The 72089-nt window shown below is 33.1% G+C and overlaps 2 protein-coding genes across 2 annotated transcripts; both read right to left on the minus strand.

Annotated features, from left to right (window-relative positions):
• Window positions 1-6841: 6841 nt before the first annotated feature.
• Window positions 6842-38773, minus strand: LOC139501994 (uncharacterized). The gene is made up of 7 exons (XM_071291315.1): window positions 38478-38773; window positions 27827-28066; window positions 23530-24117; window positions 21868-21992; window positions 19375-20556; window positions 18152-18209; window positions 6842-7677 (listed from the first exon to the last, which is right to left on the minus strand). The coding sequence occupies exons 1-7, from the start codon at window positions 38734-38736 to the stop codon at window positions 6842-6844; spliced, it is 3288 nt and encodes a 1095-aa protein (XP_071147416.1). The 5' UTR covers window positions 38737-38773.
• A 4728-nt stretch (window positions 38774-43501) lies between these two features.
• On the minus strand, window positions 43502-68652 carry LOC139501996 (uncharacterized). Its single transcript, XM_071291316.1, has 9 exons — window positions 68457-68652; window positions 64932-64996; window positions 64176-64347; window positions 62153-62458; window positions 60721-60775; window positions 60316-60389; window positions 51357-51410; window positions 49017-49073; window positions 43502-43710 (listed from the first exon to the last, which is right to left on the minus strand). Exons 1-9 carry the CDS (start codon window positions 68566-68568, stop codon window positions 43502-43504), a joined length of 1104 nt encoding a protein of 367 aa, XP_071147417.1. The 5' UTR covers window positions 68569-68652.
• Window positions 68653-72089: the final 3437 nt, after the last annotated feature.

Genomic DNA, 72089 nt, shown 5'->3' on the forward strand with positions numbered 1-72089 from the left:
TTTTTATTATCTGTGTCGTAAGGATATAGTCTTATTGACTTATATTCCATATAATTTAATTACCTGCGTTGTAAGGATATAGTCTTATTGAAGTATATTCTACATCTGTTCATTATCTGCGTCGTAAGGGTATAGTCTTATTGACGTATTTTCCATATCATTTTATTATCCGAATCGTAAAGGTAAAGTCTCATTGACGTCCATTCCACATCTTTTATTTATCTGCGTTGTAAAGGTAAAGACTCATTGACCTATATTGTACATCCTTTTATTACAGTCGATTCCACTTAATTGCATACCGCTTAATAGCATAATTCGGTTAATTGCATAGTTTCACCTGCACAAAACCATTCCTCATTCATCTTAATGTTAAATTGTCCGGTTATATGCGTATCTCTACAAGGACCTTTCAGTTTATTGCATAAAAATATTCGCCGTATAGATATGCGTAGTTAAAACTGACGAGATTTTTTTATCGGAAACGGCAATTTGGTGAGTATATTTTTTTGAATGCATCCTTATTTTCGTTCTTATTTCATATTTACTTTTTGTATTATTTAGATAAAGTTTAAAAACATGTTATCTGCGTTGTAAATGTAAAGACTCATTGACGTATGTTCCACATTTTTTTTATTATCTACGTCATAAGGGTAAAGTCTTATTGACGCATATTCCACTTCTGTTTATTATCTGGGGCGTAAGGGTAAAGTCTCATTGACGTATATTCCATATCTCTTTATTATCTGCATCTTTTTGATATCTGCGTCGTAAGGGTAAAGTCTCATTGACGTATATTCAACATCTTTTTATTATCTGCGTCGTAAAGGTATAGTCTCATTGACGTATATTCCACATCTTTCTATTATCTGCGTCGTAAAGGTAATCTCATTGACGTATATTACACATCTTTTTATTATCTACGTCGTAAAGGTAATCTCATTGACGTATATTCCACATCTTTTTATTATCTGCGTCGTAAAGTTAATCTCATTGACGAATATTCAACATCTGTTTATTATCTGCGTCGTAAAGGTATATTCCCATTGACGTATATTCAACATCTTTTTATTATCTGCGTCGTAAGGGTATAGTCTCATTGACGTATATTCCACATCTTTTTATTATCTGCGTCGTAAGTGTATAATCTCATTGACGTATATTTAACATCTTTTTATTATCTGCGTCGTAAGGGTAAAGTCTCATTGACGTATATTCCACATCTCTTTATTATCTGCATCTTTTTGATATCTGCGTCGTAAGGGTAAAGTCTCATTGACGTATATTCAACATCTTTTTTATTATCTGCGTCGTAAAGGTATAGTCTCATTGACGTATATTCCACATCTTTTTTATTATCTGCGTCGTAAAGGTAATCTTTTTGACGTATATTCCACAACTTTTTATTATCTGCGTCGTAAAGTTAATCTCATTGACGTATATTCAACATCTTTTTATTATCTGCGTCGTAAAGGTATAGTCTCATTGACGTATATTCAACATCTTTTTATTTATCTGCGTTGTAAAGGTAAAGACTCATTGACCTATATTGTACATCTTTTTATTACAGTCGATTCCACTTAATTGCATACCGCTTAATAGCATAATTCGGTTAATTGCATAGTTTCACCTGCACAAAACCATTCCTCATTCATCTTAATGTTAAATTGTCCGGTTATATGCGTATCTCTACAAGGACCTTTCAGTTTATTGCATAAAAATATTCGCCGTATAGATATGCGTAGTTAAAACTGACGAGATTTTTTTATCGGAAACGGCAATTTGGTGAGTATATTTTTTTGAATGCATCCTTATTTTCGTTCTTATTTCATATTTACTTTTTGTATTATTTAGATAAAGTTTTAAAACATGTTATCTGCGTTGTAAATGAAAAGACTCATTGACGTATGTTCCACATTTTTTTTATTATCTACGTCATAAGGGTAAAGTCTCATTGACGCATATTCCACTTCTGTTTATTATCTGGGGCGTAAGGGTAAAGTCTCATTCACGTATATTCAATATCTCTTTATTATCTGCATCTTTTTGATATCTGCGTCGTAAGGGTAAAGTCTCATTGACGTATATTCAACATCTTTTTATTATCTGCGTCGTAAAGGTATAGTCTCATTGACGTATATTCCATATCTTTTTATTATCTGCGTCGTAAAGGTAATCTCATTGACGTATATTACACATCTTTTTATTATCTACGTCGTAAAGGTAATCTCATTGACGTATATTCCACATCTTTTTATTATCTGCGTCGTAAAGGTAATCTCATTGACGAATATTCAACATCTGTTTATTATCTGCGTCGTAAAGGTATATTCCCATTGACGTATATTCAACATCTTTTTATTATCTGCGTCGTAAGGGTATAGTCTCATTGACGTATATTCCACATCTTTTTATTATCTGCGTCGTAAGGGTATAATCTCATTGACGTATATTTAACATCTTTTTATTATCTGCGTCGTAAGGGTAAAGTCTCATTGACGTATATTCCACATCTCTTTATTATCTGCATCTTTTTGATATCTGCGTCGTAAGGGTAAAGTCTCATTGACGTATATTCAACATCTTTTTTATTATCTGCGTCGTAAAGGTATAGTCTCATTGACGTATATTCCACATCTTTTTTATTATCTGCGTCGTAAAGGTAATCTTTTTGACGTATATTCCACAACTTTTTATTATCTGCGTCGTAAAGGTAATCTCATTGACGTATATTCAACATCTTTTTATTATCTGCGTCGTAAAGGTATAGTCTCATTGACGTATATTCAACATCTTTTTATCTATCTGCGTTGTAAAGGTAAAGACTCATTGACCTATATTGTACATCTTTTTATTACAGTCGATTCCACTTAATTGCATACCGCTTAATAGCATAATTCGGTTAATTGCATAGTTTCACCTGCACAAAACCATTCCTCATTCATCTTAATGTTAAATTGTCCGGTTATATGCGTATCTCTACAAGGACCTTTCAGTTTATTGCATAAAAATATTCGCCGTATAGATATGCGTAGTTAAAACTGACGAGATTTTTTTATCGGAAACGGCAATTTGGTGAGTATATTTTTTTGAATGCATCCTTATTTTCGTTCTTATTTCATATTTACTTTTTGTATTATTTAGATAAAGTTTTAAAACATGTTATCTGCGTTGTAAATGAAAAGACTCATTGACGTATGTTCCACATTTTTTTTATTATCTACGTCATAAGGACAAAGTCTCATTGACGCATATTCCACTTCTGTTTATTATCTGGGGCGTAAGGGTAAAGTCTCATTGACGTATGTTCCATATCTCTTTATTATCTGCATCTTTTTGATATCTGCGTCGTAAGGGTAAAGTCTCATTGACGTATATTCAACATCTTTTTATTATCTGCGTCGTAAAGGTATAGTCTCATTGACGTATATTCCACATCTTTCTATTATCTGCGTCGTAAAGGTAATCTCATTGACGTATATTACACATCTTTTTATTATCTACGTCGTAAAGGTAATCTCATTGACGTATATTCCACATCTTTTTATTATCTGCGTCGTAAAGTTAATCTCATTGACGAATATTCAACATCTGTTTATTATCTGCGTCGTAAAGGTATATTCCCATTGACGTATATTCAACATCTTTTTATTATCTGCGTCGTAAGGGTATAGTCTCATTGACGTATATTCCACATCTTTTTATTATCTGCGTCGTAAGGGTATAATCTCATTGACGTATATTTAACATCTTTTTATTATCTGCGTCGTAAGGGTAAAGTCTCATTGACGTATATTCCACATCTCTTTATTATCTGCATCTTTTTGATATCTGCGTCGTAAGGGTAAAGTCTCATTGACGTATATTCAACATCTTTTTTATTATCTGCGTCGTAAAGGTATAGTCTCATTGACGTATATTCCACATCTTTTTTATTATCTGCGTCGTAAAGGTTATCTTTTTGACGTATATTCAACAACTTTTTATTATCTGCGTCGTAAAGGTAATCTCATTGACGTATATTCAACATCTTTTTATTATCTGCGTCGTAAAGGTATAGTCTCATTGACGTATATTCAACATCTTTTTATTATCTGCGTCGTAAGGGTAAAGTTTGATTGACGTATATTCCACATCTTTGTTTATCTGTGTCGTAAGGGTATAGTCTCATTGACGTATATTCCACATCTTTTTATTATTTGCATCATACAGGTAAAGTCTCATTGAAGTATATTCAACATCTTTTTAGTATTTGCGTCGTAAAGGTAAAGTCTCATTGACGTATATTCAACATCTTGTTATTATCTGCGTCGTAAAGGTATAGTCTCATTGACGTATATTCCACATCTTTTTATTATCTGCTTCGTAAAGGTATAGTCTCATTGACGTATATTCCACATCGTTTTATTATCTGCGTCGTAAGGGTATAATCTCAAAGAAGCATATTCTACTTATTTTTATTATTTGCGTCATAAGACAATAGTCTCTTAACGTATATTCGACATTTTTTTTTATCTGTTTGAGAACTGTATACTAGGCTTATATGACATACCTGTTTTGTTTATTTGTGTCGTTTGGTTACTGCCTCATCTACATATGTCACATCAGGTTTTATGTTTTGTGACCTTGAGATACTGCATCATTGACGTTTATTTTACATGATTTGATAATTTTTCGTTTGCATATAGTAACATTGACGTATACCATTTAGGCTTTCTTTGATCTTCGTTTTAGAAGGACGTGAAATATTCAAGGTTAGTTGCAGAACGTCCAGTGGCAAATATAGGACCAGACGGGGAAAAATAATGTACAGCATACATGTATGTCTATCAGAATCAACAGGAGGTAGGGAGCTATGAACAGACGAGTAATAATGACACATTTAAATTTGATCGTTTTTATTTCGAGGACAGATTAGAATGAAGGACATACATATGGTTAAACTTAAATGACAATCTTCATTGCAAAAATCAAAACCCGGGCGGCGGGTTAAAATGCAAAGATTACACATTGTATTACATGTACACAAAAAAAAACCATACACGACACTTCAAAAAGTTCAAATTAATAATATATACATAAAACAATAGTTGTGGGTTCGTAAGGGATGCTCTGAAACAGCAAAGGGAAAAGGACCAATAGCAACATGTCCTTTGCGTATGCAAAATTTACCACAAATTGCTTATAGAGCTTCAAGTGACAATCATTTAATTCATACATCAAAAACAAAATGCATTTAATTCAAACATATTTTGTATATAGAACCTTCAAGAAAGTATTAAAGTACTTCTGTTATATAAATTATAATTGATTAAGTTGAATTTGTATTCGGGTGATAACACACACCCATAAATTCATTTCGAATGACTCTATGTAGATCTATGTTAGAAATAATGTGAATAGAATAAAGTAATTACAACTGATTGTATTTAGTATGTAGGTAAAGGTAATATATCTTTGTTTTTACTTCCCTCCTTTCGAAAAAATCTAGTCTTACAGACACATAGATTGGTTATTTGTCGGTCTAGTATATTTTTAACTTACATAATAATGGCTTCACGGTTCAGTCAGCAAGCTAACCAAAGATATTATCTTTACCTACACACTCAATGCAATCAGCTGTAATGTTCATGTATGTCCGTTTTATCTAACGTAAAAAAAAACTTCCGTTATTTATATTACATACAAATAGAAGTTGTGTGTGTGTTGGTGTGTGTGTGTTACAATAAATTCCAAAAAGCCTGTTCAATCCATTTGATTTAGTAAAAATAAAATCGTTTTTTTTAAAAGAAAATGCCTAACATATTCATGGATAATATCTTCTCATTAGAGTATTAATTAGACGTAAAAGATTAAAGTTTTTTTTTTTTACTCGGGACAAGTTTTTTTTATGTTCAATATCGAATATGCATGATATAGGACAAATGAATTTTAAATGTTTAAAAAATAAAATGCCGAAAAATTAATATTCGACCAACAAATACAACAACCGAGGAAGTTTCAAGTTACATTTTCTAAATCAATCAGAATCTTTCCGTAAATTTGTTTCAAGTTTTATCTCGATGTAGGACACACAGTTATTAGAACATACGAGTCTGTAGGATGTTAAACAATGTGTTATTTGTACTTAATTAAAAACACAAACATTCATCATTTTATGAAAACACGAATACACTTAAAACATGACACATATAATTTCAAATGGTTTAATCTGTTGTTTGTTGTCAAGAGGCAAATATATCATGCATATGCAGTGTGAAAAATGGACAGTATATATATTGAATGTATATGTAAGTCTTCCAGGATAAAAGACAGAAATGTATTCGTTAAATGTAGGAAAACCGGAAACCAGTCAATGAGACAGCAACCTAACGACACAATACAATTGTTAATGTGTTCTGATCTCATTTACAACCTAAACATCCTTATAGAATATTTATTTTAAATTAAAAAAATATTGGGGACATACATATGACTTAAATTAAAAATTTCCTCTTCAGCAATTTAAATATGGTTAAAACCGATATTATGAAATGAATTTGTGTTTATCAAACTATTATACAGTAAGTGGATGTGAATCAAAGGACATTCTGAATTTCTATATACATATATATAGGAAAGATTTTGCAGCTGATTTTGCTGACACACTTACAATTAACGCGTTGATCACACACACAATGTACATAACACAATATTGTAAATATTAAATCTGAATACGGAATACAGATCGTGACAATCAATTAAGTTAGATTATAGTAAAGAAAACACAAATAAATAGAAGCTATTTTGAATGACTAAATGCATGAACAGATCCGAGTCCGAATAAACTCATTGTCTGAAAGAATTATTCATGCTTATTTGTGTTCTTTTTCACGTCAAAAAGAAAAGCTTTCCCGTTACTTAAATTACAAACAAGCAGAATATTTTCTTTTTCGTCATAATAAATTCCACCCGGCCTATCCAATTCATCAGATTTAGTTAGAAGTTCTCTATGATGTTTCCCATCATCAGACACAACTATTACAGTGTGTGACCTATCATTCGTCACATAGACATTCCCTTCATTATCTGTTGTTACACGAATTAAATCTTGAAATTGATCCTTTTTAAACTGCCACATTTCTTTTCCATCTAACGAGCAGCAGTATATTGATGATCTGTCTATACAGACCAACCTGTCTCTGTCTACTGTAATGTCGCGGATAAAGTCTGTAGGTAAAGGTATAGTACGTATTACTTTACCTGTCAGGTTCATCACATATATTATACTCCTATCAATAACAACGTACAGGTTATTATCATTATATGATATTCCGAGGCAGGAACCACGGGTGTTGATTGTTCTGGTGATAGAACGTGTAGATATATTTATTATCAGTATGGTACTGTTATATCTACAGGATACTGCTACAGTGTTACTATCTATCTCTGTTATATAAAGTGGTTCATGGGACAGAGGAATGTAATGTATATCAGTACCGTCTGTATTACAAATAATAAGTCGATCATTAATATAGTCGGTAAACACTAATGTATTGCCTGTTTTGATACAACTATTAATGACCTGACTTTCATTCTTTGACTTTTTGATATTTAACTTTTGGCGCAAAGTGACAGAAACAGGGAGGTTGGGTTTAACAGATGTCTGATCCTGAACGTCTTCTTTGTTTGGTTCATTTTCTGAAATAAATAATCAAGTGTAGAATTAATTATTTCAACAATCGATTTTTTTTTAATACAGTTTATAACAAAATACAAATAAAAGGGCGTAAATGATGAAAATTTTCCTCTTCAAACGATTTGTTTCAATAAGTGTTACTTTCAACTCAATTACAATTTAAGGAAAATCGTAAAAAAGTTTACAATGAAAATCGTTATATGACAGAAATAAAAAAAAAAAACAAATGTGTAAAGCATTGTCAAGTGCCAATGCAGTAGAGTAATATATATGTTTGACTTCCTCTATCCGAATCACGGAAAGTAGGAGGGGGTATTTTTCTGTATACGGACGTTTCGCTAGGATATATCACATATATTATGTATGTTGTTATCCATTTTTTTGTTTTGTTAAAGCTTATGATTTTCCCATTTGTTAAGGGACCTCCTGTATAGAATTTCCTAAGAGTTCGGTATTATGATTTCCCCATTTGTTAAGGGACCTCCTGTATAGAATTTCCTAAGAGTTCGGTATTATGATTTCCCCATTTGTTAAGGGACCTCCTGTATAGAATTTCCTAAGAGTTCGGTATTATGATTTTCCCATTTGTTAAGGGACTTCCTGTATAGAATATCCTAAGAGTTCGGTATTATGATTTTCCCCATTTGTTAAGGGACCTCCTGTATAGAATTTCATAAGAGTTCGGTATTATGAGTTGCCCATTTGTTAAGGAACCTCCTGTATGTTGTTATCCATTTTTTTGATTTGTTAAAGCTTATGAGTTCCCCATTTGTTAAGGGACCTCCTGTATAGAATTTCCTAAGAGTTCGGTATTATGATTTTCCCCATTTGTTAAGGGACCTCCTGTATGTTGTTATCCATTTGTTTGATTTGTTAAAGCTTATGAGTTCCCCATTTGTTAAGGGACCTCCTGTATAGAATTTCCTAAGAGTTCGGTATTATGATTTTCCCCATTTGTTAAGGGACCTCCTGTATGTTGTTATCCATTTGTTTGATTTGTTAAAGCTTATGAGTTCCCCATTTGTTAAGGGACCTCCTGTATAGAATTTCCTAAGAGTTCGGTATTATGATTTTCCCCATTTGTTAAGGGACCTCCTGTATAGAATTTCCTAAGAGTTCGGTATTATGATTTTCCCCATTTGTTAAGGGACCTCCTGTATGTTGTTATCCATTTGTTTGATTTGTTAAAGCTTATGAGTTCCCCATTTGTTAAGGGACCTCCTGTATAGAATTTCCTAAGAGTTCGGTATTATGATTTTCCCCATTTGTTAAGGGACCTCCTGTATAGAATTTCCTAAGAGTTCGGTATTATGATTTTCCCCATTTGTTAAGGGACCTCCTGTATGTTGTTATCCATTTGTTTGATTTGTTAAAGCTTATGAGTTCCCCATTTGTTAAGGGACCTCCTGTATAGAATTTCCTAAGAGTTCGGTATTATGATTTTCCCCATTTGTTAAGGGACCTCCTGTATAGAATTTCCTAAGAGTTCGGTATTATGATTTTCCCCATTTGTTAAGGAACCTCCTGTATGTTGTTATCCATTTGTTTGATTTGTTAAAGCTTATGAGTTCCCCATTTGTTAAGGGACCTCCTGTATAGAATTTCCTAAGAGTTCGGTATTATGATTTTCCCCATTTGTTAAGGGACCTCCTGTATAGAATTTCCTAAGAGTTCGGTATTATGATTTTCCCCATTTGTTAAGGGACCTCCTGTATGTTGTTATCCATTTGTTTGATTTGTTAAAGCTTATGAGTTCCTTATTTGTTAAGGGACCTCCTGTATGTTGTTATCCATTTGTTTGATTTGTTTAAGCTTATGATTTTCTTCATTTGTTAAGGGACCTCCTGTATACAATTTCCTAAGAGTTCGGTATTATGATTTTCCCCATTTGTTAAGGGACCTCCTGTATACAATTTCCTAAGAGTTCGGTATTATGATTTTCCCCATTTGTTAAGGGACCTCCTGTATACAATTTCCTAAGAGTTCGGTATTATGATTTTCCCCATTTGTTAAGGGACCTCCTGTATACAATTTCCTAAGAGTTCGGTATTATGATTTTCCCCATTTGTTAAGGGACCTCCTGTATACAATTTCCTAAGAGTTCGGTATTATGATTTTCCCCATTTGTTAAGGGACCTCCTGTATACAATTTCCTAAGAGTTCGGTATTATGATTTCCCCATTTGTTAAGGGACCTCCTGTATAGAATTTCCTAAGAGTTCGGTATTATGATTTCCCCATTTGTTAAGGGACCTCCTGTATAGAATTTCCTAAGAGTTCGGTATTATGATTTCCCCATTTGTTAAGGGACCTCCTGTATAGAATTTCCTAAGAGTTCGGTATTATGATTTTCCCATTTGTTAAGGGACCTCCTGTATAGAATTTCCTAAGAGTTCGGTATTATGATTTTCCCATTTGTTAAGGGACCTCCTGTATAGAATTTCCTAAGAGTTCGGTATTATGATTTTCCCCATTTGTTAAGGGACCTCCTGTATAGAATTTCCTAAGAGTTCGGTATTATGATTTTCCCCATTTGTTAAGGGACCTCCTGTATAGAATGTCCTAAGAGTTCGGTATTATGATTTTCCCCATTTATTAAGAGACCTCCTGTATAGAATTTCCTAAGAGTTCGGTATTATGATTTTCCCCATTTGTTTAGGGACCTCCTGTATGTTGTTATCCATTTTTTTGATTTGTTAAAGCTTATGATATTCCCCATTTGTTAAGGGACCTTCCTGTATAGAATTTCCTAAGAGTTCGGTATTATGATTTCCCCATTTGTTAAGGGACCTCCTGTATAGAATTTCCTAAGAGTTCGGTATTATGATTTCCCCATTTGTTAAGGGACCTCCTGTATAGAATTTCTTAAGAGTTCGGTATTATGATTTCCCAATTTGTTAAGGGACCTCCTGTATAGAATTTCCTAAGAGTTCGGTATTATGATTTTCCCGATTTGTTAAGGGACCTCCTGTATAGAATTTCCTAAGAGTTCGGTATTATGATTTCCCCATTTGTTAAGGGACCTCCTGTATAGAATTTCCTAAGAGTTCGGTATTATGATTTTCCCGATTTGTTAAGGGACCTCCTGTATAGAATTTCATAAGAGTTCGGTATTATGATTTTCCCATTTGTTAAGGGACCTCCTGTGTAGAATTTCCTAAGAGTTCGGTATTATGATTTCCCCATTTGTTAAGGGACCTCCTGTATAGAATTTCCTAAGAGTTCGGTATTATGAGTTCCCTATTTGTGAAGGGACCTCCTGTATAGAATTTCCTAAGAGTTCGGTATTATGATTTCCCCATTTGTTAAGGGACCTCCTGTATATAATTTCCTAAGAGTTCGGTATTATGACTTCCCCATTTGTTAAGGGACCTCCTGTATAGAATTTCCTAAGAGTTCGGTATTATGAGTTCCCTATTTGTTAAGGGACCTCCTGTATAGAATTTCCTAAGAGTTCGGTATTATGATTTTCCCGATTTGTTAAGGGACCTCCTGTATAGAATTTCCTAAGAGTTCGGTATTATGATTTCCCCATTTGTTAAGGGACCTCCTGTATAGAATTTCCTAAGAGTTCGGTATTATGATTTTCCCGATTTGTTAAGGGACCTCCTGTATAGAATTTCATAAGAGTTCGGTATTATGATTTTCCCATTTGTTAAGGGACCTCCTGTGTAGAATTTCCTAAGAGTTCGGTATTATGATTTCCCCATTTGTTAAGGGACCTCCTGTATAGAATTTCATAAGAGTTCGGTATTATGAGTTCCCTATTTGTTAAGGGACCTCCTGTATAGAATTTCCTAAGAGTTCGGTATTATGATTTCCCCATTTGTTAAGGGACCTCCTGTATATAATTTCCTAAGAGTTCGGTATTATGACTTCCCCATTTGTTAAGGGACCTCCTGTATAGAATTTCCTAAGAGTTCGGTATTCTTGTTATTTTACTTTTTGCGATTCCACCAAGGTAAAATGTAATGAGGCAACGTTTTTTATCTTTCGATTGAATAATTGTATACGTGTGTTTCCGCTTTTAAATTAAATTAAGATATTAAAAAAAATGTACTGATAACTAAGAAATATATAAACTGGTTATACATTCATTTGTCTTGATTTCCACATCATTTCAAAATATGAAGGAGTTCAAGTACAATCTACTTGTAAAACCCTCCCCAACCTCCGTGGTCCTTACTGCATTCAAATTTATCATGTTTATATAGCATATGATTTTTATTTTAAAAGAAAATTACCATCCGAATTAAATGCGTCAAAATGATTAAAGTCGAAACGCATCGACGGTGTTGGCTAATAGATCGTTTTTTACAAAATGAGTTTTAACTGTCACACGTTACATTACCTGCATTTAAAAGGTTTTCTTCAAAAATAATGAAATATTTGTGACTGAACGTAAAGCAAATGAGAAATAATCAATCGATCTTTAATGATCTTACGTCAGAAAACATGTATCTTCGGATTTTGATTGACATTTTAAATGTGGGGGAAATGAATATTTTAACTACGCACATCTTAGTACATGATGTCTTTAGATGGATACCACAACTAACCACGATAGAGATATCGGTATAAATCTCTCTGTTTACGGGCTACCGTTTATGCTGCAGGTGCTACACGTAGTTCTGCTTGATGTGTAAAAACGCGTCCACATCAGATCTGAATCGGCGCTTTGAATTTGATGTTGGGTAACATGCTGTTGTTGACGTTTTAATACAGTTTTGCCAACTGTATTGTTAACTCATGATGTATATCAAGACTTTGTTAATGACAATGTTTTCCATTGATTTATTTGCAAATGTTGATGAAACCATGAATTTCCTCAATCCACTCAAACTGGTACCCAACGAAAATAAATAATCGAAAGTATTTATTATAATTCCCCAAAGGGTGACTCGGGAATTAAAATATTGGAACCACTGGTCTCCCTGCTACCTTCAGTAAAACCCTCGTCAAAGTTAGATGTCCGTTTCGCTGTGTAGGATGTATCAATATGCAGCCATGTCCTGTCACAATGGGAAACCTTTTAAGCAGTCCGTAGGTGGTTTGTGGCAAGGCTAAATTTCTGCCTTATCCAGTATACCCTCATTTTCCTGTTGTGACTATAATCAGTCAAGTACGGGCTTTTGAAAGTTTATTGCGTATTATTATCAAGCATTATGTCATTGTCATTTGGTCGCTATTTGTTTGACGGATACACCACATCTACTCATTTTCACTTATACATGTAATAATCAGAACATTATTCTATATACCAAACATATTATTTAAGTCTGTGTTCTTGTTCAGATGATCGCAGCTAATGGTGACATGGGATTAGAGATATAATCATTAAAGTTAATGTGGAGAGTGGTCTTGGGTTTGCGGGATATAAAAGTACGCCGCCACGTCCAATCAGACAGATGTTGAATCTGATGCCTCATGTAGAGAGATTGTGATGCTCTTTGTAACACGTCTCGAGGGTTCGAAATTCGCATCCACGTCAAATAATAATTAGGGCGTTGTATATATACCTGGGTAATGACACGCGTTTTACAGCTTTACATTACCATCTGTTTTGGGTTCGGTGTTCGGGGCGGAATTGTTCAAAAGATGTAACATGTCTTTGTCTTGAGGATGTGAAAATCTCAAAATACCCTGTCCATCATACCAGTCCTAGAGGCTAGACTATAAAATTTATTCCAAAATTGTCTTCTTTTTTTTTTAATTATTATTTTACGCCGACTGTTATGTTAATTGGTAACTCATAGATGAAAAGCAATATACTTTTAGCCTTTATAAACTTTTAGATAAAGATGTTTTCTATTTGTTTGTATGCAACTTTTGGTTAAACCACGAAATCAAATATCATTAATCCACGTAAATAATTAATCCATAGTAGTCATTATGGCTCCCACCAACAGTGATCAGGGAAATATAAATATGGTCACCATTGGTCTTCCTTCGACCGGCAGTAAAACCCTCTCCAATGTTAGGCGCTCGTTTGGCTGTGCTGGATGTATATGTTTTAAGTTCGCAGCAATGTCCAGTCAGAATGGCGACTTAACATCCGATGACTATTGTATAATGAGTGCCATGCTCTTTGCACTTTAGGAACTCGTGCAGCAAATCTATGTCCGTATGTGGCTCCGAAAGGCTAGATTTCTGTCCCTCTCCGATATACCGTTATTTGTCCGTAGCAGTCCAAATTTCGAAGACCTTCAACCCGGACAAACTCTATTACCGAACCTACCTATTGTATTCTTTGTTAATTTGTTGTTTTTGTAAAGAAACATCCGAATGTTATGGATCTACATAAAGTTAAAACACACCTGCGAGTTTTGGTTGTAAGGCGGGATTTTACAAGTGGATTTTTAAATTGTTTCACTTTACAGTACTTGCTTTGAAAGGTATTCTTACTTTGTTCTCTTCTAAAAATTTATGATGCCATATCGGTAAACATCTCTCCGTTAAAAAACCAAGTTTTCGACTCAAGGGTGTTCACGTATTTATGTGGGATGTATTAATACGCATTCACGTCAGATCAGAATTGGGATGTTAATTTTGATGTAAAGTGTTCGTTAAATTATATCCTTTTTTATCAGGGGAAGACTGAAATTTATGTCAACATTGTGCTCCTTGGGGTTTTGTTATTACAATTAATATAGCGTTGTCGCCGATTGTTCTGTTATTCGGTGAATCACAATTGAAATGGGTTATCAATGATATAAACTTAACCCTAAGGATGACTAGTGTAGAAGAATAATTGCCCCTCCAGCAACAAGTTTGACAAAGTGGGACATTGCTTTGGCGATGTTTAACTACACAATCCCGTCAACTCGGGTTGGAAGTTAAACCAATGTTATGATATCTGTTCGTTAAAGAACCATTGTAATACCTGTCACTGTTTTTGACCTACGGTTGTGCTTTGTTGCTTTCTATTGAAGTAGCACGGTACCTAACATCATGTCACTGTGCAATTGTTAATTTTTGTATTCTTAAATTTTTACTGCCGTCCTTGACAGATCCATTCCCGATTAAAATTTGTCAAAAGTCTGATCAAGATCCTGTGAATCGTGGATAAAAATTCAGATTTTAATTAAAATTTGTAAAACAAATAATTTAATCACGACAATAATCAGATATTGTTCAAGTAGCGTCGATATTCAACCGTTTCCAAGCGAATTTATCCCGAAAATCCCGTTCTCAACCCGCTTCTTATCCAATGTGTACCTTTCGCCAGGTAAAATTCGACCGAGTATGTTACAACTGCGTCCCGATTCTACCGAATGCAATCCGACAGAGATCAGACAGTGACCAGACATTGAACCGACGCTGACGGAAGTTATTCGTTCGAAAACTGTCGGCAAAATCGGGATGAGCACTTTCGGAACGTTATCCTCTTAAGGTCCGCTTTATCGCATTGCAAACGACTTTGTCTGGTCTCAGACGTATTATATTATTGACGAATTTTGTATTAATAACGGGACTGTTCCGGGACGGTTTCGAAAAAAAAAAAACGGTTCGCAATCCTCACAAGATCTGTATGCAATCTGGACTCAATCGGCAGAAAAACAGCAATGAAAAATTTCTCCAGATCATTCCCGTTCCACAGCACACCGTCCAGAATGCACAGAACATTGTTAGGATTTTGATCCGATACAGCAAAATCTGTCACGATATAGGCACGATTGTAATCCGACTAGATTAAATCGGCTGAGTTTCCCCGAATGTTACGGGACGCACCTACCTATCGGGGTGCTTTGCCGAACTACTCGGACTCTTCCCGACACGTAAGAATCTGTTACGAAATTAAACGACTGCGTTCAGACAATGATAGGACATTCCACACAATTGAGGATAGTAATCCGACTTTTCATTTCGTATCGCTGTCTGGTCTCAAACGGGAGCAATAATCGGCAATGTGTGAACCCCGCATTAATCTGAACACATGGCAGTGTGCCTGTCTGATGTCACGAGCATTGCCAGTCGTTTTTTATTTATTTTTTTCGTTTGGAGAATTTGGCATACGTTGATGATCTTTGAAAGTCTTCGTTGAATTGTTTAAATTAAAGAAAATGTACCCGGTCAAATTACGGCCTTTGCAAGACTAGTGCACTTTCTTGGAGGTCGTACGCGTATTATCACCATGTATTTTTTTTTGTCATTTGGTCGTTGTCTCATTTACAAATGCACCATATCTTCTTAATGCATACTAGTCTTTCACTATACCAAAATTATAATATAAGGGGACGACCATTTGATATTCTGGGGGGGGGGGGGGGAGGGCAGGAGGATTTGTTTTTGATCGGCTAGTTATTTTTGTAAACTAAGAGGACAGATTATTCATTTTCTACACTATTAAAGCAAGATTTTTCATTTTCATTAAAGCAAGGGACTGATTATTCATTTTCACAACTATATTTATGATATTCGAAAACATACAATTTTTAAATGATTTGTTTATTATAAATAATACATGTATTTTCAAGTCATTATGTACCATGTTAATCAGAATTAATCATCATCTTCTGCAGAAATGAATCTTTTATATTCCCAACTGCATATACATGTATTGCATACATACATAGTATTGAAGTTTGGTTGTAACGCCTCTTTTTAAAGTATTTGCAAACATATTTCGCCGAGCGGATCGAGTAAATATTTTTTTAAAGGGTTTTGGTGCCACTGAAGGCCCAAGAAGCTATAGAACAAATGATGCAAAATCAAGCTTTCTGAGTGTTCCGAAGACCCTTTCATAATCTGAAAATGCAAGTTTTGTATTAATAATTTTTTGACAATATTTTGGTCTCAAAGCAAATTGTATAAATTCAGTGTAGTACGTAAGTTTCTAGGGACAACATCAAAAGATCAATGTGCATAATAAAGTAAGAATGGAATTCACATAGTTAAGTCTGTGGCTGCTGTTTTTTTCTAAACTCATGATCAAGTTCATAACAAAATTACTACATTACAAAAGGAATGCAGCACTAACAGAATACAGAAGGGCAATTAATGAACAAAAGACAAATAAATAAGAAATATTGATCCCGAAAAATCAGGGCTACGTCTGAGGGAAAACAGAATTTGCTTCTTGCAAGGCACTCGCTGTGAACACAATTTGATATGGAGATGAGCGTTTAGTTTTGAAATTTCCTACATGAAGCATTTAAAATATGTTAAAATAAAAGTGAGGTAAGGTTTCCTGAGACAAGATACCTCAAGTCAAATAAAACCAATTTTCAGACATATCAAGTATTTTTAAATAATATTTATACTTTTATTATTAAAAAAAATGGGAAGTGTTTCGCGATTTTTTTGGGGGAAAAGATGAATTTACGAAGAATCTGGTGCCATCTCATACTTTCAATTAGACCTGCTGAGTTATTTATTTTCAATACATTGCCAGTCAGGTAATTCATTTTCTAACTACCACAGAACAAACCATTTATTTTTGTGATAATCATGGCTGAGTTATCTATTTTCAAAATCCTCCTGTTCCCCCCCAGAATATCAAATGGTCGTCCCCTAAGTATGGTATCTTCATCTTAACAAGAACCACAAGGTTGACGGGAATAGAAAGTAAAATCACAAATATACTGAACTCCGTGGTAAACTCAATCACAAAGTCCGCAACCAATTGTCAAAATCAAAAGACAAGACAAGACATCATCCGAATGGACAACAAGTGTCATATTCCATGACTTGGTACAGGCATTTTCAAATATAGATACAGCAGTCATCACTCTGTTACAATCTTAAAACAAACAGGTTTACAAAATAGCACACAAACATCTATCAAATTGAAAAACACATTCATTGCTTCGCGTGTCTGACATATGAAAACGTATACGTCACATAGGAAGAAATGTTGTCGTTCAATGTTTACACAAAACAATTTTATAATTTCACATGGGAAATGTTGGCATGCAGGGTTAAAAAATCAAAAGTATGTTAAAATTAGTTTCAGAAATAGACCGGGACTTAAAATTGTCCAGAAGTTCTGTAGAATTAAAATATGGTATTCTACCTACAGACAGAACAGCCATTGTGGAGCGTCATTTTTGCTGTGAGGGATGTACCAGTACGCAGTCATTTCGATGTCTATGTATAGAGAGGCTGTAATGCTCTCTGCACGTTAAGATAACCTCATCACAGTTTATAAAAGTAAACCATAATAGGTCAATGTATGGCCTTCAACACGGAGCATTGGCTCACACCGAAAAACAAGCTATAAAAGGGCCCAAAATTACTAGTAAAAAAAACATTCAAACGGGAAAACCATGCAGAAAAAAAAGAAGTGACATAGATTCTTGAAATAAACATTATTTGTGTAGCTTCATCTGTAATATTGAGTATTATTTTGTTGAAAAAAAGAAACGTCTCTCTTTCTCCCCCCCTCCCCCCTCCAAAAAAAATATTTTCTAGAAAAAGTGAAACTGGTTGAAAGATAATTTAACGAAAGGAAGATAATTAAAAACCATGAAATTACTTTGAGTATTGTCATCCTGCTTATTGCCAATGTCCACTCTGTCGGGAATCCTTTTAACCTAAAACAAAATAAATAAAAAGGTTTTAATTGAATAAAACACTGCATGATATTAATGTACCTTAACTATCCATAATGTTATACTGAACATGAAACAATTATGATAATTTAAGTACAATTGAGAGGGTTATACAAGATTTAACCTGTAAAATACTTTGAAAAATCACACAAACATGTCGTAGATCTTGTAACCTTATGTGTTACTGTGTTAGCGATCAGTTACTAATCGTCAATCCGTCACCGCTCTGTGTATGACTTCCACTATATCGATACGCTTGCTGGATGAAAGTTTATGCCTGAAGGATGCAATTAGCCCAGTTGCCAGTACTTTGGTACTTGCATGGAAATTATGAATATTATTTAAATTGACGTAGAATTTCGAAATTAGTTTGAAGGAGTGTACTATTTTTATGCATGACACCTAGTTTATCTGTACGTTCGGGCCTTTAGTGTGTTATCAGCTCTACGACATTTGTATTCTTTTTGTGATGTTTGATTGAACACAATTGTAAATTCGCGTAAAATTAGTATCGTGCGTGTTTATTTTTGTTTCGACCATGAATTGATAGACCAGATATACTTTTAGTCACAGCAGATAACATGAGTGTATTAGCCAGTATTTCAGACATATCGGACTTAATTGATCGGTCTTAAAGGTTTTAACTCTTCTATTTATTACTTGTACTGGCTCGATATATTTTATGGGTGTCTTTTGTGCCTCGGTAGTTACATCTGATGGTTTTAAAGTCCCCGAGGATATCATTAGCCCAGTTATCAATACTTGAACATGAATTGAGGGGTATTGTATTATTTGACTGGCTGTTTGAATTATTCGGAATCATTTCAAATGATGCAATGTATTTCCCTCATGCATAGGTCTAATTCCTTGTCGGGGTTTAACTTTAGTTTAGGTCATAGATTATTAACATGTTACCCTCATTTAAAAAAATGTTCCAATTTGTGTCGAGGAATCTATAAAAGACTCTTTACAATGTGATCAGACAATATTAGACTGAGTAAAAACTGTTTACAATGTGTCCAGACAATATCAGACTGAGTTAAGTCTGTTTACAAAGTGCCCAGACAATATTAGACTGAGTAAAGACTGTTGAGGAATATAAAGGATAATTTGAGCAATTTATAATGATGCCGTTTTAAAAACATACCTCATTATTCATCCAAGGCGAATACATCTGGTCAGATCGATGCATTTGCTTATGGTGAGTACAGAATAACTCCTTCACAGTTTTCAAATTCTCATATTCAAATGTGTCTTGAAAATAGTAGCCATCACTGCATTGAAAGTGAAGTTTAAAAGATATTTTCACCTTATACCTCTCTGTAATATTTTTAAATAGTTGTGTAACTTTATTGTATATACTGCTACCTAAACTTTCTGATACGGCCTGTTGTTCGGAAAACGTCACAATCTGAAGAGCAATTGTATCAGTTGACATAGTAACTAGAATCTTTGTACCACCAGATCGATCAATGTCAAACATACAGATCCCACGATATAATGCAATACCACCTTCTACCTTGCTAGGGTTGTAGTTTCTGATAAACCAGGCAGATAGATGGTTAAAGAAAGAAGGTGGAAGAAATTCAAATTTGAAACAAAGCCAGGAAGTTTTTTTACATTTTTCTGTCAGAATGCCATTGTTTTTACATACATGCTCGAACTTAGCAGACGGCATCATGCTTGGCATTATATAATTTGAGTTTTCAATTTTGACCAATATATCAAGCTTTTCCATAATTTTATGCAAATTATCGTTTTGTCCCGAAAACTGACTTCCAACTTTTGATTCGAATAGTTGTGTTATTAACGGTTCACTTATTTTGCCTTGTCGTATAAAAAGTGTCCAGTCTACAAGGTGATGCAATCTCCTGTTTTCAACTTTATCTGAGACTAAACATCGGAAAGCATCTGCTAACCACTGGGGTCTTAATATGATTAAATCCGGTATATTTTCAAAAAAAATAATGTTCCCTACATTATGTTGAAATCGAAGAAACAACATCAAATCTTGATGATCTACCATAGTGATATCAGGATGTTTAGCCAAATGTGACATGTCTGTAAAATTGATGAAGTTTTTTTCATTGTTCTTGTTAATTTCAATCAAATGTTCTAAAAGGATCCATTTTAAAGGAAAAGCATTACCCCAATTCCCCATTTTCTGTGCACTCTCGAAGATTGCGTATCGCAACTTTTCAAATTCTTCGTCATTATCTTTAATATTTGACAGATAAAACTTAGAGTGCAAGTGATGATATTTGCTTTGATATCCAAAAACTTGGTCTAGTTGGCCATTAAGTTCTTTTTCTCTCTTCATAAAATCTGCCTACAAACAAAGAAATTAACAAATCAACAATTTTTATGTTTATTACTTTGACAGTAATTATTGATAAAATTTGAATAGATAACGAAACTCCGATATATATCTACTTTATTACAATGTATCAGTACCTCTCATGACAATTTTACAAAAAAATGTAAGGGCCTTCTATAGCCTACAGCTTTTATACGGTATGGGTTTTTGTAGTTGTGTAAGGCCGTATTTTAAGACTGGTCTGGGGTACTAAATTATAATCATTGTACTATTAACTCCTACATGTATGTTTGTTGCTTTGTCTTTACGTATAGTAGTCTTATTGGCAATCATAAAACGTACATTGTATTCTTACAAAAAAACACGCAAATTGGCGAGAGAATACATCTATGGTCAACTTATTGTCTTCTACTGACCTACAGTAAACCAGTTGCCAAAGTTAGGCGTTCGTTATACTGAGCAGGATGTATTATCTGGCGTCTAGTCAAAATGAGGACGTTAAGTTCGATGACTCATGTAAAGAGACTGCAGATGTCTCTTTACATTAAAAACCCTTAGTTAACGCATCAATGTAAATATAGCGGCATTTGATGAGACTGTCATCAAAGTGAGAGGGTTAGCGCTATAAAACCAGGTTTAAACCACCATTTTCTACATTTGAAAATGTCTGTACCAAGTCAGGAATATGACAGTTCTTGTCCATTCGTTTTTTATGCGTTTTGTTATTTGGTTTTGCCATGTGATTATGGACTTTCCGAATTGATTTTCCTTTAAGTTCAGTATTTTTGTGATTTTACTTTTTTCCATCCACTCTGTGAAGGGCCCGTGCAATGGCCTGTTGTCTGACTTAATTTATATTTCAATATCCTCATTTCTAAGAGGCATTCCAAATTCATCAAACATTGGTCAGTCGACACCCTATTTGAGGAACTACCTATTCGTTTATTTATTATTTGTTCTCGTCCTCAATCTTAAATACTACTGGTTGTCAAACAAACATCTACAAGGTAATCTCGTATGAACTAAAATTCTAAATCTGTTTTTTAAAATCTCATGTACGTTTTCCCACAGACAGACGTATTTTCTTATACTGGTATCTAAAATGTAATTTCTGTTTAAACCAGAAACTTATAAGATATAGCACATTTTTGAACTTTGATCCTCGTATTGATATGCATGCCATATTTGCCACTTGACATTGGATACACATTTAACATTCCTAATATTTCATTTGATGACGTTTATAACAAGAACGGGTTTTAAAGTCAAGTGTTGAACACAAATCAGATAGAAGTAAGCAACCACATTCTACAATTGTATTACCTCATTCTCATATCTATCCTTTCCAGTGAAAACTAATATAATTGGAGGATCGAAGTATCCATTCCTAGCTCGTTTGTCGGCCGTTCGATGGCAATGAATAGAATCAAACCAAAAATCAACATACTCTGAAATGTATCATTACTGTTAAATGTGTAATGTTTCGAGACATACTATGATACTTTAGATATGCACCCTACATGACCCTAACATGGAAAAATAACACAATCATGTTATATTTCTAATATAACTTGCAACTATATATAATACTAATGAAACTACTAGTAATTTGAAACTATTTATGTTACTAAACATATCAACATTGGTTAACGTGTGCGCAGGTTTCACATTGTGGACGATAGATTTGGTCGTATCTGTGGCTAATTGTACATAACAGTAAAACTATTCTATTGAAGTACTGGGATTCATTTATTTTCGTAGATATTTTATTTCTTGGTTTCGCCTAATTCTGCATGCTATCCTGTTTTAATGTGTAATTTGTTAGACATTTGAATTCGTGGTTTGAACGTATCAACGAAAGTCGCGAAAATTGGAACCCAACGAAAAATAAATAATCCACAGTGAAAAAAATGTTAAAGGGGTTCACATCGTAGCACAGAGTTTTTGTCTCATCTTTAACACATCCAAATAACACGAATATTCTAATGAACCGTACATGAATAAACAAGAAGTAAAATTGCCACCATATCACTGAACAGTTCCCTTATTCACCAAGAAACGCACATTATTTGATATAAAAAAAAATCGACACAGTAAAAGTTGAAACACCAAGTTATACATTTAATTGTATGAAGCGCTTTTCTCGATTAACTATCATAGGGATAATTCAAAGCCGAATATTGAAAGCCAGCAGAGGTGTGTAATACAATTGAGAATGGAAATACGAATTTTTAACAGTTGAAGAGCTATATTACCAATGAGGACCTACAAAAATATCCAAATCAATAAAAGGTCAAGTGTGCCGTGAGGAGTTGTAATCTTTGTTGATACCAATATAAAAATTAATACCTGAGGTCTGGTACTCGAGAACCAAGAACACTTTGGACTACTACTTCTGCTTACGGAAATATATTATTGGTCGGTTCGTTCTTTGCAATACATTTCATGGTTTTAAGATTTAAAAAAAAAGGAACATTATAAAATTGATTTCTGCTATTTACGCTTTTTTGTTGAATATTTGTTTGTTTTGATATTGACACTGATGACTTCTGTTCTCATATTTTAACTATTTTCACCTATTATGTCTGCTTTGTTCACGCATCGTCGTAAATGTGATGCAATTTGATGCGACTGTCATACAAATGGTAGGTTAGCGCTATAAAATTAAGTTTAATCCACCATTTTCTGCACTTGAAAATGTCTGTACCAAGTCAGGAATATAACAGAAGTTATCTATTCGTTTGATGTGTTTTATCATTAGATTATGCAATTTGATAAGAGACTTTCCGTTATGAATTATTTTCGAAGTTCAGTATTTTTGTGATTTTACTTTTTCTATACTTTGCTCACTTTGATCGTTTTAATTTGCTTTGACATGTCAAACTGTGTATTGCATATCCAACAACTAGCTTGTATATTTTGTGTATCTGCAAATCTTGAATTATAATGTTTTATTGTATTTAATTTTCTGATACGAAAACATACCTCCAATATGCTGAAAGTCGGCAAAACACTGACTTAAGCCTTGTTTACTTATGTCGTCCTTCATATCTGCAACTACAAGGTATACTGCACTACTTGTCAAAAATGCTTGATGTGTAGCATAAAATTCTTTTTGTCCTGCAAAGTCCCATAACTCACATAAAGCATAAAGGTTCGAGAGAGTATTATCAGCTGTCTTAGAAAACACATTAGACACCAAATCATCAGGCATTACCAAAGAGGAAGACTCCTTCTTTTCCTCGTTGTTATCCTGATTAGACTTTACGTCGCTAGTGAAATCCTCTGGCATTACCAAAGATGAAGACTCATTCGTATCTCCATTTTGATCCAGATTAACTTTTGAGTCGATTGTTAAATCCTCAGACATTGCCAATATTGTAGACTCATTCTTATAATCACTTTTATCCAGACTATCCTTTGTGTCGCTTGTATATTTTTGGTGAGTAGACATCTCATCATCGTCACTTCTTTTTAAATTGTTCTCATCTACCTGCATATTTTGAGTGACTCTCTTTTTGGCATTTGGATCCAGTGCTCTCTTAATACGGCTCACTTTATCATCGTCAATTTCTGTCAGGAAAAAAAAAGAAAAATCATGTTCCCTTTTTACAACAAGTGTCAAGTCTTATCAATTAGCAGTAGTGTCATTTACCATACCACTCATACGGGGATATTATTGTATATGTTCATTATGATAGTACCATGTAAATCGTGTTGCATTGTAAGGGAATAGAAGTATTACTTGAATTGAAAATGTGCTTTCTCAAATGTTCCAAGTTCAACTTCTCACGTAAACATTTTAAATATTTAAAGGGCAAATGGGGTATAGACATATGACCAACTTGGCAAAACACTTGCCTAAGATAGGCGTCCGCTGCGTTGTATTCAATGTGCAGGTTGTAAAAGTCGTAGCCACGTCAGACAAGAAGGAGACGTTAGATGTCTCACGTAGAGAGAAAGCAACATTTAAAGCACGTTAAAAACCCTTGCTACAGTAACTGTATCAATCTACCACATCAATTGTCCAGTGGTAGTCAACATTAACGGCTCTTTATTCCGGCAGAACCTACCTGTTGTATACATGTTAGTTATTGCTCTTTACGAATATGTATGTAATTATTGCCGTTGGACATTAAGCAACAATAGTTTTTAGATTTCCCTTGATATGACTGACTTATTTTATGAATGCAATGTTTTCCATTTAATTGAAAGAATAGTGGTATTAACGAAATGTGAAAAAGTGCAGTACTGCCTTTAAATGGTCTGTGAAATATGATTAATATAGTGTAAGGTGAGTGTTTGCCCTTTTAAAATATATTGCAAATCTTGCCTCTTTTGATACGGGACGTATTGTAATACACCGTTTTCCGTATCTCCGTCCGTCCGTTAGTCGTCAACATGTCAGACAATAACACAAAAGCGCTTGAACCAATTTCTTTGCAACTTTAGCAAATTGTGTACATCTATTGACGTGAGATCCTGTTTGATTTCTTAGATTTTGTATATAACGTTTCTGAGTTCTGGGGTTTATTCATTAAATAGGGGGATTTTCCAGTTTTCCGACATTAACTCAAAAATGCTGTGATAATTATTTTTTTATGAAACTTTGGTGAATTGTTTTTATCTATTGATTGGAGCTCCCTTTCGATTCTTTTAAAATTTATATTTTACGTTTCCGATCAATCGGGTCTTTATTTATTTAAAAGGGTGATTTTTCAGTTTTTAGGACAATAACTAAAAAAGTACTTTGAGCAGTTTTCATGACACGTTGGTGAATTTTTAATATATGTTTGAAATGGAAAACCATTTTATCTGATGACGACTGACAGCTTCAATTAGATGAAAAATGCATTTATTAAATTGTATATTCAACTTGCTAGTTCAAAAGCCTTTATGTGCTAAAAAGTATAACAATTTGTAGAAGAATTTGTGCTCATATCAATTTAAAATTATCATTATCAATATACTGTAAAACTTATGTACATGTCAGTTGTAATTTACCAACCTTTTACGACAACTTACAAAATAAAAAGTCACGACGATACTAATCAACTTAAGCAGTTGAATTAAATTGAAAATGAGTTGTGAACGCGGAATTTATTTTTTTTATACATTTGGTAAAGTAACAACTTGGTATAAATTTATTTTATCTAAAGTAGGATTGCCTTTTTTTGTCCAAGATAGGATGCAAGAGCTATTAAGCAGTGTCCACGTTACCATATACAGATATGTAGAATATTGAGTTTTCCTTCTTCTTGTCAGACTTAACTATCACTTCTATACTACTCGTTTGATATAAAAAAAAAACAAACTTTTATCAAACTTTTCTTTTTGTATTTTACCTATTTGAAATAAATATGGCTTTTCTTAGATAACCCTTGTTTTCTGACATTGATCAATGCTCAATTAATTATACATTTAATTTTTTATCTCTGGTTTGTAATTACCACATAAAACTATATTATATTTTTCCGCATCGAAGGTTTCATGACCCTAGAAACTGTACTAAAGTGTACATCTGCAGAGGACTTTGCGGTTTTTTTTATTACATGTGATAATTCTCTATTCTTTTCATGTTTTCACGAACTAGATATTTTATATAGTATCCTTTTATGATTGCTGTAATTTGTTTCAGGGTCTGACTTTGAAAGTACCACTTGCACATGTTGCAACTGGAAGACTGTCAAGAATGAAAAATATAAAAGTGATCTGACAAACATAAAATGCAGGTAGACTAAGGGACAAATTGTCACTAATTAAACATATTATACAAAACCCAACATACAAAACAACTAAAAAATGAGCCAAACTAGCCCCACCAGAAACCGGGATGTGATCTAAGGTGTTCCGGAAGGGTAAGCACAACTTGCTCCACATGTGGCACCCGTTGTGTTACTTACGTAAGTACACATCTGATTAGAGGTTTAATTCGATAGGTCACATTCGTGTACAGGAAGGGCGGGATTGTGTATATCCGTCGTGTCGGCGATATTCGGCAACGATCAGACAAAATGTGATACCATATGTAAAATCTTCAAAGGGAAGAATTCAATTTTCTCCGTTGGAAATCTTGGTTTAATAGCTACCATGTGAGCTGCAACCCTCTATCAAAGAAAACATGTCAGGAACGATAGCCCTGGGATATATTTTAATAGTAGATAAATATTTCATAGACAACGCTGCTGGAATGATGCTACATAGAAATTGAAAGTTTTTAAAAGGGAAGCGTTAATCATCCATTTTATGAGGCAGATTTAACTGTATATGGTGTATCCCTTATTTAATGTTCAATGTGATAGATTCGTTCAGCAAAGTCACAAAACTTTTAATTATATTAAGTGAGAGGACCAAAAAGAAATCGAATTGTTAATCAATTTTATTTTCAAAATAATGGTTAAGTGATTTGAATTTTTTTTTTCTTTTCTTTGAGAATCAATCAACACCACCTACTTGCACGTGTGTTTACCGTTTCTTTAATCACGTTTACCTTGGCATATGTGCAGTTGCAAAAGTACTAACGATATGTCTGTTGGTTACGGTCTTTGCATACAAAAATGATATCGGCGAATGAGAATGCGGAAAGACAATAATTCAATAGCAGTGCATTTAAGAAGAATTTGAGTAGAGTAAGGATTTTGTGTGTCATTCAAGTATATGAAAAATATTATGTTTTAAATTCAACGTATCTTATAGACTTCGATGCTAACGAGTAAAGACACTTCCACAATCAATGGTGGTTACCTAGAACTTGTGTAGGGTGGATTGATATATTAGATTTTGTGTCACGATCACACGCATTTTAAAGTAGTCCGTGTAGTGTGAACATGAATGAACGTAAATATATAACAATTGACCTACAGGGCGTGGTTATAAATCAAGACTTTCAAGATCCTTGTGGTATGTTATTTAAGATTATGCTAATTGCAGTTGACAGTTCAGTAATTTTATTCTAGAAGATATGTTTATATGTACCAATGAATGTTACAGTTTGTTAATTTGCTGCAACACATTCAAAATGAACCATTAAATGCTTTAAAGTGACCCGACGTGGATGTTCGGTGTTAGAAGGGTTTACTTTTACAAATTGTAGCTTGGATGGAAAGTTGTGTCATTAGCACTCTTATCACATTTCCTTACATCTACATAGACTTTTTTTAAAGAATACTTGTGGTTCCAAAAATATTTCGATATATGTTAGTAATCTTAAACAGGTGAATAGAATTTTTTGATGGTCTGTAAACTCATCATCAATACGTATCACCCCTGAGTATTTGTATACCTTTTCCGATTATCCATTTTCCATCTTCTATGTTTATTTTGCATCTACGAACAACAATATCCACGCCGTCTGTACTGGTAACATCTGATATGTCCTCCTTCAATAATCTTTTTAAGAGACATGTTTTACCAACTGTTTCCTTACCAACAATCATAGTTCTTACAAAATATCTGTTTTCTGTTTTTGAAGTTTGCATAAGCTTTTTATAACTGGTTTTATCTTCCTCTGATAATTGCAAAACTGAAATAAATTAATATTTGTATCGTGACTTTCAGAATAATTATAAACAAGAATGGAATTGTAGCAATACAAACAGTTGTAATGTTTCAACTACAAATTATAAAAAAATAAACAAACAGATATACATACAAACAGATGAAATTGGACATCGTATTAAGCTAAAGGCCATATTGAGCATGTATCGATCACCTGGTATTTTGACCTATTTTTGCCGGACTAAGAATCTTTGTAAACCAATGACTAAATATACATAATATTTCATCTTGTTGAAACCATTTAATGTGTCTGACAAGACTTAGTAGTCTTTAAAACAGATGTAATACAAAAATACCGGTTAATTCAGAATTTTACAGAATTTGGTTTAAAAAGGTGTCAGAAAATGAATTGTGTAAATTAGGTGAAATGTTCGATTTCAACAAGTTTGATGTTAAAGTTTTTTGTTATTTTTTATATTGTATATTACTGTTCATGTCCACCTATGGACACTATGTTTTCGGTCTGTGTGTCCGTTCGTTCGTCCTTCTATCCCGCTTTAGGTTAAAGTTTTTGATTACAGTTTTTGGTCAAGGTAGTTTTTGATGAAGTTGAAGTCCAATCAATTGAAACTTAGTACACATGTACCCTGTGCTATAATATTTTTAATTTTGATTCCAAATAAGTGTTTTGGCCCCAATTCCACGGTCCACTGAACATAGAAAATGATAGTGCGAGTTGGGCATCCGTGTACTATGGACACATTCTTGTAATCAGACGCGTTAGGAAAGTCAATACGATTTGGCGCTGATGTTAAATAGCAATACTACTACAGGCTATAGTGGAGACCATATCAAAAAGCCATGGGAATCATTCAATATAGTTACTGTATTGATGTGTTTGCGAATGCTGAAATGATTTTTAAACAACCAAATAATGATAATATATTTCATAATACAAGACGAGGACCATGTACATAAAATGATCATGGTTCATATGTTTTATTAATATTATTATAAAATTACATTGTGGCATAGTAGTGATCAATTAGGTTTAAGATCGTTGTTCCCCATTATTATGTCTAATGACTACAAGAACAATCATACAACTGATGCAAATAGGGGAATACAATAAAACCGATGCAATCAAATCAAATCCAAATCCGATTTTTTGCTCTACATCAATCTTTGTTTAAAATGTTTTTTTTATTATGAATGTATTCAAAATCAGCGTTGTGTTTATATATCCTATAAAGGATTAGGGTGGGTGTTAAAATCTCACAAAACATGTTTAACCCTGCCGCATTTTCCGCTTGTCCCAAGTCTGGAACCTCTGGTCTTTCGTAATCTTGTATGTTTCGGACTAGCTGAACTAGTAGATGCAGTTTACATTATTGTTTAGTGGCAAGCTAGAACCCACATCTGAGAGTGTAATTTTCTTGTTTCGTTAGAGACCCATTTGTGACTTTGGGTCGTTCTTTTTTTTTTTTTGGCTTTTCAGTCGGATTGTTGTCCCTTTGACCCAATCCCACTTTCCATTCCGTATTATTTTTTCGTATCGGGGCCTTTGAAAGTTTTTATGTGTTTTACTCTTACCTCGATCAAGAAAACAGAACACCACGATTTATCTAAGATATGGTGAAAAGTGGCGTGAATCTAACATAAGAAGAAATCTTTATTTTTATATTTTCTATATTGGAGGATATTTAGAAAACGGAATATTCTTTTTCACCTTTAACAAAGCCTGCTTACTTATTTGCAGGACAAATATTTTTCGACAGTCATTTTGTTTTGTCGACTATTCATATACTTACTGCTTTCTTTAATATTAGGTGGAGGGATCCATATATCCGTCCGTCTTCACGTTCGTTCGTTCGTCTGTCCATTTTTTGTTGATCTTATCCATGAATTGCTCTTTGTTTTTTCGAATATTTACTGCTCGACAGAATTCTGTTCAAATTTCATAGAACCTTACGCATGTAATGTTATTGTCATTGGGTTTTGTTATAATATCACCACACTGCAGTATACACTTATATATAAGGAGCCCTTTTGGGTTCATACAAATACAGAGTTGTGGTTTTTAAAGTCAATCGCTGGAGGTGTAAAGTTTAACGCTGTTGGTATCAAATCAAGTGCTGGCTATACAAAGTGCAGTGCAGCGCATGAGTACTAATTATAGCACGTTAGATCGGAAGTAAAGCACTGTAGATCTAAAGTCAAGCACTGGAGATGAAAAATCCAGCACTGTATGTAGATATATACTAAGTTTAGTCGACTGCTCTCAATATAACGTATAGCGCTGGAGAGACATGTATACAGTATAGTGCTAGATATTCAAAGTTCAGCGATGTAGATATAAAGTCAATGACTGGCGATATAAATTCCAGCGCTTGTGATTAAAATTCCAATGTAGGAGATGTAATGTCCAGCGCTGGCGATCTACAGTTCAGATCACAAAGTTCATGAATTGCTACGCCACATAGGAGACACCAAATTAAAAATTACACGAAAGGAAATAAAGAAAATGCAAAAACTAGATAGAATAATGTATTTCGTTAAGTTTTGTTTGGCCCTAAAGCAATCAACTGCAAATCATATATCAATATATATGAAATACTCGTACATGTCTAAAAAATGTGGTGCCGACGTGAACTGTTTTGTATCAAACACACCACAAATGTAAACTTCGCATGGATTCTTTTCAATGCAATTGTATTTTGAGAATGTCCACACTTAAATCTTGTTTCGGTATTATTACTAACTTCTGCGCAGTATTTAAATCCCTTACCTACATGTAACAAGTCTATTATTATATACATTTATGGACCGTTGAAAGTGAGAATATAGTGAATCGTCAGCCGTAAAAGATTATTTCACTGAGGACACAGTCATGAGTTGCAGGGTTGACAATCTAGGATATGCACTGCTTCGAATTGAAAGCATTTATTTAATTATACCAAAGAGCACTTTAACCCATTGACATGTTAAAGAAGCTCCTATTGTAACGAACACTTGCAGCAGAGAAATATTTCGTGTCTAAAAATGTCGCATATAATATTTCAGCATGAGACTCTTTGCGTACAATATTCGGGGCCCTGAAAAGGACTGTTGGTGACAGCTATCCTCGGAACCAGATTGATTTCAAATACTTGTTTTCTTCGTTAATCAAAGATCTAGCCGTTGCCATTTCGTTTCATAGGATCGTAACGTCATTTTGATTGGTAGATAACTTAGTAAAAATCGAGAAACTTTAGGGATAATTTACCAGTGAATAACATTGTAATTTATCGCACCTTATAAATGTTTAGAGTAATTCTGATTAAAATTAAAAATAATAGTTCATATTGATTATGTATTGGTGTTCAGCTACGCCTCGAGTCAATATAGCTTACCTCGACCAAATACAACTGTATTTGAACGTAATAATACACATTTTATGAAAAATCCCATTAATACTAAAATATCATATATAGGTTTTTTCAAACAAACAACGGGGAAAAGTCAACATTCATGAAAAATAACTCCTATAAAGAGTCCACCGATAATTTCGTATATGTTAATTTATTTGTTGATCTTATATTGGTGATCATATTTGCTATTTACGGTTTCCTCCAATCTAGTATAGTTTCACTCTCCTCCTCCCCGAATAAAAACATTCAGGTGAAAGTACTCCTGTTAGAAGTTAAGGATTTTTGTATCAACAATGTTCTGCAAAACCACAAAATATAAACAAAATCGTCAATCAAGGATTATGCAACTTAATTCAAGATCTATTAGTTCCATAAAGAGCAGAATGGATATTTCGTCAATGTTTTCAACTTGTCTATTCCTTGTAACAATGTCAAAGGGAGACAACCTGAAAATGGTCTGTGTTATTAAGTCGACCATAATCCATCAAAGTATTCATTAGACCAACGTGTTGGAAAATAGTATGATGACGAATTTTTCTTTGAAAATAGGATGTTTGCATTTTTGCATTGAATAATTTGATATCCAACTTGTGTGGTTGTTGTGAATCTGCTTGGTCGTAATAGTTAACGAATGATTATCTCCTTTTTTCTTGTTCCTTATGTTAGACAATATGTTTGGACAAGGGGGATTGCTAATGAAAGTTTCAATCTGTTATTTGTTGTCGTGTGCTCTTCACTAATTCATCTAGGGGTTAATGACACTGAAACATTAGTTGCACCAGTTGAATAATTTTCTTTTTAAAATCGTAACTATTTTACAAAATAATTACTTTAGTAAAACGTTTCGAAATTAACAAAGTTACAGAACGCTCTCTCAGCAAGATTTAACGGCATCGTGTCGATTTCCAAATGCAAATACATTATTTTCAATCCTTTTGATTCAAATTATTAAACGACTACACGGACAGTTATTGTAAAAGTTTACATCACGTTTTAAACAAGGGGTCCTTCTAGTTTAAAATATTCCTATTATCCATTTTATTTAGGTCAAAGGGAGACAACTTCACAAATGGTCCGTTGTGTTAAGTTGTACTGGGCGTCTTAATTTATGCTCCACGGTTAATAAGATCGACCCATTTATTAACATCTTGGTCTCCATACACGAACATGAACAACGGTGTATTAGAACGGTTTCACCGATTTGCCGTGTACGTTAATTGTTCTATGACAAGTACTTCGCCATACCTAAAGAGAGGCGAAAAATACGAAAGGGACATTCAACTTATTCCAAATGGTATAAAACAATTATTTCTGCATTCGATTCTATTATATCCGACTTGTACGTCTCGTTGTGCATCACCAGCATCCACAGAATAGTAAAATATTAGATTGTATAACTTTTTCAGGTTGCATATTTCTGAAGATATGTTGGGATAAGAGCAATTGATAAACAAAATTTGATATCTGTAAGTTTTTATTAGTTGACGAGTGTTCCTAATAAAACAATATCTCCTTTAAACTTGTTCATTTCCCTTGATCATTCCATCAATCGACATACCAGGCACTCCAATGGAATGGAAGTTAATAACATATGCAAAATCAGATGCCGTTTGTTTTCTATCGCTGCAGCTATTTCATGATTATCTTTTTCTATTTCTGTATTCGGATGCATTTTCAGTAACTAATTACGTTATCAATTAGTTATTGTAGTGTGATTTAAACAAAACCAACGTTGTTGTCCGATGCCTTATACACGCCTGGTAAACCATCTAATCTCAACCAAATGGTTGAGACGGAAAAATTATTCTGGCACTTCCTGTTGAGGTTTTCTGGTTCAAAATATTCAAAATAAACAAAGGGTAGGTCGACTTTTCGTCAATTTACTGAACATCAATGACTTTTTTGTAAAAAAGGAGAAAGTCATGCCATAGATAAATGATAACTGTAGCTAATATGTCTCTGTTTGGTTCAAAATATCTGAAATTGAAGTCACAATCACTTTTCTCCTACGGATTATCATGTTTACTTTCTTTGAATACGATAAAACTGCTATGATTTTAATGACCTAGCAAGAAAATATGTCAATTATTTGTGGGTTTTTTATGCTTTACGATAACCACGTCTGTACATTGCAAAAATATTTTTTGTTAAGCCTATTCTAAGCAGGAAAATGAAAAATTCTAAATGGTTGAGATATAAAGGTACTGGTTGAGTCTTTCTGTCACAATTTTGAGTCTTTCTGGTTACTTTGTGTCATAAGTATATTATTGATAAAATATGGGCGCTGAGGTTTCAAAGTTCAAATTAACTACGACTAGCAATCCAACATGCGTGCAGTATAACTATATAAAGACAAAACTGCTAAAATAGCTATGCTAAAGTTTAATGTCAATAATTAAATGTAATTTCTATTGTAAAAATAAAGTTATTTCCCAAAATGAAAAACGAAACTATATCAGTGAGCGGTACTATTCGAGTTTACCTTTTTGCGGTTAACCTGATATATGTTTTCTGTCTGTGGTAAGTTAAAATCTAAATACTGATACAATTTCAAGAATTGCCGATAGAAAAATGCATGCTTTACAAGTATAAATAAGATTATTTTATAATATTTATTTATTATAATGTTTTAGATGATTTTGATTCCTAACAGACTTTATTTAATGTCGAAAATGCTTACATTTATAAAGAAAGAAAATAGTTAAAAACTAAACAATCGAACAGACCCCCTTTTCTAGGTTTAATTTTTCATACAGGATGACTTCATAATGGTGGTGATAATCTATTTGTCAGTAAAACATGTCATTTTTGTCATTATAGTACTTATCACAAAAAAAAATAACGATTTTGAAACTGCTTTATGCAAGTACTATAAGTGACGTCCAACTTGGTGTAATCGCAGGTGTTGTATGGAAATGATGATAACTTAGATTTATTCACAACTGCGTTCAGGGCACATCCTTAATATTTGGTAATATTCAGCAACATTTAAAGTATACCCCAGGCCCCGTCACACTAGGCCATGATCGCACTACGATCTCTATAAAAAAAAAATGCTTTTAACGATTGTACTGCGAGCGATTGTGTAAATCGCAGTATTGTCGTGGTACGGTCTTGAGGTCTTGAAGATTGTATTGAGAGTAGCCAACATGTTGAAATGAATCGTGATATGTCGTTGCGAAATCATGTTTAAGTAGGAGCGCGTTAAGGTCGTAGTCCACAAAGATCGCTGTGCCATCGTATCTTGAGCGCGATTCAAGTCGAAGATACATGTACATTGTACATGTACACTGCGCTACGATCTAACGTCGATGTTACTACTACCTTAATACAACCACTAGACTATACCTTATTAATGCGACCCAACCACTACGACTATTCTACGTTTATGCTTAGCTGTTCAAGACCGTATCCTTTGCAAAAGTCGATTCTAGTACGATCAAGTCCGGTGTCCTCATCACGCTCTTCTTAAGACCTGACTACGATCATATTGCTACGACGATTTCCAGCTCTATAGTCGTGCTCATTGTCATTTTCACATAAAGATATAAAAGCTCTCCAGGTTTTGTTTGTATGTATTTTGGACCTCATGTCTCTTTTTTCCAACGGGCCCAACCATGCATTACACATTTCATTGTGTCATTTCCACTATCTTTCATTAAAACATCGTTTTTTGATCTACATTGACCAGCAATATGTTGTGATTCAGGTTGGATTGGTCGGTCCAACATTTTTACTGGATCAGGCGGATAACGCCCGAGGACCTCTGTCTCTACCACTATATATATATTACTACTACTTCTACTAGTATGTTTTTGTTCCAATGATACAGAAAAAGTCTAAACATATGTGTGTGTGTCTATGCTTCTGTCTCTACCATTATATATATCTATATTACTATTACTTCTACTAGTATGTTTTTGTTCCAATGATACAGAAAAGGCTAAACTAATGTGTGTGTGTCTATGCTTAGCATGCAAGTTCTGCTTAAAACTGTGGTCACACTTTACCAGATAGCTCGAACGGACGCCGAAAGGATGGACAAAACTTTTCCATTTACACCATTTTCATCCGTTAGGAGTCCGTGATGTAATAAACAAATAAAACGGATGTGTAGTATGCCGAGAAATGGTAGGGGTAAAAAAGAAATAAGAAAACAAATGTCAGAATAAAAAGCCAATAACTTTGCCTGATCATGATTTAGAAGATCATATAAAAAAGAAGATGTGGTATGATTGCTAATGAGATAACTCTCCACAAGAGAGCAACATGACACAGAAATTAACAACTATAGGTAACCATACGGCCTTCATCAATGATCAAAGCCCATACCGCATACATGTAGTCAGCTATAAAAAGCCATAAATATTCATGATACTAAAGAAAACCAACATACCAATAATTGTTTTTTCTGACGCGATTTTCAATTGGTGTGTATCCGTTTTATAATCAATTATCGTTCTGTTATCCTTCTGTTCATGTCCGTCTCACATCCGTTTTATCCTTTATATGTCCGGTAAAGTCCGTTAATGAACCTGTCTACAGGACCTCCAACGGATGTATAACGGACAAGTAACAGATACAAAACGAACACAGAACGGACGAGTATTGTAAACAAAAATCCGACGAGTCCGTTCACAGGTTTTTAACATGCTCAAATTTTTCCGCCGGACCAACCGGACGTCGACTCATAAAGTGGATACTGAACGAAACGAAACAGATATGGACGGACGTCTAACGAATAACAACTCTCGTTTCACGGAACGAACGGATTGAAAAAAAATTATCCGTTCGGCGTCCGTTCGCGCTATCTGGTAAGGTGTGACCGGAGATGTAAGCACATGTTACACCTAAACGGATAGCGCAAACGGACGCCAAACGGATTACTTTTTACAATCCGTTCATGTCCGTAAGACGTCGGTTTATTTTCGTTTCATGTCCGTTCAACATCCGTGATATCCATCAATGTCCCTTTTGTCCGGTGGAAAATTTCGAGCATGTTCAAAACTTTGAATTAACGGACATTCAACGGATGAAGTGTCCGTTGTACATCCGGTAGTCGTCCGATTTTTTACGGATGTGCATTCGTTCTTAAGTGACAAATCTTAACTGCGGGATAATACCTTGTATACTATAAATATATATATATAAATGAAGTGATTGCCAATGAGACAACTCTTCACAAGAGACCAAAATGACACAGAGATTAAAAACTATAGGTCACCGTACGGCCTTCAACAATGAGCAAAGCCCATACTGCATAGTCAGCTATAAAAGGCCCCGAAATGACATTTGTAAGGAAAAAACTAATGGCCTAATTTATATAAAAACCAGATGTTCCGCAGGGCGCAGCTTTATACGACCGCAGAGGTTGAACCCTGAACGGTTGGGGCAAGTACGGACACAACATTCAAGCTGGTTTCAGCTCTAAATTTCGATTGTGATTAAATAGTTGACACAGCATAGGTTTCTGACACAGAATGAATGTGGTCTAATAAACTTAATTTTTTTGTTTTGCCTTTGAGCAATTCACTATGCTGTTGAATATTAATCCTCTCAAAAAAATGTTTGAAGAAATTTTCTTTTTTTTTATGAAATCTGAAATGAGAAATTTAACCCCCCCCCCCCCATTTTTTTCACATCCTCCTTTCCCTTTTTCCAAAACTGATAGTCAATATTACTTCCATGATCAGATGGACAAAAATACAAGTGGACGTATATATCAATTTCATTTCAAAAGCACACACGGCGTGCCAATCTAGTACAAAGGAGGGTTTATGTTCATATAACATTCATGTTTACATTTCATGTACTTGTCCTGAATATGCATTTAGTTAGACAATGAGTATTTTAATAACTCATTAAAACATCAATACTACAATCTGCGCAGTGTTACTCCTGTTCATGTTGATCATAAACATATAAAAAAACCTAATAGAAAAATAACTGACCCACTGACATTTTACTTTGTGAAATTGCAACCCGTTGATAAATAATTTCACTATGAATAAAGAGACCCATTCCTGCTGCACGTCTATTCTTTATAAAGAAGGAATCCTTTACCACGGTATGAGGCAGAATAAAGTTCTAGTGTTGAAGATTCAAAGTTAAGCACTGATTATGTAAATATAGCACAGGGGATGCAAATTGGACAGTTTTAACGATTTTTAAATGACAGTTGAAAATGACAAGATTAAAATGACAGTTGAAATGTCAAACAGTATACGGCAAGTTTATGAATTTTGGCGGTTGTACATTTGTATGTGTAATTGATACTAAGCTAGTTGAAAATTTCAATCACCAGAAGATCTCAACATTGTTCCAGAATATCTCAACCGATACCAGAAAATCTCAACATGATCTGCTTTATAACATATTTAGCTTAATGAAATTATATTAGTAAAGAAAAAGAGCAAACTGTAATTTAATGTTTATAAGGTTTTAGAAAAATACTAATTTACTGATATATACGTTAGTTTTATCAATGATTTCACTGTCATTCTGTCAATAACTGACTGCACTGGCCACATTTACCTGCAGGAGAAAAGTCATTCCGATGTCATTTTAAATCATATTGGTCCGTTTTATACACGAAACAAATCCTAATTCAATTATCTATGGCATGACATTCTCCTATTTTACAAAAAACTCATCGATTTTCAGTATATTGACGAAAAGTCGACCTACCCTGTGTTTATTTTGGATATTTTGAACCAGAAAGGCTCAACAGGAAGTGCCAGAATACTTTTTTCCGTCTCAACATTTGGTTGAGATTAGATGGTTTACCAGGCGTGTTATATGTGGGTAAAAAATATGAAACGTTTGAGAGTAAAACATAACTAAAACCGTAAAAGGTACCATGTAAAATCTCTTAAATATTAAGCCGTTATACATGTATTGTTAAAAACTGGCATATTTGAAGTGGAACCTGATAGAAACAAAAATATCGGGATAGTGTCAGTAAATATAGATTTGTCATGTTAAACGATCATTTAATTGCAAAAGTTATTCCAAATATTTCCCTACCTTCTTTCAGGGTTTGCTTGGTCTGAGACTCCGAATAATGGCTTTTGACATCATCTTTATAAACTGAACGCATTTTAAATTCATAATATGTTTCAGGTTTCAGATTTTGAAGTTTGTACATGCGTCGTCCATCTTCATCTTTCAATACATCTCCAGAAATAAATGTATCGGTAGACCAGTCATCTGTTCTTCGATGTCGATGATCAAGCTCATACGATAGGCACTCGTCTGGGACATCAATAAACCATCCAATGGTCATTGAACAATCAGTGCAAACAATTATATTAAATTCTCTAGGAGCTGTAAATAAATTATTTTTAAATGTCACCAAACTACCTGTAGAGAATGATATAAAGGGATTAATGCCATACAAGTAGTCGAAAAATGTCGTGATCAATGAACAATTGTGATAGGACAAAGACACATTATCCTTAGGGATCATCGGTTCCTACATGAATACTGAAACAAGTTCAAAATCGTAAAGAGTGATTCATTATCACTCAAAAGTAGCTTGGTTAATACATCAGGTTATTCGAAAATATTTCTCAAAGTTTTATTTGGTGATGTGCATGATGTTACCGTAGGAAAATGATGGTCGAACTTCTGGTACCATCAAATTTGGTATTAAAGCGGTTTTTTGGGGCTAGTAACTCCGATACATTAGTTGTACTTGTTTCAATTATTTAACTTCTCAAATGATCCGTTGTGTTTAGCCGACTGGGTTTCTGAATGTATGCTGTACGGGGAAGTGGATCGACCCATTTGTTTACATCTTGGTCTTCATACACGACCATGAATACTGGTGTGTTTTACTGATTTTACGTGTACGTTAATTGTTCTCTGACTCGATACGATTTTTACGTTATCCAGCAAGGTATTCGCCGTATCAAATCAGAGGGGGGAATACCAAAGGGACATTCAACTTATTCCAAATGGTGTAAAAAGAGTAGTTGTCTGTAAAAATAGAACGCTTCCGTTTCCGCATTCGATTCTATTATATCCGATTTGTGCGTCTCGTAGTGCATCACTAACATCGACATAATAGTAAAATATTAGATTGTACAATTTTTTTTCAGGTTGCATATTTCTGAGATATGTTGGGATAAGAGCAATTGCTAAACAAAATTTATTCTCCGTTATTTTATTATTTTTAGTTGACGAGTGTTCTTAATAAAAAAATCTGTCCTTACAACTTGTTCATACCCCTTGATCATACCACCAATCGGCATACACAGGTGCACCCATGGAATGAAAGTTAATAAAATATACCAAATCAGATGTCGTTTGTTTTCTATCGCTGCAGCTATTTCAGGATTATCTTTTTTTTTATTTCTGTATTCGGTTGAATTTTCAGTAACTAATTACGTTATCAATTAGTTATTGTAGTCTGATTTAAACAAAACCAACGTTGTTATTTGATGCTTTATATGTGGGTACAAAATATGAAACGTCTCAGAGCATATAAAACATAACATAACTAAAACCGTAAAAGGTACCATGTAAAATCTCTTAAATATTAAGCCGTTATACATGTATTGTTAAAAACTGGCATATTTGAAGTGGAACCTGATAGAAACAAAAATATCGGGATAGTGTCAGTGAATATAGATTTGTCATTTTAAACGATCATTTAATTGCAAAAGTAATTCCAAATCCTTCCCTAACTAGTTTCAGGGTCTGCCTGGTCTTAGACTCCGAATAATGGCTTTTGACATCATCTTTATAAACTGAACGCATTTTGAATTCATAATATGTTTCAGGTTTTAGATTTTGAAGTTTGTATATGCGTCGTCCATCTTCATCTTTCAATACATCTCCAGAAACGAATGTCTCGGTAGATTAAATTTTACTCAAATTTATTTAGTTCCGAGGGATGGCATTTGGAAAATGCTCAATATTTAACAAGCCATATCGAAAACAAACTAAATGAGGACGACAAACAATTACTAGACCGTGAAATTAATGCGGAGGAAATAATGGAAGTTCTAAAAATTATAAAAACAAATAAATCCCCAGGGGAGGACGGGATCATATCAGAATTTTATATATTATTTTGGAATACAATTCAAGAGGAATTTTTAACGTTATTCCAAGAAATATTTAATAAAAAAACAATGTCGGACTTACAATATAAAGGAGTTTTAACACTACTATTTAAGGGCGGGGAACGAGAAAACATACGGAACTGGCGCCCTCTTACATTACTGAATTGTGATTATAAAATTATAGCAAAAATACTAGCAGAAAGATTAAAAATAGTCCTTCCTAAGCTTATACATCCCGACCAAAAAGGGTTTGTAAAAGGCAGACATATAACGGAAGGAAATAGAATGATACAGGATATCATAGAATATATTGATAGTGAGGATGAAGAGGGTATAATTGTCTTTCTTGACCAACACAAGGCTTTTGATAGGATGGAATGGGGATGGCTAGACTTCGTTATGAAGGAATTTAATTTTGGGGACAATTTTCGTGGTTGGGTTCAAATGCTATTAAAAAGTGCTAAGACATGTATAAAAACAAATGGTTACGTCTCTAAATATTTTTCAATTTCTAGATCAGCCAGGCAGGGGTGTCCTATAGCCCCTTTTTTATATATATTACAAGCAGAGCCCCTGGCCTGTGCAATAAGGGCAGACAAAGACATTGCAGGTATTATGCTGCCCGGGGAAGAAAATGGGGAGCTAATAGAAACCAAATTGAATATGTTTGCTGATGACACACAATTATTTAATAAAAATGAAAGTTCTGTTAGAAAATCTTTTGAAATATTAGGCAAATATGAAAAGGCCTCGGGTTCAAAATTAATTACGAAAAGACTAAGGGAATAAATATTGGCGCAAATAAACGCAAACGGCCTACTTTTAAAAAGATAAGCTGGACAACAGATACATTTGTAACATAAAAACACTAGGTATTCACCATGGTTATAACATTGATAACGAGAAAATATGGAAATCAATATTGGAAAAAGTAGAAAATTGTGTACACATCTGGAAAAGTAGAAAATTGACATACTCTGGAAAAGTCCTTATTGTTAAAAATTTAATTATTTCAGTGTGTGGTTGTGAATTAGAAATAAGAGGTATACCTGAAAAACATAAAAAAAAGACTTAAATTAATAATATGGGATTTTATTTGGGATGGTAAAGTGAATCAAGTAGACCGGAAGGTTTGTTGTTTAGACGGTTAAAAAGGGGGGCATGGGGATGGTAAATTTGGATAGTTGGATAGAAAGTAAATATATCAAATCGATATATTCAATATTACACAAGCCATTATCAAGTTTGAATGCGATAGGTAAATTTTGGTTAAATAAATATGATAAAAAATTTGCAGATAAACTTTTTCTGTGTAGATGTTCAGACCTTTCAGGTCTTGAGATAAAAAAAAACTACCACATTATTACAAAAACGCTTTACAATCGTGGTAAAAATTGACAAGGATCACACAGGGTATAATAACTAATAAAATGAAAGTAAAAAAACAGCCTTTAATTGGAAACTCAAATATTTTATTTCAAAGAAAATCTATATTTTATTCTTCTTTTTCAAAAAGTCTAATAAAAACTATTGGTGATATATGGGATGATCATACCAATGAATTTAAATCGTGCAATGAAATATATCAACAACTTATAGATAAACGCAATTGTATTTCGGAATATTCACGAATTAAAAGTGCTGTACCATAAACTTTTATACAGGTTTTAAGAAATAACGATGTACAACGCACTTTAAAAAACTACAATATCAAAATTTCTGAAAACTTTGAATTTATAAATCCAGATAACAAAATCATTAAAATCAAAGATTTGACATTAAAATATCTTCAGTTAAACTTAAACATAACTGAGACCCCTAAATGTCAAACAAAATGGGAAAATTTGTATAGCGAGTACGTAAATTGGGAAAAAAATTGGCTAAATCTCAGTAAACTGGATATTAATAGAAAAGTTAAAGAGTTTCAATAGAAATGTATACACAGGATTATATATACAGAAAACAGACTGCAAATTATGCGTATGTCAAATGGAAAATGTCACGTATGTGATGAAAACAATAACATTGAAACTCTTGAGCATTTATTTTACCAATGTAACAATGTTAAACCATTGATAGAAACAGTTATCAGAAATTTACAACTGTGTAACTTAATAAATAACGATGCACTCGTTGAAAAAGATATTCTATTAGGAATCTGTTTAGATAATTCGAATAACATAATTGTTAACGCAATAATACTTTATTTTAAATGGGCTATTTGGAAAATACGTAATAAATGCAAATTCAAAAAAAAAATAAACTGAGTATGCAGTCTATACAGGCTTTGTTAAAATTGCTATGAAAAACGAATTAAAACTACTTTTACTACGGTCAGATATAAAATATATATGTGGATTAAAAATTGAACCCTTTATCGGAAATATGTAGGTAAATATTTGTAGTTCAACTGCTCTAAACTGAAGGTGTGTTTGATTCCATATGTAATAATAAATTATACTATATCTTAGGAAGAACGTAGGTAACACTATGTTTGTTTGGTATTGGGTTTTTTTTACAGAAAGAAAGATTTGTACTGTAATTGATATTTGAATTTATGTCTGTGCATATTAATATGTTTATAAGTAAATTATACACATCACGTTTCTTATACATCAGTACTCACCCCATGTGCTTTATACTTTTATAATCCATACGTCAGTCACAGAATCATTTCAACTTTTGTTCATTCACATTAATTCAATAATTTACAATTCTAACTATAACTATTATTATTTTTTCAATCAAATATATAGTTTTCGCGTTTAACACATGTATAAGGTAAGTCAGTGAACCGGATATACGTTAAATATTATGAATTACAGTGCCAGTGATGCGTAGCAGGTAAAATCAATTGTATTGGTTATTTTTAAATGTATACTTATGTAAACTATGGGAAATTTAAACTCATTTGATATTTTCCCTGGTCAAGTGAGGCTGTTAAAAAACAGGGGTCTCTAAGTATGCGACCTGGGCTACTTAGGTATTTATATAGCAGGAAATAATTGAATAAAAATATTTGTTATCGTAAAAAAAAAATAAAAAAAAAAATGTCTCGGTAGACCAGTCATCTGGTCCTCGAAGTCGATGATCAAGCTCATACGATAGACACTCGTCTGGGACATCAATAAACCACCCAATGGTCATTGAACAATCAGTGCATTCAATTATATTAAATTCTCTAGGAGCTGTAAATAAATTTAAAAAAAATGTCACCAAACTACATGGAGAGAATGATATAAAGGGATTAGTGCCATACAAGTAGTCGAAAAATACCGACAGTGTCGTGATCAATGAACAATTGTGATAGAACAAACACACATTCTTCTTAGGAATCATCGGTTCCTACATGAATCGTAAAAAAAGTTCAAAATCGTATAGAGTGATACATTATCACCCAAGGGTAGCATGGTAAATACTTTAGGTTATTCGAAAATATTACTAAAAGTTTTATTTGGTGATGTTACCGTAGGAAAATGATGGTCGAACTTCTGGTACCATCAAATTTGATATTATAGCGGTTATCTTGAGGCTAGTAACTCCGATACATTAGTTGTACTTGTTTGAATTATTTTCTTTTTCAAATCGTATCTAATTTACAAAAGAATTACTTTACTTAAAAGTTTCGAAATTAACAAAGTTACAGAACGCTTTCTCAGCAAGATTTAACGACATGATGTCGATTTCCACATGCAAAGACATAATTTTCAATCATTTTGAATAAAATTATTTAAAAGACTACACGAACAGTTATTGTGAAATTTTACATTCAAGTTTAAAAGATTCTTATTATCCATTTTATTAAGGTCAAAGGGAGACAACTTCACAAATGGTCCGTTGTGTTTAGCCGACTGGGCTTCTGAATGTATGCTGCACGGGGAAGTGGATCGACCTATTTGTTTACATCTTGGTCTTCATACACGACCATGAATACTGGTGTGTTTTACTGATTTTACGTGTACGTTAATTGTTCTGTGACTCGATACGATTTTTACGTTATCCAGCAAGGTATTCGCCGTATCAAATGGTATAAAAAGAGTAGTTTTCTGTAAAAGTAGAACGTTTCCATTTCCGCATTCGATTCTATTATATCCGACTTGTGCGTCTCGTTGTGCTTGACCAGCATCGACTGAACAGTAAAATATAAGATTGTACAATTTTTGTTCAGGCTGCATATTTCTGAAGATATGTTGGGATAAGAGCAATTGCTAAACAAAATTTAATCTCCGTTATTGTTTTTGTAGTTGACGAGTGTTCTTAATAAAACAATCTGTCCTTTCAATTTGTTCATACCCCCTTGAACCAACCACCAATCGACATACACAGTTGCACAATTGGAATTAAAGTTAATGAAATATGCCAAATCAGATGCCGTTTGTTTTCTATCACTGCAGTTATTTCATGATTCTCTTTTTATATTTCTGTATTCGGGTGAATTTTCAGTAACTAATTACGTTATCAATCAGTTATTGTAGTGTGATTTAAACAAAACAAACGTTGTTGTCCGATGCCTTATATGTGGGTACAAAATATGAAACGTTTGATAGAATGGAAATCAAAAATGACTTAAACCGTAAATGGTACCATATAAAATGTATTAAATATTAAGCCGTTATATATGGATGGTGAACAACTGGCATATGTGAACCTGAAAAAAAACAAAAATATCCGGATGGTGTCAGTAAATACAGGGCCGTAAATTGCCCGCCCTCTAGGTCTAGGACATTAATAAGCCATGCAATGGTTAATGAACAATCATTGCATTCCACTATGCTTAAATTTCTAGGAGCTGAAAATAGATAAAGATGTCATCAAACTACCTGGAAATATCGTTGTCATCCAGAGAGGTTTACGCCTTACGATAAGTAGAAATATCGTTTGTTATTTTTTTCTATTATCTTGAACACTGTAATTGATAGAGAAAAACTTTAATACCAAAATGATCAACATGACAAACCTAAAATATGATAAAACATGGCCTAAATCGTCAAACAACTCATTATAGTGGTTATTGCCCTTTAAATGACATGTTTTACCAATTGTTAGGCATTTTTGTCGGTTTTTTGTGTAGTATAGATAAACGAAATACGTAATATTTTATTAAAGACAGATCCTAAGTCACTAATATCATAGATACAACAAAGAATAACATTTAAACAATCTCACTACAATTAATACTAAACAAGTATCAACATATCATGTGTTCAAAGGGGAGAAACTTTAGTATATATAGAAATAAAAGTAGATATACATGTACTTTATAAGTAGCCAACAAACAGTCAAAATTTCACACTTTTGCTTTATATGTAAAAAACACATGTTAAAGGGAAATCACACTGTTGTTTACACGCATCGCTCTCGGCGCCGCCATAGTGTCGTAACTGTATTATGACGTCGCCGTTTTCGATTCCGCCGTAAAGGTTGCTAATTTATGAAAAAGCGAACGCTCGAAGGGATGTTTCACTAAAGCAGGAGAAATGATAATGGACATATCATATTTTTTTACAACTGATATGTTGTACTAGCGAGTTTCTAGATTGTATTGGGGTTTACCTGCGGAATACAAAATAATGGGCAAATACTGCAAAATAAAAGGCAAAAAAAAAAGATTGAATGATGTTGTGCTAAAATATAAAGAATAACAAATATTGGAAACACAAAATAAACATTAACAAATGAATGACCCACTATCCAGACCATTATGAAAAAAAAGGATCTACCAATACAAAACACATTATCATCATGCATAATCAACACTAAGAACGTTGGAATTTCATCCTCTCCAACCATTTTCTCGATAAGTCGGTGACATATATTGTTTTTTTTATTTTCTGATGTATATGTTCAATATCTTATTGAATTCTAAATTTCCAAAAATATTATGGACTCATCTTGACCTTAAGTGCAAAAATGAAAATGCTACTCGAAATGGACAAAATGTCATAACTATTATAGTCTTCTATACTACATGTATAAATAATCCATCAAACATCTCATTTCATATAAGTATTTATCCGGCTCAGCCTATCGGGTTGTTACAAAGCAGAGTCAAATTCATATGTTCTAGTTCTGAATATGCATTTAACTTGCCACTGGACGTAAATGTGTGTAGTCCTATTTGGAATCGTTATTTATTTCACATGTGACGACAGAAATGATCTAAGTGTCGTCCATCTTTCCCAAATGTTCCTTTGATATCTAACGCCTCTGAACCCTGAACAGTTGGGGCAAGTTTGGATACAATATTAAAGCTTGATACGGTCTAAATTTAGATTGTGATAAAAATTTTGACATAATATAGGTTTCTGACACAAAATAAATGTGGTCAAAGGTATTAAAAATATATTGTGCAATACTGTGCAATTGGAGATTTCTTTTTGCGAAATTGAAAAATTAGCAAAAAAATAAATGAAACGCCACCCCCTCCCCTCTTGGAGTAATTACCACCAAACTCAATCCCAGCCTTCCCTGTGTGGTATGGAACCTTGTAGTACAATTTTAGATAGATCCATAACACAAGTTATTGTAAAATAGTAATTTTAGTAAAATGCTTGTTTGTGGACCCTAATTCCTGAACGTTTTGAGCAATTACAAGTACCCCTTAAATAAATTTCAGCCTTTCATTTGTGATATATGGAACCTTTTGGTACAATTTCAGAAAGATTCATTACTTCTCAATGTCATATTAGAAATTTATGAAAATCAAAAGGTTATTTACATCAACAGATATAAACAATTTATCAAAGTTGTATGAAAATTGATGACATCTATATTGAGTTATAATTGTCCGAAACTGGAAAATCCCCCTTTTTTAATGGATAACTCGGAAACGTAAAATCAAAATTTATAAAAAAAAAAGAAAGGGAGCTCACGTCAATAGATATAAACAATTACTTTAAAGTGTTATGCCAATTGGTTGAAGCGTTTTTTGAGTTAATGTCCGACATGTTGACGACGGATGGACGGACAGATGTATACCATAATACGTCCCGTAACCGGGCGTATAATAATTCAACACGTACTATACATTTGGCTTTACCAGTCTCCAACAAGAGAAATATTTAACACACTCACACTCACACATGTATCTATGTAGAGATATACACATGTCTCGCAGAGTACTGCTAAACTGTAACAAACACATTAATGGTCCGTCTGGTGAAAGAATATTCCACTCATATAGACAAATGTTTCGTGCTGATGTTCATGTAATATTTGCCACTGAAAGTTTTGAATAAATCCAGAAAACAATGGTAAAAAAGTTAATAAATAGTAATAAAAGTTCAGATGTAGGTTCGAGTTTAGATCACTCAATGTGATCACTGTCGACAGTGATAAAGGGATATTGTCGGAGACCGTGACTGAAAAGGACATCCATTTTTTTTACTCTTTTGTCTTGAGGGGTGGGGGTGGGTGGGGTGGGGGTGGGGTCAGAGGGGTCCTGATCCCGAAATCTCGGGCTTAAAAACATGAAATCCCGAGGTCCAGAATTTTTAAAAAAATTCTGACATCCCGAACATCGAAAAAAGAAATCCCGGATCCCGAAAGGGACAATCCCGAAATCTCGAGCTTAAAAACACTTGATCCCGACGTCCCGAAAAAGGTGCTGCCCCCCTCATTAATCAGTATTGACAAAAATAGGTGCATTTACCACAATGAAAGATAAATGTGATAAAAGAATATACATTCAAACAAAAAGAGGTGCACCAACAGAAAATAGAAACCACATTCTTACTCTTAATTTCATCGGATCTCAAAATTTTAACCCAAAAGTTGCAAGCATTGCTAGAAATGCTGCTATGCTAGCAACGTCGTTCTATAACGTTAAGAGAAAAAGTTATCATTCCCGCCAAAAATTGAAAATATTATTAAGATTATTTCCACTGTAGCGGATTTAAAACATCGGTTACCCCCCTTTTTATTAATGCTTTTAAAATCTCCCCTGAAGCTGCAACTAATGCAGAAGTTTGAAGGAAAAAACATTAGTAATTTTTTTTTTATTTCAAGAAAAATCTATTATAAACGGCAACTAAAGATGGCGGGAAATGTAAAAAAGGCCTTAAAAAATAAGGAAACTGAGAAAAATAAATGTGAATAAGATAAAAGTTACAATTGACTGTTTTAGTTAAACCAGTTAAACATCGTTTTTCAATAATTTTGCCTTTGTTTAGCATTTTTGAGCGCTATTTCATTATTACGGTATAACCCAATTCTTTACTTTTTGATGACGTCATATCTCGAAAACAACATCGGTCATCCCAATTTTTTTTTCGCCTCAAATATTGAAATAAGTATGATCTGTCTAAATGCAAAATGTTAATGAATTGTTATTAGTAGTTTAAATAGTGTGATTTCCCTTTAAGCTACTTAGCTATATCAAACGATTTCCAAACTTCCATCAATGGTTTAACTGTCGGTTGGAGGGTGATTACAAATTAGAATATTTCTAAACACAAGCCAATCGTGGTATGTATATAATATATTAAGAACTTACTGCTACGAGTTTTAATCAATCGTCGCATTACCCACAATACAATAATCCAAACAACAACTGAAAGTATAAAAAAATGTTATGTTCAGAGTAGTAATTAGTCTACAATTGTATTTGTAATAGTACTTCACCGATAAATGTTTAGCTGATAAAAGACATTCTGAAAGGAATGTTACTAATAATTAGACGCACACCTAGTAAAGATAGGTAAACTAGGAAGATTGTGAATATTTTGTCGAGTTGGGCTTTTATGTTGTTTTTTTAAGTTCATTACGTACTGAAGGAGTTATACATCCTTTGCCCTCAATGTTTAAGGCTTGAGCAGACCCGATGAAGGTAAGTCAAAGTCATTAGACGCACCACATTGTATATGTTTTAATGTCGTACTGTCTGTGGCTGCTGGTTGTTATATCTTACCAAGTCAGACTATCTAGACTCTTGTGTTGTTGTTTGTGCGCTAACTTTTTACAGAAGTCTGTTGCTGCTAGTTGTTCTATCGTAGCAAGTCAGACTATTTGGACTCTTTTCTTGTCGTTCGTACGACAACTTGTTACGAGAGCCTGTTACTGCTGGTTGTTCTAGCCTGACGAACTGTCCAATATATTTCTAATAATCTGCAGTCCTTTTCATTTCAAACATTAGGTTTATCGGAGATTCCTGTTTTGCACTGAATGCAGCTGCTGTTTTCGGTTCAGAAAATGTCCAGCTATATCTTTTCATTATCGTCTTATTATAGCATGCTTATCATTGCTTTGCGAAATAGTAAATTTTATATTCACGGCGAAAGAAATTGTGTGTGTAAACTAAATGTATGTCAATTAGTGAAAATATTCAACATATATCTTATGATATTAAGCCTTCAGAAAATAAACAAATGCGTTAATGGGGATCGAAATATTCTACAATCCTTGTAAACACTGATCGTCCTTAAGTTCATGAAGTTTATACCACTGGGTGTTAGACAAACAACAATCAATCAATCTCTATAAAAGTAATGTTATCTGAGTTATCTCCCCTGATACGTTTAAGTTGAAACAAAATTGAATCAAACAAAATAATTATGTATATTGTCCTTACAGATTCTTTTATATCTTTTTTTACAATCCTTAACACCTGATATCTTTCGCTAGTTACTTTTTTCTAACTCATATTAAATTACATTAAGTATGAAAGGATTATATCGTTATGCCTTCGTGCACATTGTGTAGAATTGTGTTATTCTGTATGTATTTGAAGTTTTTACTTTCAAACAATGAGGTATATTAATTGTTTTGCCTTTGGTGATCAATCCATGCGTCATTACTTTGACTTATAGACGTAACTTCTATTTCGAATCTTATATTTTGGTGCACTTTTAGCTCACCTGGCCCAAAGGGCCAAGTGAGCTTTTCTCATCACTTTGCGTCCGGCATTCGTCGTCGTCGTCGTCCGTCGTCGTTAACTTTTACAAAAATCTTTTCCTCTGAAACTACTGGGCCAAATTTAACCAAACTTGGCCACAATCATTTTTGGGGTATTTAGTTTGAAAAATGTGTGACGTGACCCGGCCTAACAACCAAGATGACCGCCATGGCTAAAATAGAACATAGGGGTAAAATGAAGATTTTGGCTTATAACTCTGAAACCAAAGCATTTAGAGCACATCTGACAGGGTAAAATTATTTATTAGGTCAAGATCTATCTGCCCTCTAAATAGTAATTTTAAATAAAATTTTGCAGTTTTTGTTTATTATCTTGAATATTATTATGGATAGAGATGAACTGTAAACAGCAAAGAAAGGTTTACAATTCAGTCAAGATAACCAAAATTGTTATGGCCCTTTATAGTCAACATTTTTAAAATTTTTAAAATTTTGGTAAATTTTTGTAAATTTTTAGAAAATATTTTCCACTGAAATTACTTGGCAAAGTTCATTATAGAAATAGATAATTGTAGCAACAAGAATGTTCAGTACGTAAGATCTACAAACACATCACCATCACCAAAACACAATTTGTCATGAATTTATCTGTGTCCATTGTTTAATATGCACATAGACCAATCTGAGCGACACAGGCTCTTGAGAGCCTCTAATTTTTTTTATATCAATAATGATTATTAAAGAGGAATAATTGTATTGCTGATTTTTTTCCTTTTAAAATCTACTTTTAAATTATTATTTTTTGCAAAAAATCATGAAAATCTTATACATTTTCTTATTCAATTAATGATTTCGTCTATGATGTGGAATTTTGAATATGATTCTCACAGACATCCAAATCCGTAGAAACATGAATGAATAATTAGAAATAATATTGTAAAGAATCCTTAACTAGACAGTTCATATATTTTAAAGTACAAACCGTATGCTAATGACAACAGGAAAACCGATTTAACTGCTTCAATGCGATGTTCATCTGCAAAATACGATATGCAGCTGATTAGTGAGAGATATTAGCAAGCAAAATCGAGGGAATTGTGCAAATGATGATACAAGCATGAAAATTACCATAAAGCATCATTATTATATACTTTTTAAGAATTAACTGCTGGCCATTAAAAAAATGATTTTTTCAAGATGGCCACGGCCATTTTCTAAAATGGCTGTTTTCTTCAGTTTGAAAATACTGATTGTTCGGGAAAACTTTTCGTTGAACTTCTTTTTTGCAAAAAACAATTACCAGGTTTGATGGATACATTCCTTACATCACATATTTATTAAAAATGAATATTGGACATATCCAGTATTTGCGCATGCGCTAAAATGTAACAAAATTCTTCTTTAAAAACATTTGAACTATTTACCATATATTTAGTGTTTTTGGATTTCTAATAATATTATGAATTGGTTTAATAACATTTTTAAAGGTTATGATACACATGTGTTTAACACTTTTGCGCATGTGCAAACTATTTATAGACATCAAGAGCGATTTGTATGCACTACCAAGCAATTCTCAGGTATTCGATGGTTAAGGCGAAAATGTGGTTAATCCCGGATAAAACATCAATTATAACTGCAGATCAGCCACTTTTTGAAATTCAGTGGGAATGGCCTGATATGTACGGACAAGATAAGTGTATCGTCATGTTTGGTGAATAACTCATTTAAATGACTTGTTATCAAACTCTGGGTGATATATTTCGTGATAGGGACGGACATGTTGTCTTACTGAAGCCAATATTGCAACACCAAGAACGGCAGATTCTTTTTATGTGTGTTCAAATGTATCTAAAACTAGACAGGCCCATCAGACAACCGCATGTACAGATGGGTGCAGTCCTAACCTGTACAGCAAGTTAACTTGATAACCAGTTATTTGGACTGGTCAAAGTTAACCTGTGACCGGATTTAGGACTGCTCTGACCAGTCCTAGGACCAAAATCTAGTTAACTTGAAAAGCGGACTTGGTCCTAGGACTGTTTTTATGTCTGCCAAAAAGTTAACTTGGAAACAGGTCCGCTATTGATATAAGTTAACTTCGAACCAGTCCTGCCGTAAATTTAACATAAGTTAACTTCGAAACCAGTCCTGCCATAAAGTTAACATAAGTTAACTTCGAGACCAGTCCTGCCACAAAGTTAACATAAGTTAACTTTTGCTTTGACTAATCCGATCGAAACCAGACCTGTTCCCAAGTTAACTTTTGACTGGTCTGCTCAACACTAAGTTAACTTGTAACCAGGACCGCTCTATATCGATTTTTTAAAAATATTTTTTAATATCTTTGTTTCGTAGTATAAACAGGATTTAATACAAATATTTGAAAATAAAGTACGCATAAAAAGCAACGTTGCTTGTAACACAAATTTATCTGTGATCTGCCAATCTATAAAGTAAAAAACGATCTTGGTTACAATGATAACGGGCACTGAATATATATTCCAATACCTATCAAATTCAACCATATTTGCACTTTATTTATATGTATATCTATGAAAGGAAGTATTTTAGAAGAAAGCATCATTTTAACACATGACTACAAATTTTTGTTCGCATAAATTTAGGGTGACATCATGTCCTCCTTTTATTCAAAATATTGATGCGTAAACAAATTTAGTTACATTTTTGATACCTCATGTCCTCCTTTTATTCAAAATTTTGATACGTAACAAAATTTCAGTAGTTTTGATACCTCATACTGACTTGTACAACAAAATTATATGACTGCATCAACTAAAACTGACCATATGTGCACTTTAATTTGTAAATCTATATACCAGCATAGTAAATCAGCCATATTTATTATGTCAGTATTCAATGTATATTACAATGGACAGCAATATTGCTATACAATAACAACAATTTTTTGTTTGCATAAATTTAGGGTGCCAGCATATGTCCTCCTTTTATTCAAAATATTGATACGTAACAAAATTTCAGTAGTTTTGATACCTCTTGCTGACTTGTGCAACAAAATTATTTGACCGTGTTGACCAAAACTGACCATGTGAGCACTTTTATTGATAAATCTATATACCAGCATACTAAATTAGCAAATTTTTTTCAAATTTTTGTTTTCATAAATTTAGGGTGCCTTCATGTCCTCCTTTTATTCAAAATTTTGATACGAAACAAAATTTCAGTAGTTTTGATATCTCATGCTGATGTGTACAACAAAATTATTTGACTGCATCAACTAAAATTGACAATTTGTGCACTTTAATTTCTAAATCTATATACCAGCATAGTTATTCAGCCATATTTTTTATGTCAGGATTCAATGTATAATACAATGGACAGCAATATTGTAATACAATAACAACAAATTTTTGTTCGCATAAATTAAGGGTGACAGCATGTCATCCTTTTATTCAAATTATTAATACGTAACAAAATTTCAGTAGTTTTGATATCTCATGCTGACTTGTCCAACAACATTATTTGACTGCATCAACTTAAACTGACCATACATGTATGTGCACTTTAATTTGTAAATCTATATACCCGCATAGTAAATCAGCCATATTTTTTATGTCAGGATTCAATGTATAATACAATGGACAGCAATATTGCAATACAATAACAACAAATTTTTGTTCGCATAAATTTAGGGTGCCAGCTTGTCCTCCTTTAATTCAAAATATTGATACGTAACAAAATTTCAGTAGTTTTGATACCTCATGCTGACCATGCTGACTTGTACAACAAAATTATTTGACCGCATCAACTAAAACTGACCATATGTACACTTTTATTGATAAATCTATATACCAGCATACTAAATTAGCAAATTTTTTTCAAATTTTTGTTTTCATAAATTTAGGGTGCCTTCATGTCCTCCTTTTATTCAAAATTTTGATACGAAACAAAATTTCAGTAGTTTTGATATCTCATGCTGATGTGTACAACTAAATTATTTGACTGCATCAACTAAAATTGACAATTTGTGCACTTTAATTTCTAAATCTATATACCAGCATAGTTATTCAGCCATATTTTTTATGTCAGGATTCAATGTATAATACAATGGACAGCAATATTGTAATTCAATAACAACAAATTTTTGTTCGCATAAATTAAGGGTGACAGCATGTCATCCTTTTATTCAAATTATTAATACGTAACAAAATTTCAGTAGTATTGATATCTCATGCTGACTTGTCCAACAAAATTATTTGACTGCATCAACTTAAACTGACCATACATGTATGTGCACTTTAATTTGTAAATCTATATACCCGCATAGTAAATCAGCCATATTTTTTATGTCAGGATTCAATGTATAATACAATGGACAGCAATATTGCAATACAATAACAACAAATTTTTGTTCGCATAAATTTAGGGTGCCAGCTTGTCCTCCTTTAATTCAAAATATTGATACGTAACAAAATTTCAGTAGTTTTGATACCTCATGCTGACCATGCTGACTTGTACAACAAAATTATTTGACCGCATCAACTAAAACTGACCATATGTACACTTTAATTTGTAAAGTAATATACCTGTATAGTAAATCAGCCATATTTTTTGTGTTAGGATTCAATGTCAAATACAATGGACAGCAATATTGCAATACAATAACAACAAAGTGTTCGCATACATTAAGGGTGCTAGAATGTCCTCCTTTTATTTAAAATATTGATACGTATCAAAATTACAGTGTTTTGATACCTCATGCTGACTTGTACAACAAAATATTTTGACCCCTCCACCAAAACTGACCATATGTGCACTTAAATTTGTAAATCTATAAACCATATATACCCACATAGTAATTCAGCCATATGTTTTATGTCAGGATTCAATGTATAATACAATGGATTGCAATATTGCAATACAATAACAACAAATTTTTGTTTCGCATAAATTTAGGGTGCCAGCATGTCCTCCTTATATTCAAAATATTGATACGTAACAAAATTTCAATAGTTTTGATACCTCATGCTGACTTGTACAATGAAATAATTTGACCGCATTGACCAAGATCAAAACTGACCATATGTGCACTCTAATTTGTAAATCTATATACCAGCATAGTAAATCAGCCATATTTTATTATGTCAGGATTCAGTGTATAATACAATGGACAGCTATATTGCAATACAATAACAACATGAACAACAAATTTTTGTTCGCATAAATTTAGGGTGCCAGCATGTCCTCCTTTTATTCAAAATATTGATACGTAACAAAATTTCAGTAGTTTTGATACCTCATGATGACTTGTACAACAAAATGATTTGACCGCATTAACCAAACTGACCATATGTGCACTTTAATTTGTAAATCTATATACCATGTATACCCGCATAGTAAATAAGCCATATTTTTTATGTCAGGATTCAATGTATAATACAATGGACAGTAATATTGCAATATAATAACAACAAATTTTGTTTCGCATTAATTTTGGATGTCAGCATGTCCTCCTTTTATTCAAAATATTGATACGTAACAAAATTTCAGTAGATTTGATACCTCATGCTGACTTATACAACAAAATTATTTGACTGCATCGACCAAAAACTGACCTGCATATGTGCACTTTAATTTAAAAATCTATATATATTCGCATAGTAAATCAGCCATATTTTTGATATCTGGATTCAATGTATAAAATAAATGACCGCTGTTGGGATGGCGCCTAATTATGTCTTCTCCTGGCACTCATGTGAACATGTTAGTAGGACGGCAAATGTAAGCAATAAGGAAAATTCATGCAATTTTTTTTCCGCATGCATTGAGAATGTCAGCGTTTCATCTCTGTATTCATAATATTGAACAGTCACTAGGGTGTGTAAAACGAAACTATTAGGCCGCACCATCCAAATACATGTACCAACACTGACATGTCTGAATTAATTTGTGCTTTTTAATAAAAAATGTCTTTGAGGTTATCTTCTGGTAATAGTATACTGTTAATCTATTAGGTCGGTTGATTGATTTTGTTTGTAGTTAAACGTCAAGTGACAACTATTTCATTCATGTGCACAAATCTCTCGACAAATATGACGAATTTGACGAGATTGTTGGTAGTTTTACCACATCGTACATATCCGGACACTGTACAACTGTACAATTTTCGTTAGTCTAAGAATAGTCTGCGGAAAAAGAATAGTAAATCCAATCCAAACAAGTAGAATAACAATGAAATATCCATGCATGTATAAAATGCGTAAAGTAAAAATCAAGAAGGGACAGGTAAAAAACGGGGAACGAAGTAACGTCGACAAAGATGTTGATATCCCACGATATACGAATGTTGTTCCGATGCGTTGGATAACCCTAATTTCTATCCGCCTTCTAATTAAAAAAAATATGATAGCTCGATCTATGTAGTTGACTAATGTTTATAAGAATATATTAAATAAAAAAAAGAAAGAATTGTGTTGTTATGAATAATGTCTAGTAGAGTATAGCGAGTAAAGAAATTTGCTATCAGAAGCCTTCTTGGGAAGAACAATGCGAATGTTGTTTATACATATTTTAATAAAGCTCAAGTCGGATATGAAAAGTCGCAAAAACGATAACATTTCATTAGCAGACAGGTCCCCAGGTCTGGTCAATAGCAAACCTGTCCACATGTCTTGTCTGGGGCAGACCTGTCCTCAGGACTGGTCAAAAGCAGACTTGACCACAGGTTGTCTGGAACAGACCCGTCGATAGGTCTGCAGCAGTCATAAAAAAGCGGACCGTAGGTCTGGTCCACCGTAGACGAAGTTAACTTGCTGGTCTGCTTAAAAATTCTAAAGTTAACTTAAAAAGCAGTCAACAAGTTAACTCTAAGTTAACTTTTGTCAAGGTTAGGACCGGACCCATCTGTAGTTTGCCTGAATTGTTAATTTCAGATTATGAAAGCTAAACTCAGAATATATAATTATGTCAAAAACAAAGCTAGAGAACCTTTAAAGTGATTGCGATATCTTATCTAGACTTTTCATTTCTTGCCACAGTAGACAGTTTTACTTGGAATATTTCTTAATCCATAAAAACTAAACTGCTCGTCCGTCTTTATCTCAGGATGTCACTTGAAATAGTGGTATTAAATCGCTGCGAATGGGTTTACTTGAAACATTCCGCGATTTGATCCGAATTCGGACGCATTTATCGTTGGTGGGGTAGCAATGATTAATTCCGGGTCACAAAGTTGGGCAAAATATTTGATGATTATACTAATGATGTCATACTGCCTTATATAAAATCTTGCATCGATAAATATTCAAAAGTAGACATTGTATTTGATGTTTACTAAAGGTTCTTGTGTCAGATGGAAAGGTGTTGGTTCTTGTAGAACAACAACGGTTTGTAGTAGTTTTCTCTGTGAAGAAGATAACGAAACGAAATTGTTCAAGTTTCTTGATGACAAAATTGCTTCTTGAGAGATTAATACAAATATCTATGTTACTCATAATGTGAAAATATTCTTTGCAATTTCAATAAATATACTTCCTATATATCCCCTTGTAATCACGAAGAAGCACAAATGTTTGTCCATGTTCAGCATGATTATGAAAAGGGTTGTAAAATGTAATTTTAGGTAGTACTGACACATATGTAATAGTATAAATAATTGCAGCAATCGGAAAAGTAGGTAGAACAAATTGTGGATTGGTTATGGAAGGAATAACGACTTTTGATGGTTTTCTGTACGTGACATATTTAATGCGTTTGATCCTTGTGTAGCTGCTCTTACTTTCGTCCATGCATTCAGTGGATGTGGCACTTTGTCGAATTGTCGTGAGAAAGGGAAGAGGTCAACTTGGCTAACAATTGAAGTTTTTCCGATGTAAAGGACCTTTTCTTTGGCTTAAGTATGAAGCGAGGCACGATGTGAATTGTTTTCCAGGAGGCAGTGGCATTGTGATGGAATTCCGCCTACAAGAGGTTCTTTTCCAGAGCACATCAAAAGAGACGTATATCAAGGAGGAGTTATTTGGGCTCAGCCTGATTCATGTATTCGACAGATACATGTACCAAGTCATAAACATTGGAATTGGACGAAAGAAAGAATCAATGACATTTGGAAACCAAAATGGACTTCTTTAACTGCCGTTGCATCCTCGTGTCAGGAAATTTTGAAATGCGGAGGCGAAAATCCGGCTGTGTTGGTAACTGTAGATGCTACCGTTCTGGCCTTCCTTGTACGGGTTGTTGTATAGGCAACTATCAGATAATTATAAGATAAGCAACCTGTCTTTCTAACCAAACTAGGCATTTAAACTTAACAAAGAGTGTTATCACTTGTTAAGTTGATGGAAATTATCAAAATATTTTCTACCTATTTGTCACCATTTTTTAACCGGAAGTCACTATATTTTTCATTTATGTGTTGTTTTTTTCCGTACTTAGGAACTGCTTTTAACGTTTTATCATAACTTTCAAGGATTTACATCCTTTGTGAAGTTGCTTGAAAGTATAAAAATTGATTTTTTTTACTTTTTTGCCGGCATTTTGAAACCGAAAGTCACCTTTAGTGTCATTAATGTGTTGTTTAGTCGTAATTTAGGAACTGTCATTTACTTTTTTTATTAAATCTAACATTGTATTTTACATATAACACACCTTTTAAAGGATTAACGAATTATTGCCAATTTGTATTGACGCCATTTCCAAAATGTGTGGTGGCCATTTTGAAAAAAAAAAAAAAAAATTCTTGCCAGCAGCGTATTTTTTTTAGTATCATTTAGTCAACCTTTATACCAAATATCATGCTTGTATCACGATTTGCACAATTATGTCCATAATATCTCCCACTAGATGAAAGAGTTTTGTATTTTAAGATAGTTTCATTGTCGAACTAATGTTTTTATTTTTATGAACAAAGAGGGTACTTTTAACTGACAGTTGGGTTCATGTTAGCTCAGTGTCTAACTTTTATAAATAACAAAAGTGATTATCACTTATTACCATATCTGTAACTTTAACAATATGAAAAAGCCACTGGAACTTTGTTCAATGTGACTTAATTATATTTACAGGCTAGTGTGTCAATGATTTGGATCATCACAAAGAGCACCATTATTCCATCAACTCACCAATTTTGATGCAATTGCATGTGATTTCCATTATTCCTGCATGAGATTTCTGTGTAAATATATTCTTGTAAGTTGGGAATATCAGCCTTGGTACATGTAAATGGCGTTTTAGATCATTATTGATACTTTAGAAAGTTCACATTAGATATATGATTTAGACAACAGGTGGAGTTACTAAAAAAATGTTTTTTTCCCCTAAATTGCAAAAATAGTAAACTTTTGTAAGCCTATTTAAATTATGTTAAATAGTTTGATAAATGAACAGGTCAATATAATCAGGACATTTTTGTACAGAAAGATCAGAAAGAAAACGTTTAAACCAGAAATACATTTTACACACATTTACAGCTTGTAAAGTACATTTTCGTTTTGTACGATTGTTGTTAATTTATAAATATAATTGATATTATCTCAAAATGAGGCTATGTTCCCAGCAGTTGCTATTTCGCGCTAACTGTATGAAGCTTAAAGTCCTTATCTGAATATGTCGAACAAAATTCAACAATATTAATTCTGATGACCTACAGGAATCTGTTTTATGAACATCTGAGAAAATGTTGGTCGTTTTATAAGACCATTAATTTTCGAATTGAAGTTGTCAACTCTATGACTATATCCAATTTCCTTTAGTATGACATATATACACATATTTAGCATTTATGAGCGAATAATTAGAACATTTTGTATCATGTGTTGTCAAATCCAGACTTTCAAATATTTGTTTAATTTTTTCTACTTTCTTTTAATCGAGTAACGATGGAAACTAAAAATAATATCACTAAAACAACGTTATACTTTATTATTAGTGATTGATCCTTTCTATAACAGGTATTAACTTACTGGTCGGAAGATATTTTATGTTGTATTTGTTGTTATCAAACTCATTAATTTTTATTGTCCGTGAAATATTAAACCTATAATAAAAAAAATATACATGGTTACTGAAACATAGATCGCAAAAAACATTTCTCAAAAAATATTCAAAACAAATTTTCGTTTATGAATTACACAGAAGTGCAAAGAATGTAGTTTTGAGATTTCTGGATGCTTTTGTCGATAGCCTAACTGAAAATCTTTATCATTTAGTATTGGTATACAACATCCAAACTTTTGCGACTATATTCATTTGCGCATCATGACAACTAAGATTTATAAGATGTTTAGATAAATTTAACGAGAAAATATTCAATATGTATATATATACACATATTTGAATTAATTCAATACTTTTGAAAAAATACTTACATATCGCCCAAGTAAGGGATTCTTGTCATTTTCATTTCATGATAACAATTGATATCTGGAAAATAAAGTGTTTTCTACAATATACAAATGGATAACTTTTTCCGTCAGTAGTAATAGTTAGTAGCAATTTGGTTTGCAAAATCTCCATGACCAGCTTATATGCAAATGCATCCAATTCTCATCTTTGCACTATGAAGTCGCGGAAATTTGGACAACAACTGGAACATGAGAATATATTCATGTTCATGATATTGGAAAGGGATAAGTTTTTGGCTTGTCAATGGTCACACAGGGACCCCTTTAAAGAGTTGTTACAAAGGTTTTTAACGTGCAAAGATCATAGCATTCTCTTTACACATGCATCGGAATTAACGCCTCTATTCTGACTATACGTAAACTTGAGAATGAAAATGAGAAATGTGTCAAGGAGACAAATAACCCAACAAAGGAGCAGAACACAGCCGAAGGCCACCAATGGATATTAAACACAGGAAGAAAATTCCGCACCACGAGGTGGGGTTCAGCTGGCCCCTTGAACAAAAACGTGCACTAGTTCAGTGTAAATGGACGTCATACTAAACTCCACAACATGTAAATGAACTTAAATTAAAAATCATACAAGACTAAAACAGGCCAGAGTCTCCTGACTTTGGACAGGCGGTGTTTAGCATGTTTAATGTGATTTCAACCGTCCCCTATACATCTAGCCAATAAAGGAAGAAACAAACACAGAGCAATACACAGAGTAAACGTGGAAAAGAAGACCATGTCCGATGTCAGAATAGGTTACATACGAAAGTAAGCAATATGACAGCGATGGATAAATTAACGAAGGACTACCAGCAATTACTGACATACCAGCTCCAAACCTCAATTAAACTGATTGAGAGAGTATGTCTTATCATATAAAAATAAAGCACGATCTGTCCTGGCAGGGGTTAAGTAACATACCATCATAAAAAACATGAGAAGAACTTAACTCGTATATTGCCAACAACTGGTTTTATAATAAATGTGTTCATTTTTTATTCAAAGACTATGTTAGTGAATCAAGATAAAGTCTTCAACAATAGGCAAGAATCAATACACTATGTCAAGCTCTAAAGCGTCAAACCTAAAATTTAATAGTAACAATGAAATTCCTGCCGTTTCAATCGAATTATCAACGAACTGCATTCAAAATTGTTCATCAAATACTGACGGGGATTGATATCAATATAAAAGTGTTGACTAAAATGTACATGGCTGGAAATCTCCCGGGGACAAGACGTCCATCGGTATTAGCAATGGTATAGATCTAGTATGTGTAGGGGAAGCCGTATTATAAACATAAATGTAACCTTAATCCCTTAAGCGGTTTTAATTTTTGATAGACAAGCAAAATCAAATATTGATAGAACTAAAATCTGACAAAAAAGAAAATGTCCATTACCTTCCAGTCCAACCGTTTCGTTGTATGGATTATTTCCGAGATAACAGGAGCAATCTTCAGTTGAAGGATTGCAGTAACATTGGTTTTTTGAGTTCATGATAAAAGTATATCCTCTATCGGTATTACAAATACATTTTCTGTCGACCCTGGTATCACCGTTTGCATACGTTTCCTGACCAAGGCTGCTGCAAAGTGATTTTTTAAATGTGCAGTCACTATATCCAACTGTCTCAAAAATGAAAGGCTGATATCGATTAGCACTGCATGCTGCTCTGTTTAAGTTAGGTTGAAAGACGTATTTATAACCTGCAAAGAAAGTTCTTAATATACATGTAAATTAATGTATAAATAAATTTGTAATTTGTCAATTCAAAACTTGATATTATACTTTCACTACAAATTTATATGATATACAATAACATTCATCTTTACTTCTAAAGGAAGAGACTGCTTTTTTAGCCGCCACTCCTCAGAAACCAGAAACTGTCTATTTAGCTCTTAAAACCAATAAATTTATCCACATAGTACCATTACGATTCTTATATGCCAGTTGCATTTTCAAAGACTAATACATCTACTAGCTTTTGAGCATCATTTAGTGTACTGTAATGCATTTGTTCAACCTAAAACTTTTGTCTGATCTGTTGACGGGGGAATTTTTCGAAAGTTCCAATATATTTAAAAAAATATATAATTAAATATTTCGTGGAAGGGCTGACTTAAAGTTTTCAGTGATTAAAGACTAATTAACCTAAATAACAAACACGAAAAATGAAGTTTTTTTTTAATTTTGCATTTTAAAGTTGTCGTTAAACATGTTAAATACTTTGAGTGGAAATGTGTGTTTATAACACAACTTCTCTGTTGTTATGGCTCATAAGAAAGGTATTTCACTTGACCCATATATTTCATCATTTAGTACGGTAACATGTATTTTGAATATAATTTTTTCTTTTCTTTGATACGTTTTCAAGACAGAATAGTCAACTCAAGCACACCTATATTTGGGAACTTTCCCCCCCCCCCCCCAAAAAAAACAAAAAGAGTCACTAGAGATGAATCTATTATCTGTCTTTGGATTTTTTGCGGCAAAATTTATGGTTATGCATAAAAAAAGTTCCACGAGAATTTGCGCCTACCACAATCGATTTTGTTATGATAATTTGTCTATCATGTTTGTGATTTAAAAGTTTACAAATATCTCGAAGCTCAATTCAATAATGTAGGTAAAATACATAAATAATATGCATGAAAATTAACATAAGACACATTCATTAAACTTTTAAAGCCCAGAGAAACAGATGTAAACAATTCACATTTACCAATTTCGCCTGGTTTACCTTCTCTACCAAATAGTTCAATTTACTTTGTTTAATTTCAGCTGTGTTTCTGCCTGTACAATAACGATGTCATGAAATTCGTCAATATACATTGACTAAATTCAATCTTTGTAACATGAATTTTCCGGATGTTGTAAGAAAACGAGGACGGGTTCAAACAGAAAAATTTTGATAACAGAGAAAACTATGAACCTTAAAATCAGCACGACCTTATCAGATGACAATACAAAAACCATATACCATGCCTACAACTTTAGAGCTTTATGGCTTTATAGCTTGCTGTTCGGTGTGAGCCAAGGCTCCGTCTTGAAGACCGTACTTTGACATAAAAGGGTTTTTTTTTAATTGTGACTTGGATGGAGAGTTGTCTCATTGGAGCTCATACTTAATCTTCTTATAACTATTTAAATAAGGCGTATTCACTTTAATATACTAGTAGTCATGGATCCTCGATGTCGCAGGTGTTTTCCAGTATCTTTAATACTAACAGCTAATCTATCAACAATTTCTGTTTTATCGTTAGTGAAACATTTATTTGAAGACAAATACAATATTGTTAATAAATAGGAAGTGAATGTTTATTGTTTGCCTTGTATCATCTGATAAAGATCATAACTGAAAAGCTTGACATGCTCCCATCATGACCATTAACCAAAAAAACATTTATTTTAATAATAACTTACCAGGACCTAAAATTCTAGGTCTGTTACATCTATCTCTGTATACATTTATTTGAAGGTTTATGTCGAATAAGCAAGTATAGTTTGTTGTTGGCTTACACATGGATTTTGCCCGAAAATTCCAGTGTGCCTGGGACGGACAGGTGAACTCGTATGCTCCATTTAATGATACCATCTACAAAATTGATAATTCTATAGTCATCAATATATTTAGAAAGATGACATGTATTCCATCAGACGCACAAATCATCAATGATACCAGCGTTGAATATCTGTAAGTCAGATGCACAGTCAGTCTAAATCAGACACGTCAGTGGCGCTCAAATTTAAACAGTTGGTATGCCAAAAAAACACGAAGTTGTACATTCTTATATTAAATATAAGCTCCAACATAACTTCCTTTTGAAACAGTGTTTTGATAGTGAAAGTACTGTAACAGTTATGAATTCATTCCGTAAATTGAGCTATAAAGCTATCCGCAATCTATTCAAGATTATGAACGCTACCTAATATGACTGTGTGTAACATTTTTGGGATTTCGTCTGACGGCATGATTGTCTTTTTTGGTGTTTTTTTTTAGGTAAAGTTTCGTTTTATTGCAGTTCATTCAACTTGTGTCACCAAACGTAGCTTAAGTGCTTAGTTTTATGTTGGTGCGACCACTTCATGGCAAACTTAATTGTATTTTTATCAAGGAATAAAACGAAGGAGTAGAAAAACGTACTGTAATGAGATGTTTCAGTTTTATACTATACATACCTGAATGACAGTCAGTAATATTAAGATGTCCATCAAAGTGTTTCGCAATTTATTAAACACGCCCCCTAAAAAGATAAAACTTATGATAATTAACTTATTGAAGAGGGACGAAGGATACCAGAGTGACAGTCAAACTCATAAATCGAAAAAAAATTGACAATGCCATGGCTAAAAAATAAAAAAAAAGGACAAACAGACAAATAATAGTACTCAAGACGCAACATAGAAAACTAAACACTAAGCACAAGAACCCCACCACTGATTGGTGCTTACTTTACGCCGTATTAGCACAAAACATTTATTTCGACGAGAATATTTCAAATATTTTAGCGAAAGCCAGATTTGAAAATCAGGTCTTTCAATTTACCAAATCTTAAATTTTAAGGCCGATTTCTTTTAACACATACAATACACCAAGACGTTTTAGTGACAACATTTTAAAACCATTTTGTACTCATATAAATAAAAGCAACAGTAGTATACCGCTATTCGAAAGTCACAAATCCGGGTTACAAACTAAAATCGAGGGAAACGAATCAACTATTAGAGGAAAACAACAAAACAAAAGAAACACTAAAGTGTAACAACGAACAAACGTCAATGTACCACGAACAGAAACGAACTATAACATATTTATCATTGGGAATATGTTAATTTTTTTTAATGCAACTGGAATATTGTTATAAAAATCTTCAAAAACTTTCAAAGTGGTTTGTGTTTGTACCGGCCGACAAAGCAGCCAACAATGTAGTGGTGGTATGCCGTAAACACGGACGTTCTCAATAATGAAATTCTAAACTCATCTACATTCAAGTCCGTGCGATCCACAGAGAAAGTAAAACTATTTAAACTGGAAAATTAACAACCTGATTTATGTAGAAAAAATGAACGAAAAACAAATATGTTTACAGTGTTGAATCGGTAACCTTTTATAAGAACTTTATTTAAAGGATCGATAAGTTTACCAGGATCGTATCTAAATTTCTGGGCACGATAAACAACATTTCTGTAAAAATGAGGATGTTACAATCCTGGTAAAATTATCGATCCTTTTAATAAACTTATATTAAAAGGTTACCAATTCAACACCTTTATTAGATCATTTAATATTGTTGTATTGGTATTAATATTGATTTTGTTTTCAGTAAACTAAAAGCAAACTAAATATTATTGTTATATACATATATACATTCATGGATCTACAATCTGTCGACACCTGTATCTTGGAATTGCACGCAATCATCACTACACTCTTTAAGGATGTTCGCTCCTCTTGTGTTTTAATTTTGCCAGATATTCGGAATCCTCTGGTTTTATCCATGTAGTGTCATTAAATTTTTGCCCACTAACCCCTACTTTTCTTTAATATGATTACATGTAGTTTAAAATATCGTCTTTGAAAATCTTACAAAGTCCTTGTTATTTTTTCATCGTTTTTGAAAGAAAAATGGTGCCAATGTTAATTGTATGAAAAATCTAGAGATAATTATTTCCCGCCAAAGTTTAAAGGCTTATTTATCGAGCGAACGGATCGACCCTTCATTTTTTTCTGCTTTTTTATTTTCTAATAAATTGTTAGTTATTGTATATTATCAATTTATAACAGTCTTTTAAAAAGCTTGTTATTTTAAAACAGAGTAGCGAACATCCTTTAAAAATTTGATTGATACTTTTTGATGTCGTAAATATAATCGGTTTACTCGTTATCTATTGTGCAAATCAATAAAAATGTTATGTCGAGTGGGATGTTTTACATGGGTTGTCGATCAATATTTATTTATGTGTGCGGTTAAGGGTCAATGTGAAAATCGGGTTCCCGGTATGTATATTCCGTAATCACAATGCAAAAATTTACAGAAGGAAACAACATGTAATTTCGTTTGAAAACTAGGCGCGAACTCGTGGAAGAAGGAAAGAAGATCATCACAAACTTAAATAAAACCAGCTATAAATGAATAAAAGGTTTGCACTCTTATCATATAGTTTTATGTTAAAATGCGGTTGATTGCGTCCTTAAAATTACTTGAAAAACTGGTTGAAATACCAACGGGATCATAATTTAACGGAATTATCAAGATATATAACTGCAGATAATCCACATAAAAGTATAAGATGAAGATAAGGGCTCTTCTTTTATGGATTGGAATCCATAAATAGATACACTAAATAAAATTCCTTTACTCTAACCTAAAGCAACTCAGGTACCATACATGTACATAAAAACTGTCAACTACAACTCATTTGCGACAGTCAAATGTATTTAATAAATGACATAGAAGAATTGTCAATAAACGCTACATGTATATACGTTTCGAAGGCTGGCCAGGTATTACGAACATACCCGGTTTAAAAATACACATTTAAAACGCTACTTGTTTCCATAGTATAAATAAACTCTTACTCTTGTAACAAAAGAAGCGACGAAGTCGCTTTGAAAATTGTATCGATCGTTATGTATACGTGTTGTATTTGATGAAGTTGGTATTTGTCTTTAATGCATTACGTTATCATATTGTGTTCCGTCTTTGTCATTCTTAACAAAATCATAACGATTCAAATTCTTGAATATGATCATGTTTTGGAATTTTACACATATGATAATGTGATCATACGAAAACAAGTTTGAAGACACAATTATGAATTTATAAAAATGACAAAGTTCTTTGATATAATCGTAGTTTCTTTAATTGTTTGAAACGTTTACAACATTGTTTTTCAAATACAGACATTAATTGTGGAAGTATGTTCACAAATGCAGAATTTCGACAACCATGCATTTACGGTTTTATATGAATGGTATACAAAAACTGATCCAACAGAGTTATGAGGAAGAACGACTGAAATTTAACGGTCACAATCACGAATTGAATGTCTCGATACTTTATCGACATGTTTCGCGGTCTAACATCTATAGATATTCGAAAAATAGTCTGAACTGTAATTTTCCCGGCTGAGTTCTCATCGATTGTGACATTTAATAGAGTGTAGATTCGCATGGCGTGTGATGTATGCATATAAGGCGACGCTTATCTGTTTATTACTTTTGAAGGTCATGTGATTCCCGCAGCGTTAGTTTCCTACCTTGATTTGTTTCTTTTAAACCAATGTACGAGATTTCAACATCGAAAAAAATAAAATACACTTTTTGAATCCAGCGATAACTTCCTGTCACTGATATTTCTCATTTCTTGCTGTCTTTTCTTCTTGAAGAAAATCGGTTTTGTTATTCTTAAACTTTAGATCTTTTTCCCTTTTCATTCTTTAAAAATCAACGATCCACATCTTAAAAGTGAGATTGGTTATATCTTAACTCTATTATTTAACCGTGTAGTTTAAACACTATGTGTAATACTGTGAATACCTTGCATAGAGAGTAAAATTGTCTTGACTTGGTTTTATCATATTTAGACTGACCTGAGGACATTTACAATCAAATCGAATTATCTTTTGTTTAAGAGATATTAAAATTAGGTTTTTAAGATTGATAAAATGTAGAATAACGTTTATCAAACGAAATGTGCTTACCTGAAACTATTTGATCAAGAGTCAAATAAGACAAAGATGATAAAATGAATGTGTAATGTTGTCCATTATGAGTTATTGACTTGTAAGTACAGTGTCCATTGTGTAATATCATCACACATTTATCATTGTAGTGAAATGTTATTTGATATAACTTCCATTTTAACACAACTGATTCAGCATTTGCACTTTAAAAAGCTGTTTTCATTCGGACAAACCCGAAAATGTATAATTGTATTATGTACCTTACAATGCGACTGATTTAAAATAAAATAACTCGTATTTTAAATCAAAATTTTAAACAGGATACCTGATATTTTTCAATAGCAAACTGACACACCATGCAAATGATCTTTGAACTAAAGTTTGAAGTCTGGTATTTAACATTGACCTTAATTAGAATTGCAAAAATGTATATAAAACTCGTCCAGATTTTAAAGTTTAAATGTTTTTTTTATGTTTTTAGTAAAAGAAACTTTTGAATGAATGCATAAGGAACAATAACATTCATTATCTATACTCCCAACAAAAGAGTAATGACCTGACATATTTAAAACAGATCATGTGAAAATGTGTTTAAAACTACCCCAAAAAAACACCATATGTTGTACAGAAATGGATGTTTGGTTGAAAATAGGTGGTAAAGTTGGCGACCTGAATTAAAAGTCGGCTGACAACATCAGTCTGACGTTATTTAAGGGCATATCCAACAGTTTATTTCTGACGGTGAGAATTTTTTCCCTTTAAGATATTTCATTCTTCAGTTGACAGAGAATCAAATTTTGCAAAAAAAAATATATGTTGTCGATTTCGTTTTTGCAAAAATTACTGCAGAAAATTGAACATTTTTTGCAATTTTGGAGTAAAAAACGTTTGTTATTGAAAAAAATAAATATGATTTTTTAATCAACATATACTTATATAATTGGGCTCAAATTGAAGCAAAATAATTGAAGATGGTAAGAAAAATCTAACTTTACCATTTAAAACATTAATTCTTACTAAAATAAAGCCAAAAACGTTATGGTGGACCCAAACATCGGCAAGAAATGAACATATGAAATCCACATTTTTGATTTTTTGAAATATTTCTAACGGTGTCGATTTCCCCAAAGTAAGATATGTGTTTCTTTTAAAAAAACGGAACGTCATAACGTTTTGAAAAATATTTGTCACCATACTCGTTTTTGAGAAAAATTGAGTAATACAATACTGTTTACTCAATCCCTCCCGTAAGCCTCACAAATTGCGCCAAAAATTAAGACGTTTCGGAAAATAACGTTATATTTACCCGCTAATTTTTCAAAAGCAGTGCGACGGTGTGGCAGACAAATGTATTTATACAATTTGACTTTGTTGGGTATTTGTCTGGATAGCACTCGTATCGCATCTTCTTATTTAGAATGAACCAGTATCTGGACGAGATAGCAATTCAGATAGTTTTACTATTGTGTTCGTCAAAGTTGTGAAACCCGATAGTGAAAAACTCACTGACTCCGTATTATTTCATTTTGCAGTGTCGGGCTTTTTATTCTTTATAGGCTTCTAGCTATAACAAAAGTCTGTATGTTGACTCTTAGTGTTTTGAATTATATGGGTTGTTGGGTTGCTGTCGTATTAATGTATACCTTTAAAATCTTTTTCAAAACAAAAGGATTAATTGGGTATAGAAATATTCACATCTCTGGACTTCTCCCATCCGAGAAGTATATCTTTGCTAAAATTTGGTGCGGCCGTTTAGCTGCTCGGATGTACAAATTTGCAGCCTCGTTTAGTCGAAATAAAAATGTATATCCGATGCATAGTGCAGTTAGTTTCGCGCCATCTATACGTTAAAAAAACAATTAAATAAATGGTTGACTGGATATACGAACTTCAAATAAAATATCTAAACAACAACATGAATCTTCAATAAGTCACATGGCTGATTTTAACACATCTGTTGCGACTTTTGCAGTTGAAGATATTAAAAAAACAGCTTTATTTAAAAAAAAAGCAGATAAGTAAGACAAAAGCTTGAGAATAAACGAAAGGGCCGAAAAACGAGCCTGACTGCCGTTGTTTTACGCTTCAATATATGAGTTACTGCATTTATACACAATGGAGATTGTTTTCTGTTCTACTGCCCTCCACCTAGTTTGACTGCATACAATGTAACCAATGATGTAGAATTGTAGACTACTATATTATTTTTGATTATTCAAACAAATGAATTCAAAGAGAAAGATGCGGAAAGAAATTCTAAAATTATCGTTAAAAAACAAAATATAAATAAGAATAAAATATCAAAACTGGAAAATTGTTTGAGACAATTATCCGTTGAAAACTGATGATTATGCATCACTATATGAAACTGATAACTTGATTGCTCCCGTGCTCCAGTGGCAAATATATCACGCATATTTAGGACGAGGCGAAAGTGGAACTGAAGTAAATCATTGATACATTATTAAGATAAAGAGTTTGCTAGCGGTAAAACGTATGCCGTACTAGAATAAAATTGAATACGATCAAAGTCTTGAGTTAAGCTATTAGCCCTCCCCACTTTTCCCCAATTTTGAATTATGGTATTTTGATGGCTGTTTTTCCCTATCCTATTATGGACCCGCTGATTTTATGAGAGTGTGTCTAATTAGTCATGACCTACATCAAGACCTACACCGTTTTTCTTTGCGAAATTATATTTGTTCCTCATACATAAGTAAACATCAAAATCGTCAGATATTTTCTACTTGCATGTCAGAGTATACATAACAATGTTTTCCTATTTCAATTTTGTTTTTATTACCGTGTCATCTTTTGTTTTACATTGTTTACCAGTTAAAGGTCGTATTCATTTAAAGATCTACTATATTATGTATATACTGTACATTAGGACTGCAACGCAAAGCTAGATGCATGATAAATGTTAGTTTACGCCGTATCTTATATTTTCTCAAGAAACCAGTTTTTTTTCATCTTTCTTAAGTAAAACTAAACTGTGAGTTTTCTATCCTGAATGACAAAATCTCGGAAAAGTTTGGTAAAGAATTAATTACAATTTGCATTCTCATGCAATGATATATCATTACGCATTTGTTCTCGTTGTTCTCTACTGTATTGAAGATAATTTCAATAGAACGAAATTAAGTGAGTATGGTCTATAATGATCAAGATAATTGCGGTTCTGTTATAATAGACCAAGACGACAAAGATATCTTTAAAGATTTGAGTTCTATTTCTGTTAATATTCTGTATGAGTTTTCTGTCGATTCCCGCCGTTCCCTTTCCTTTGATGAAAGAACCCGCCCTTTCCAGACGGCCATAGCAATTCCAATGGTGATTCCGTTATGACGTCGTTGAAACAACGTTAAATTACGGGAAACAATAGACGACGTTTACGTTTGTTATTACCTCCCCTGAAACTGTTGGATATGCCCTTAACCTTGGTTTTTGCTCGCAATCTTATACAACGCCAACACAACGTATGATGTCATATGTCGGTCTGTACTTTAACCTACAATTGTTTACTTTTTACATATTGTGACTTGGATGGAGAGTGTCTCATTGACACCCATACCACATCTTTTTATTTCTAATAATACAAAAACAATCTGTCTTTTTGATGGGGTTCGCCTAGATTTGACCAGTGAATAT

The sequence above is a fragment of the Mytilus edulis genome, chromosome 13 (genome assembly GCF_963676685.1).
Source record: "Mytilus edulis chromosome 13, xbMytEdul2.2, whole genome shotgun sequence".
Taxonomy (NCBI): domain Eukaryota; kingdom Metazoa; phylum Mollusca; class Bivalvia; order Mytilida; family Mytilidae; genus Mytilus; species Mytilus edulis.

Bases quoted from the DNA above. Each gene is read 5' to 3' on its own strand.
- LOC139501994 (XM_071291315.1), bottom strand. From the start codon at position 38,736: ATGACCATTGGATGGTTTATTGATGTCCCAGACGAGTGCCTATCGTAT. The intron at 21,993-23,529 runs GTATGTTTTCGT...GATACATTTCAG, and splicing joins CGACTTTCAGCATATTGGAG to AGTATGTTGATTTTTGGTTT. The intron at 7,678-18,151 runs GTAATTTCATGG...TATTTATTTCAG, and splicing joins GCAGGATGACAATACTCAAA to AAAATGAACCAAACAAAGAA.
- LOC139501996 (XM_071291316.1), bottom strand. From the start codon at position 68,568: ATGATATTACACAATGGACACTGTACTTACAAGTCAATAACTCATAAT. The intron at 64,348-64,931 runs GTATGTATAGTA...TCAATTTTGTAG, and splicing joins TATTACTGACTGTCATTCAG to ATGGTATCATTAAATGGAGC. The intron at 49,074-51,356 runs GTTTGTACTTTA...TTATACTTTCAG, and splicing joins CCTGTTGTCATTAGCATACG to TTGTTGTTTGGATTATTGTA.